This window comes from Vombatus ursinus, unplaced genomic scaffold (genome assembly GCF_900497805.2).
Source record: "Vombatus ursinus unplaced genomic scaffold, bare-nosed wombat genome assembly UNPS02014768.1, whole genome shotgun sequence".
Classification (NCBI taxonomy): Eukaryota; Metazoa; Chordata; class Mammalia; order Diprotodontia; family Vombatidae; genus Vombatus; species Vombatus ursinus.
This window is the reverse complement of record NW_020954546.1, coordinates 23,831,686-23,900,969: the sequence shown is the minus strand read 5'-3', so window position 1 is coordinate 23,900,969 and position 69,284 is coordinate 23,831,686. Positions and strand designations below refer to the sequence as shown.

Here is a 69,284-nt window from a genome sequence, read left to right as displayed (position 1 = left end):
ATACTGAGGCATCTTCACATTCCCGTGCCTCATCTGTGAAGGGGGGGAGGGGCGGGTTGAGCCAGAGCTCTCCAAGTTCCCATCCAACTCTGACATTCTTTGGTCTCTGTGAAAGAGCAGATTGGGATTAAATGCATTTTCAAATGTGTTTGGCGTTCTGGTGAATGACAGAGGAGCATGGTGGGGTGGGGATGGAAAATAGCCAAATGTTTGCAGAATGTTCCACCTGTTTGGACTGGGAAAGTGGTTTGTTTCTTCTCAGCTGCAGAGAGTCAGTTGTAGCTGGGGGCTTCTTGACATGCCGGAGGCCTGTGCGTGAGCAGTGGGAGCAGCAGGAGGGCAGAGGGCTTTGGACACTGGCGGAGGTGGGGGTGGGATTCTACCCGATGGCTTTGCTCACCCAGGAGCTGGGCTGTCTCCGAGTCTCAGTCTCTGTCCCAGGAGGCATTTCTGTTCTCCTTGGCCTCTTCACCTCCAGGCTCTTGTTCACAAGTTGGGCCTAAGCCAACAAACTAAGGTGTTGGGAGGGTCCGTCTGCCCACTGGCCCTACCTCAGCTATCTCCATTCTTCACTCTCATTTGGTGCCAGTCCAGCAAGCATTTAAGCACCTACTCAAAGATGAGCACTGTGAATCTGGAGAGAAAATTAGAGTGGGATCCTGCCCTCATGAAGTTTTCATTCTCTGTTCTCCATTGTCCCAGCAGCGCATGAGAACACTGTATATCCACATGGCATATGAAGTTCAAGTGTCCATGTGCCATTTGACCCTAAAATAGGACTCCTTGGCAGGCACACAAGCAAGAAATGCACCAGGGAATATGATGTGGTGGTGCAGATGGCAAGCCTCTTTCAAATAACCTTTCCCTGTTAGAAGACTTGAAAGAGATGGATTGAATTGGCGAAAAGGTGGGATAGAACAGTCTACAAAACATTGAAAGGGCTTGACATTTCATTTGGGGATCTGCACATGATTTCTAGGGCCCTGCATTTGCCTATAGGTGAAGCCTTCTTAGAACTGGGTAGTTCCCAAGGTGTCTAGGAAGGGAAATAGTAAACAGCAGGATATCTTTAGTTTGGGGCAATGCCTGGAAAGAATTAGTGGAAGACCCAGGGGTGTTCGGGTTGGGGGGCGAGGCCATTCTCATTTTGGGTGCCCTGTTCTCCATAGGTCAGAGGACTCCTTCAAACAGTATTTCAGTGAAATGCCCTGGCTCGCTGTCCCCTACACTGATGAAGCCCGGAGGTCACGTCTCAACCGACTCTATGGCATCCAAGGTAGGAGGAGGTACAAACCGCTTTCCAGAGTGTTAATTCCCATGCACACCTGTCCCTCTCTCCTTTGATGGCCTTGACCTTCATTGTAAAGAGAAAAGAAACAATTTCTCACATTCCAAGTCTAGCGCCATGTTCTCCCTTCTCTTCACGTCCTGACCATAAGCACTAGGTATGTGCTCAGAAACCAGGCCCTTGAGTGTGGGTCATCTCCATGTTTTCTGGCTAATGATGAGGGATGTGACTGTTGTATTTGTCCTTAGATGGGTAAACTCTGGGCCCCCAGCTGCCTGGCCAACTCCTTTCTGTGGAGACTGGTTAAGGCTACATCCAGATCCTGTGACAGAACCAGAACTAAATGAGCCCCAGGGATCAGCTGTGATCCCGCCCTCAGGGTTTCTACGAAGGCCATTCTGACTGCCATCTTTGTGCATGTGGGTACTCTTCACCCTGTGAGACCATGTTCCACAGTCATGCTCATGTGCACCGAGTTGCCTGTCTATATACATGCAGTTTTCTGGTGACCATATATTTCAGGAAGAAATAAATAGGGGGAGTGGAGAAGCACCTCCTTGACTCAGAAACAGTTTTCCTTGGTATGAAACTAAGTGACCCATAAAAGGAATGAAGACATCCCTATACCCTTCACCTCGTCAGCACCATCCTGTAGCTAGCCAGCATGACCTTAGGAGAGAGGTTTTGGGTGCAGATGCTTTTTACAGATGGGGAAACTAAGGCATAAAGGAGCCTTTGATTCAACAAATATTTATTAAGCACCTGATGGATGCAAAACTCTGTGCTTGGTCCTGGGCATACAAGGAGAAAAAGGAAATAATCCTTGCCTTTAAGGAATGTTCATTGTACTCGGGTGGGACATGTATACAGATGAGTACTTATGAATTATCAACCAAGTAATACAAAATGCCATTCAAAGGGATAAAACAGTAACAACTCAGGGGATTGGGAGAGGCCTCATCCAGGAGGTGGCTTCTGAGTGGTCCTTTTCAGGAAGCTTGGGCTGCTTATAGGGATGAGGATGAGCTCCCAGGCTAGTCTGGCCTGGATGTAATGTGTACAGGACGAACAAACCAGGAACCAAGACCAGAAGGGGTGCGGAACCAGCCTGTGAGGTTTTTCAGTGCCAGGATTTGACTATTTCTCCTACAGGCAGTCGGCACCCCTGAAGATTTCTGAACGGGGCACAGCCTCGTCAGAGAGGAGTTCTGGGAGCACTTGTTTAAAATCATAAAATAGCAGAGCTGGAAGGGGCCTTAGAGATCACTCAGCCCTCATTTTACAGATGAGGCCTGGAGAGGTGAGGTGATGCCCCAAGGCCACACATGTGGTTTGTGCTGGAACCCATCCTTGTGCCCAGGGCTTTTGGCAGGGGGGTGGGGCTAAGGCTTACTTGTCTGCATGACCCTGGGAATGAGAGATGGCAGAGCTGGGATCCCATGCCCCTCCCCGCGAGAGGCTGCTCTTGGCCAGGCTCACCTTCCCACAGAATCCATGGTACAGTGGGCGTACCCCTGTCCTCAAGCTGGCAATCCTGTTTGCCGTCTTAGTTGCTCTTTCAAGGGAGGTGAGCTGGTCTGAGAGAGGGCAAGGGTGAGGGTAACACTGGTGGCACCCACAGAATGTAAAAAAACCTCAAGGCAGATTCCCATCCCCCAGCCTCACAGGTGGAGCCTCTGCGTAGGATCAAGATGGATTGGAGGTAGCAGCCACCTGAAGAGATCACTGGTGCATTGAAGATTTGAGCATTCTGTAATTAAGGTTTACAGCTGCCTCATGATGAAGGGGTACAAGTTCAGTGGTCTTTGATTTACAGGGAAAGAAACTGAGGCTTGAAGAAGTAAAGTGGCTTATTAAAGTCACACAGTGAGAAAGCCAAAGAGCCAGTATTTGGCATCTGGCTCCCTCCTGACTTCATATCTCACTAGAGCCCGCTGCCTCAAAGGGACCCTTCTAGATCTGAGTATGAGGGAGCGAGGGAGGAGACTTGTTGAGGTCATCAGGAGGTGAGTCACGGAAATCAGCTCCCCTCATTCTATTCACAGCTGAGCATGCAAATGTGCTAGAGCTTCTATACAAAAAAAGGGGGGGGAACCACAGGATGAAGAGTTGAATTTTCATTTATTTTGTTCATTCAACAAATATTTACTCCATGTCTGCTGGATTACAGGCACCTCAGGGACCCCAAGAAGTATGAAGCAAGGGACCTGCCCTCAGGAAAGTTAAGTTCTAGTTGTAGTGATCAGACACATGCTGAGTTAACTACCAACACAAAACATCAGTCCAAGAAATAGCACAGGACAGTATGGGATTAGTGCCAGATAAGTGGTATAGACAAGTTCAAGGAAAAGAGAGATCATTGTGGGTAGGGAAAGCTTCATGGAGATAGTGTGTCATTTGACCTGGGATGGATAATGTTGAGAAAAGTTAATAGTGGACCAGGCTTTGAGGAATGTTGTACAAGATGATAATGGAAGAAGAGAGGACGCCCAGCCAGATACATAAGGCCCCAGGTGTGGCAAATGAACAGGGTGGAATCATCCCTGAATAGAACAGGCTTATATTTGAGAGACAAAGAGGGTTAGTGAGTTGTAATGGGCCATTCCTGAGGTATCCATACATGCATGGAGCAAGCTTCTTCCTAGACCTTTCATCTTTTGTTTTTCAGTGAGCAAGCATTTGTTTTCTCTCCTTTCCCCCATTCAGAAGAGAAGTAAAACAAAACCCTTGTAACAAATACATATAATTAAGCAAAACAAAATCCCACATTGAACCTGTCCCAAATGTCCCAAAACTTCATTTGGAGTCCATTACCTGTCTATCAGCAGACGTGTTAGTGCGCGTCATCATCAGTCGCGGCATCAAGCAGAGTTCTTCAGTTGTTCGTCTTTACAATGTTCTTGTTCTTGTTACGAGTCATTCTCCTGGTTCTGCTCACTTTACTTTGCATTAGTTCATCCAAGTCTTCTAGGCTTCTCTCAAACCATCCCCATTTATATAGGGCAGCTCAGTGGTGCAGTGAATAAGGAGCCTGGCTTAGTCAGGAAGACCTGAGTTCAAATCCAGCCTCAGACATGTACTATCTATGTAACCTTAGGCAAGTCACTGAACCCTGTTTGCCTCAGTTTCCTCATCTGTAAATGGGGGGTAATAATAATACCCACCTCCCAGAGTAGTTGTGAGAATCAAATGGGATCTTAATTGTAAAGAACTTAGCACAGTGCCTGGCACATAGTAGGCACTATGTAGAGGTTAGTGATTATAATTTATTCTGCCAATCTCTATTTGATGAGCACTACTTCCCTTTCCTGTTCTTTATCACTATGAAAAGAGTACTTATCAATACCTCTATGAATTTGGGGATCTTTTCCTCTTGTCTTGATTTCTTTTGAGTATAGACCTAGTGGTGATAACACAAAAGCATACACACTTTAGTGACTTTGGGAACATTGTTCCAAGCTGCTTTCTAGAATAGAATGGCTGGACCAGTTCACAGTTCCATCAGCAGCACATGAATGTGCCTGTTTCTTCTTCCCCCATAGCTTTTAGCCAGAACTGTGTAGGCACAAGGAAGGGCTTAGATAATTATAGGTTTCCTCTCTATTACTTTGTGACTCCAGGGGCCCGTGCTGGAAGAGATGGAGGGTCTGGACTGTAACAGATAGAATCTGAACAAGCAGCAGGACAGAGGCTGTTTGTGTTTGGGAGCCAGGGTAGCTAAAGGGAAGGGTTCATGTTGGGAAATCAGTGAGTGGTGAGGCTGAGAGAATCCTACTTCAGAAATGCAGAGCTGAAAGTGACTTCAGGGAAGTCCAAGCCCCCTGGTTTACAGGGGAGGAAACTGAGGCTCAGGGAAGCAGCAGGTATACTACGCACAGGGAGTCATCATCAGAGGGAGTATTTGAAACTAACTCATCTAACGCCAGGGCTCTCCCCGTTGCACTCACAGTCAGGTTAGAGAGGGTCAGGGCCAACTGGCTCAGCCTTTTCACAAGCTCCATCCTCCCCTTCCTATCCCATCGCAGAATGAGAGGCGTTATGAAAACCCCTCTCTTTGAGGAGGAATAGCGACTCCTCCCCCTGCTCTACATTGCATCCATCGGCCACTTGTCTTGAGCATCTTGTGTCTTTCTCTCCACTGGCTTCTTCCCTTTTTCCCTAAAAATGAGGGTCTCCTTATGGACTTGGGGTTTTACCCTGTGGGCAATGGGGAACTCTCATGAGGATGTTTTTGGGGAGGGGCTGTTATGCGCACATAGGGGTTTTTAGAAAATTAATCTGACAGGAGGGTGTGGGACAGATCGATGGGAGGGGGAGTACCTGGAGGCAGGTAGCCCAGCAAGGCACCTGATTCTCTCCAAGCTGCCAGCCTGCCCTTGGAGGCCCTGGTTTGTGATGAACAAATCCTTCTGTGAGGAGATGATGATTTTGGCTGCATCATGCATGAGGTCAGTATGCTGCAGCCGCCATGCTTGCCGTCAACCAGGGGCAGGCATGGCCTGAGGAATGTGAGGCAGCCTTGGCGGAGCCTGGAATGAAGAGAACGGAGTTCGCGCAGAGGCTCCAGGGGGAAGCCTCTTCTGGTTAAAAGACAGAGCAGTGACTTGAGGGGCGTTCCCTCTCATTGTTCTATCCCCTCGTGCCCCATCTCCCCCAAGAGGCCATTAGCTTCTTGGCAGTTGTGTGTCTTCTTTCTCAGACTCTTTTTTTTTTTTTTTTGGTCCTTAATCTATTAACTTTGGAGGTCTGTCCTCTGAGTAGAAGCACATGTTGTTAATAAATCCCTATGCTGCATTTTACGTCTTTCTAACAGTTCAGCAACATTGTTCTCCCAGACTTCCCATGGCCCAGCCTTTGAGAGCATCCCACTGCTCCCATCTGCTGAAGGAGCAGGCTGAGGGTTGTCGGAGGCAGCCTGGGAAAGCTGAGTTACCAAAAGAAGGTTCTGAAACCCTGATGAGCTCAGTCTAGAAGGGCTGTGGCTAACAGAGTGAGGTCCAGAGCACTGACCAAGAGCCTTTCCTGCCCATCAGGTTGCCTCCCCCATGCAATTCCCCTGCCCTGCCAGACCCCAGGCCCAGTCTTTCCTCTCTCAGTCACAGCAGATAAGAAAATTGGGGCTTTGGGTTTGAGATTCAAGTCCCATTTACCTTTACTGGCTCAGCCTTTTCACAAGCTCCATCCTCCCCTTCCCATACCATCGCAGAATGAGAGGCGTTATGAAAACCCATCTCTTTGGGTTTTTTCCCTAAAAATGAGGGTCTCCTTATGGTTTAAAAAAAATCTTCCTTCAAGCTTGTCACTTCCTGAAACTATCACCATGTCTGTCTCCTTTTCACTGCCAATAATTTGGATTTTCATTTTTTTGAATGAGTAGTCTACATTTGATCTCTCCATTTCTTTTCATAATATGAATGAATGAAAAAGCAGTAGTGTTTATGCATTTACTATGTACCAAGCGCTATGCTAATTGCTTGGGTTATAAGTAAAAGGCAAGACAGTTCTCAAGGAACTCACACTCTAACGGGGGAGACCACATATACCGGAGGTTTCAGCTGCAAGTAGGAGGGAAAGGTCCCCTGGTCCTCAGGGCACAGTGGTAAAGCAGATGGTCAGGCATCTTCCTTCATGTTGTTTCTGTTGACAAGACCATATCCATTTTGAATGTTGAACATTATAATAGGGCCAGAGAATTCAAGGGTGAGAACTCTGTTTTCTGGGTCCTGGGTAGCTCGGGCTGCTGCCGAAAGTGGGGGCTGAGCTGACGGTTCACCTCTCCCAAGGTATGTCCCTTGGCCAATGTCTGGGGGCCAGGCTGGCATCAGGGCTGGTGGTATGGGGAGCACGGCTACTTCAAGGGCGCTTAGTGACCCTTGGTCAGAAGCTCTAAGGTCTGCAGAGACCCTGTGGGGTACACAGTAGGGGTATGATCATTCCTGAGCAGGTGCTCAGATGTTCCTGTTTCTTGGTCCTGGTGCTGGTGGCAGAGGCCCCCTGGGTGCTCCTCCTCCCTCTGAAGATGTGAGTGGCGCCACCCTCCTGGTGCCTAAGGGGATGATGAGTGTCCTGTGGAGTGTGACCCAGACTTTGAAGTTGTGCAGCATCTTTAAAATGTATTTCTAAATAAACTGTTTAGACTCAGTCACAAAAGGCATCTCGCATTTGTAATTGGACCAATCCACCACGGCTGTGAAAGAAGATGGCATCTTGTCAGGAAGGTCAGGATCAGAACTGACCTGAGTCAGCGGCTCGCCTGTTGGCTGGTCTGATTTTTCCCCTTTAACAAAAAAGGCCATAGGCCCTGCCTTCAGGGAACTTCGGCCGCCTAGTGTAGAGGAAGGAGCAGGACTGGCAGTTGAAAGGCCTGGGTTAGAGGCCCACACCCACCACTTACTAACCATTTGCCCTTGACCAGGCATCGAATGTCTCTAAGTCTTGACTTTTCTCATCTGAAAGCTAAAACTTGATTTATAAAAGATCATCTTAGGGTTGGCAAAGTGCTTTACATAGATTATGTCATTCAGCCTTCACAACCCTGGAAGGTGGATTCTCTGGGACTTCCTATCTCTGTTTTACTGAAGTGGAAGCTGTGGCTCAGGGGATAAATCGTTGACCAGGGTTTGAATGACACTTCAGACACTTAGCAGCTGTGTGACCCTGGCCAGGTCTTTGTACCGCCTTGGGTTTCAGCTTCCCCATCTGTGGAACGGACAGGTTTGACTGGGTGAGCTCTTGGGGTCTCTTCCAGGACTAAATGAGCATTGAAAGCCCTGCACAACATCCAGGCAGCACATCCTCACCTTAGCACAGGCTGTTCCGTGCACTGCCCCTCTCCGCCCAAATTCTGCTCAAGTGACTGACACCAGCATAAAAGCTTTCCTGATTTCTTTAGCTGCCCCGCCTCTTCCTCCTCTCCCATTTACCTGATCTTTGTTTTCTCTCTCCCCCTCGCGTAGTCTTGTTTAGTTAGATCTGTGTGTTCCCTGTGGGAGGAGGAACAGCCCCAGTTTTTGTCTTTGTAATACCAACCCCACCCCTCGTATACACACACTGGGCACTTAAAAGCTTATTGACAAATTAAATTGATAAAATATATTTTCTATAGGAGAGACTCATTTGTTTATACGTAAAAGTTTTGTGGATTGGTTAGTAACATTTTGAAGAAATCAAATGCTAAGTATTTATTAAGTAGTAGCCATTTGCCAGCACTGTGCTCAGTGTGGGGAACACTGAGACCCGAGTGAGACCATCCCTGTCTCTGTCTCTGTCTCTGTCCCATCCCCAGCTCCCCTTCAGCTGAGGACGAAGAGAGCTTTTCTAACACTTTGGCCTGAAGTCCATGATCTATCTGCATTAAAATAATTAAGTAATCAACAATCTTGTGTTAAGCACTTGCTGTGTTCCAAGTACTGTGTAAATGCTAGAGACACAAAGAAAAGTAAAATGAGTCCCAGTCATCAGTCAGTCAGACATTTATTAGATAAATGCCTACTGCATGTGTGAGTGCCAGGTGCTGGAGATACAAAGAGACAAAAAACAGACCCTGCCCTCAAGGAGCTTACGGTCTAACGAAGAGCTTTTACTCCGAAATATAAATCGATAAATATAAGATGAATGCAGGGCATATGACAGTGATGACTGCAAACGGTATAAGTTTAGTGCTCGAAGGGACCTCAGAGGACATCAAGTCCAGCCCCATCATTTTACAAAGGAGGAAACTGAGGCTCAGAAAGAATCAGAGGTGGGATTTAAACCCAGGTACTACATGAATCATCCTAATTTTATAGAGGAGGAAACTGAGGTTAAAAGATTTGGCCGAGGCCATGCACGGCTCAGTGTCAGAGAGAACCCAGAGCCCTCCTGACTCCAGTCGGGCCTGGCCCTGGTGGCAGGTTGCCTCTGTGTTTGGGTCACAGCCCCTCCCCCAGCTCCCTGGAGGAAAGTGTCCTCAACCAGAGTGAAATGACTCTGCTGCCTGCACCTCCCTCTTCTGGCCCTCTTCTCCAGGAGGCAGAGTTTGCAAACCTTTCTTCTTCCACCTCCTTTGGGGCTCCCTCTCCTTCTCCCTCTCCTCGTCCTCTCGAGTTCAGTGTTTTTATGCTGCCCTCTGGTGCTCAGAGCATCCGTGACAAGACCCCACCCAAGGCTACTTTTCTCCTGGCTCCCCAGCTTCCAGCACGGCCTGTGGTCTAGGCTGTGAACAGCCTGCATGCCCTTTGCTGAGTCCTTCCCTCCCACGTTTGTGCTGTCTCCTCACTCAGAGCTGGAGCGCCTTGACAGAAGGGATGACAGGCTCCCTTTTCTCTTGTACCTCCAGCATTTAGCACCTCGATTAACACCAAGGAAGCTGAAGAAATGCTTTTGCATTCATTCATTCACTTTCCTCTTACTCTTCAATCTAGTCTGGCCCATCCCCTGAATTAGCACACTCTACTGAAAATAGGATATTTCTTTTCCCTGATACTCATCTCTCAGTTCAGCCTCTTTCTCCTTACGGGATATCTTACAGGATGGAGGTAATACTCATTCCTCGTATCTGCTTAGAGCTATAGAGTGTACCTTCGTCTGAGCCAGGCTTTTCCTTTCTTCCTGGAAGGCTGACTAGCCACCAGCTTCTCCCCGTTTGTGGGTAGCCTTGGGCCCCAGGGAAGGGAACCAGTTCCCCAGGAAGACAAAAAGAAGGGAATGGCAGCATAAAGATGCCCTTGGGCCCATCGCTGCCCTGTGGAAGCACTTTTTTTGAGTGTAAAAGTTATTTTTCAAAAAGTCATTATTAACTAGCTTTCAGACTCTTGGTATGTTATTTAAATAAATCTCTAATTAGTAGAATTTTGTTCTTTGGGGAGGTGAGAAGGGAATGGATGGTGCTGTAAAGGGATGATTTTTGAGCAGAGGGGACTTGGCCTGTCCTTAGTCTGGCCCGGGGTGGGGGGGGGAGGGTGTGCATTTATGGCCTTCAGCTCTCTACTACATTGTTAGAGAGGAGGAGGAGGAGGGAGGAGAGGGATGGAAAGAGAAGGAAGCTTCTGAATATCCTTCCTCACCCCAGTTTGTAACTCAAGGGGCACCAGATGGGCAAGCCTCCCTTCTTGGATCAGTTAGAGAGCATCAAGAAGAGGGAGGGCACCTCCATGGCCAAGGGCTTCCTTGATCATGCCATGGAAGAACTGGTCAAAGGACTAGAGATCTTTTATTCTGGCGGAGAGATTCAGTGGGGCACGGGACTGTCCCAGCTTCTCTATTTACTCGTGTGGCCTTGGGCAAGTCACCTGACTTAGGAGGTTGGACTCAACACCTCTCAGGTCCCTTTCAACCCCAGATCTTTGATCCCATGTATTAGATGAGCTATGATAATGTAGAAGAGAAATGAAAAGATCTGCTTGGTCTCCCAGGGATCAGACCAGGAGTAGTGGGAGGCAGCGGCAGAAGCAGATTTGGCCCAGGGGAAGGATATCTTCCTAACAGTGGGAGCTGTCCAGTGTGGGACAGACTGCCTCCGGATCCACTAGTAGTCTTTGTGCAAGGGTCACATGTTGGATCTGTTCTAAGGGGATTCCTGTTCAGGCAGGGGTTGGACTAGATGACCTCTGAGTTTAAAATGCGGGAGTCTTGCTACTTAATGGTAACAAAATGTAACAATAAAAATGAGTGACCTTGGGTAAGCCACATTCTCACTCTAGGCCTCAGTTTCCTCATCTGTAAAATGAAGGGCATGAGTTAAATGGCCTCTGAAGTTGATTGTGATGAGATGGGAGTTCCCAGTCTGTCTTCCTTCCCCCAAATTCCAGCCCCAGAAGCATCGTAAGACTTCCAGGGCATCTAAGAGTTACTTGTGAAGGATTGATTGGACGCTCATTGTTTAGTGAACACATTGGATTCAACACAGACCCCTAAAAGCTCACAAAATCTTATTCGATGCGTGTGGGATGTGTTATGAGATGGCTGCCCTCAGCAACACATTTCCTTCACAGGTTAGTTCTTTAACACATTAATCTACTTCTCCTAATAAGTGTGAACATAATTTATATGTTTATCCCCTTTGAAGACTGAAATCAGGGGGGCTGGGCCTGCTCTTTTGGTGAGTTCCAAAACACTGGAGCTGCCTTTTTAATATTTTGGCATGGTCCCCACAGAGACATGACCTAAGGGTGCGAATTACCCAGCAAAGGACTGGAAATCTATAGATATTAAACTGCCCTGGATTTCCCTGGGCCACATGAAATGCTTGTCCCCACAGCCAGGAGGGGACAGGCAGCTTGTACAAGTGTCTTGGATGCCGTGAGAAGGAGGGGGTGGTATTGGCTGCTTGCAAAGGGCAGAATCTCCCAAAAGGGTTGGACAGGGACAGCTTCTGTCACTTTCCCGCTGTTGGCAGGATCCCTAGGAAGAGGTGAGAAGAGGGCAAGTGATGGGGAAGGAGATTGTTCCTAGGAGCCTGCAGCCCAGGAGGAGGTCCCAGCTCAGTGCCGTGGGTGGGCCTTAGGGACCGTTCTCCCCTGTTGTCTCCTTCCCCCTACCCTGAGCCAGGGCTCCTGAATCCAGGGCACCAAGAAGATAGAGGAGAAAGAAGAATCTGCCGCTCCTTGCTCAGTACCTGACAACAGATCCATGGATCTGCCCTGAGCAGTGACCTGAGCAGTGACTGGGGTAAAGGATTACTCATAAAAATGATGTACTCATGTTTCGGTGGCCACATTCGATGCCGTGGAGCACTTTGCCGGTACTGATGGTGATGTTGTTAGCCTAATGTTTTGCCCTGGGCCGTAGGAGTGAGGCAAGGAGCCAGAAATTTCAGGCCTACTTGATCAGCTAACAAGCTTTTACTACATGCCTACTATGTGCCAGAATCTAGACCAGCCCCTGGGGATGCAAAGACAAAGTGAGGCGGCCCCTGCCTTCAAGGAACCTGTTTTGTAACCAGGGACGTGTGTGTGTGTGTGTGTGTGTGTGTGTGTGTGTGTGTGTGAACACACTGCTAGATACACATGTACATGTGTATGGATGTGAACTATAAAGAGCACAATACACTCTAAAAAAGCGAGACGACCGGTGGATAAGTCAAATTCTGCATCAGAGGCTGTGTGGCCTTAGCCAAACCACCTAACCTCACTGAGCCTCAGTTTCCTCATCTGTAAAATGGGGACAATAATAGCACCTACTTCCCAGGGTTGTTGTAAGGAGCAAATGAAATCACATCTCTGCAGTGCTTTGCAAACCTTAAAGTGGTATCAAAATGCTGGCTACAATTTTTTTTTTTAAATCAATGCAAGGGGGTCTGTGACAGAAGGGAAGGACAAGTCAAGTGCAGATGCCAGCCCCTTTGTGTGTGAAGCCTGTCAACACCCTTTCTTGTTCTGTCTTGCCTTTTATTCTGTCCTCTTCTCATTCAGGGCAAGGCCAGGGTCCTTGTGCCTTGCTGTGCTGCAGGGTCAGTAACTGGGAGGGAAGACTGACTTATTTTGCCTGGCTTAATTCCCTGCCAGACAGGACCATGGAGTAGCCAGCCTTTGTCTCTTCTCTTTCCACTAGGCATCCCCACCCTCATCGTGCTGGACCCGAAGGGAGAGATGATCACCCGGCAGGGGCGCGTGGAGGTCCTGAATGATGAAGACTGCCGGGAGTTCCCCTGGCACCCCAAGCCTGTGCTGGAGCTCTCCGACTCCAACGCCGTGCAGCTCAATGAGGGCCCGTGCCTCGTTCTCTTTGTAGGTATGGAGCCCAGCTGGGGACCCGGACAGGGGGAGGGGGCTGCTTCATCTGGGTATAACGGCTCGGGGAGGCCCCCTTCCTGACAGCCTCTTTCTGTCACTAACAATGCCGGATCCGAGGCCTTTGTCTCTTCTCAACTGCTTTGCTTTTGACCCCAAAGGTTTATTCATAGCTGTCCTCTCTGCAGGAACCCTGCCTGTCCCCCTCCCTTGTGGCTCATTGACTTCCTGCTGAGAATAGGTCAGGCCAGGGCTGATCTCCCTTGTCTGACAGAAGCCTTGTTTGCAGGAGGCAGGCTTATACAGCCCAGCCAGGGGGAATCTTTGGGCCCTTTCAGGGCTCGGCAGTCATGGTGGGGTGCTCTGCTGAAAGCTTTTTCTTGTCCCGAATGACTGATCATTCATGTCATGATTTGTTCAAGACACAGCCCCAGGTTGGGATTACCAAATCCTGCCAGGCTCCCAGGGGGCTCCTGAGGCCAGAGAGACCTCCCAAACGCGGCGGTGTCTACCCCAGCCCTGTGGGGACTGCTCGCCCAGATCTGACAATTCAAGGGAAATGAGTCCAGCGCTCAGAGACCTGGGAAGCAAAGGGTCTGCACCAGGTGGTTCTCTTGTGTTCACCCTTACTGGAGAGGAAAGAGAAACTAGCCTGGATTTTGTTTCAGGGAAGTCAAATCAAATCTCTCCAGATGCCTTTTCCTGAGCACCCTCTCTGGAGTCCACCCAGCCATGAGGGAATTTCCTGCTTCCCTTTTCAAATGAACTTTTGCTAGAAGTAGGCTAGGAATGAACACATCCATACACACGCCCATACACACAGACACCCACAGACACACCCAGATGTGTGCCTGCACACACATGCATATACACAGACACACTCCTCTAGTCCAACCCCCTCGTATTACAAGGGAGCAAATGGTGTCCCAGGGAAGTCAAGTGACCTGCCCACAGTCACTCACATCATAAGCAGCAGAGCTGGGATTTTTCTCAGGTCCTCTGGGATTTTCCCTTGTGCCATGTGATCTCATGGCACAGGCCTCTCACCAGCCCTCATTCTTATGGCCTCTAGGCATTCTCTGGTTTGTCTGTGGCCTCAAGTCTAGTTCTCAGAACCAAGGTCCATCCATGCTGATGGTGTGGTGAAAGGAGGTTTGGGCTGCTGCTCCTGAGTTCTGGGATGGGGAGAAGCGTAGGATGTGGGGTCAAGAATATAGGGCTGTAGAGGGAAAGAAGGGAGGGAGATGAGCATTGTTTGAACCTTACTCTCATCAGATTTGACTCAAGAAGGGAATAACATAATCAGTTAGGCATAGAAATCTAACATGCCCTATAGGCAGTAGGAGGGAAAAGGGGAAAGAAAAGGGAGGGGGTTAATAAAAGGGAGGTGGGACTGAGGGAGGTGGTGGTCAAAAGCAAAACATTAGTGAGGAGGGAGAAGGAGAAAGGAGAAAGAAAAGCATAAACAGGGGTGGGGGGGAAGGATGGAGAGAAAGACACAGATAGTAATCATAATTGTGAATGTGATATATAAATGTAATGGAATACTATTGTGCTATAAGAAATGATGAACAGGCCAACTTCAGATATACCTGGAAAGACTTGTGTGGTTTGATGCTGAGTGAAGTGAGCAGAACCAGGAGAATGTTGTACACAGTAACAGCCACATTGAGTGATGACTGACTTTGATAGACTTAACCCCTCTCAGCAATACAAGGATCTAAGATACCTCCAAAAACCTCATGATGGAAAATGCTATCCACATCCAAAGAAAGAATTATGGAGTTTGAATGCAGATCAAAGCATACTATTTGCAATTTTTTTCTTCTGTTATGCTTTGTTTCCTCTTTCTGGTAGTTCCTCCTATTAGTTCTAATTCTTACTTACAACATGACTAATGTGAAAATATCTTTAATAGGAATGTATATGTATAGTCTATCTTAGATTGTACGCCATCTTGGGGAGGGAGGTAGGGAGGGAGGGGGAGAAAATTTAAAACTCAAAACCTTATGGAAGTGATTGTTGATAAATTAAAATGAATTAATAAGAGTAATAGTAAAAAAAAAATAAACCAGTTAAAAGAATATAGGGCTATGACCTTGGCAAGTTGCTTTCCCCTTGGTGCTGGCCGTGCTGTCCTCTGAGAGCCCTTCCAGCACCACATCAGTATCCTGAGGGGCCCAAGGAGGCAACATGCCTTAACTGTGGCCACATCATGAGCCTGGAATAGGAGGCCAGGCCAATACCTAGGCCTCATGCACCCTAACCCAGTGCCTTCCCTATTCCCCAACTATGTTTGATTCCTGTGGCCCTGCCTTCTTACCCAGTCCTTCCAAAGCTGGCCTTCCCCCCTTTTTTTCCCCCATAGTCACTAGTCTGTCCCATCCTTGAATCCAGGGCCCACAGCTGAGCACCCGGCCCAGGGCTGCAGAGAGCCCATCAGTCAGGGGGGAGAGACAAGCAGCTACTGCCTTGTGATGCCATTTCTTGTGGCCCAGAGAGGCTGAGTGATTTCCCTGGGGTCACACAGCTTGTGAGAGTCTGAGGCAAGATTCAAGCCCAGGCCCTCCTGACTCCAAGTCTAGGGATCTCTCCACCACGCCATGATGCCTTTTGTTGGAGGGAATGACAGACCAGTGTCCATTGGTGAGACTTGGTGTGTGGAAAGGAGGAGCAGTGAAGTGTGATTAGAAGGGAAGATGGGTTGCAACTGGGAAATAAGAAATATTGGAAATGGGGTACAGAAATCCATCCTGCCCTGCAGGAAAATAAAAGGAGAAGGCGATAAGAGAAGGGGGGGAGAGACAGAAGAGAGGGCAGACCAGGGGAAGGGGTATTCAGAATGCCTGCCATCTTGGGGTGGGGGGGAGGGACGAGATGGGGTGAAAATTTGGAACTCAAAATCTCGTGGAAGTGAATGTTGAAAACTAAAAATAAATAAATTTTAAAAAAAAGAAGGGAGGATTTAAAAAAAAAAAAAGAAGCCTGAGGGTTCTTTGCTGATGGGAGGCAGGATCTGGGGTATGTGCCCATAGGAGTTAGAGGCCCGGGAGTCTAGAAGGTCCAACGGGGCTGTTCCATGGCGGCTTGGGCCGCCCTCTACAAGGAGCCACTATGACCTCACTTGCCCAGGGCAGTGTGGACGGTCCCCCAGGTATCTCCTGGCCCCACTGGTCACTAATCAGCGCATCCTCGTCTTCTCCCCCTGCAGATTCTGAGGATGACGGCGAATCTGACGCTGCCAAGCAGCTCATCCAGCCGATCGCAGAGAAGATAATCGCCAAGTACAAAGCCAAAGAGGAGGAGGCCCCGCTTCTGTTCTTTGTGGCAGGAGAGGTGAGTGAGGGGGTGCCAAGGCCTGGCGTCACCTGAGAGGGAGGCTCTGGTTGGGCCCTTTCTCCCCTGTCCCCCTCTGGAGGAGACACAGAAGCAGCGGCCAGACCAGAAGGGAAGAGCACGTGGAGCTTGTCATGAGGAGAAACATACCCCACAGTGGTGCTTCTGCACTGGTCGTGGGGTCAGAGGACCTGCGTTTAAATCCTCCCTCTGCTGGTCACTGCCTGTGTGATCGTGGACGAGTCCCTCAGTCTCGTCTGTAAGAGGAGGGGGCTAGGCTTGTTGCCTCTAAGGCCCCTTGTGGCTCTCAGTCTATGATCTGATGAGGAAGTAACAGAGATGAACATCCAGGTCACTTGAGAGAGAATTCCAGAATCCCTCAGAGACACCCTTTGTGGGTCTGAATTATACAGGATCCCCAATCTAGAGCTGGAAGGGACCTCAGAGACTGTCTAATCCAGCACCCCCACTTTACAGATGAGGAGACTGAGGCCAGGAGAGGGGAAGGGCCTTGCCCCAGGTCACACAGGTCGTAACCATCAGAGGGAGGATTTAAAGCCAGCTCCTTTGACTCCAGATCCTCTTCTCTCTCTCTTGGAGTTTGGGGGAGAGGTCCAACCTGGAGCTGGAGATTTAGGTCTTCTGCATAGAGCTGGGCATTACCGGATTTAGAGTATTTATGGGTAGTTATAGGATTATAGATTTAGAGCAGGGCCCTGGGCCGCTTTGCAGATGAGCAGACGGAGGCTTAGGGAGCTGAAGGGACTTGCTCCGGGTCACGCAAGCAGGACGTCTCTGAGCCACTGACCCAGCTCAGGTGCTGTCCACCCAACTCGGAACCCTTCCTGCTCTACTGCCTCTCTGTGAGGATCCAGGGAAGTGGGTATCAGGGCAAAGGCAAAGAGGCCTAGCACCTGTAAAGTGGACTTGAAAATTAATTCACAAACTCACGTCACAGGGGTCCCAGTGTCCTTGGGGAGCATACTAAGAGGGAAGCAAATTCATCCCCCACATTCCCTTCCTGTTGCTCCTTCTAGCTCTCTAACAGGAACGCCTCATTGGGGAGCTTCCCCTGCCACGCCTTCAGAGGGTAAATTACTGTACCCTTCTTGACAAGAACTGGGGGAAGGGATGGCTATCATCATCAGGCCACTGGAACACTCCTGTGGGTTCCACAGACAGAGGAAGCCAGCCGAGGCCTTTTCAGAGCTCAGAAGTGTGTCACTGAGCTCAGAGCTTGGTGCTAGCCCTCGGAGTTTGCTTCCCAAGCCTCCGAGCCCACTTCCCAGGGTGCCCCCAGGAAACCATCCGGCAATGAGGTTGTCCCTCTGCACTTCAGTCTCTCCTTGGATTCTCTAGCACTGGGTACAGCAATGACAAGCCCTCCTTTCCAGCCCCTTGGGGAAGGCTCTTCTCCCTTGAGTCCCAGTCTGTGGAACTTCCTGAGCTCACCTGATCCTCTGCATGGCGCACTTTGCCCTTTAGAATAGGGCTTGCTTTTTGACCAGCCCCAGTGGTTCCCCATCAGAAGAGGCATGGATTTGCTGAGGAGTGATTTTGCCCAAAGCCCGTGTAAACGCCCATTTCATAAACGAGTCAGTGTCTTCTCTGTGAGCTGATACCTGTCTCTTTGCCACACTCAGCCAGGCGGGCTGGGAGCTGCAGCTGGTCCCTCTGTAAGGACGACGGGGCTCGATCCCTCAGAAATGGCGAATGCCTTTGCAAAATGGCCGCGGTCTGCGCAGGGGCTCTGAGCCCCCTCCCCCAGTGCATCTTCACAAGCATGCTCCCCTGCGCAGAGGATGCCTCCCCCGCCGCAGCCTTTCCCAAGACAGTCCCACGGCAGTCCCTCTGTAAGCCTCTTATTGGGAAACACAGATTTTGAAAAGTATCCCCCTCCAGCGGGTGCGCGCCTGCGCCCCGGGGTGGGCTGCAGCTGGAGGTCTGCCACGTATTCATTTCACGCTGAGCTTGGTCCCAGGCGAGCAGGAGCAGCAGGAAAGAATGGCTGAACACCCAGAATCACCCATTCATCACCTCCTCAATAGCCTCTGTGGCTAAGCCCATCTGGGCCCCCTTGAGCCAGGCCCAGGCTCCCCTCTTCAGCCCTGAGGTTGCAGGGAAAACAAAGCGAGTTCGGAAGGGCCCTTTGCCTTTGGCCCCACACACAAAGAGGCTGGTGGAGGCCAGCTTGAATGGATTCAGTCCATACCCTTTATGTAGTAGTGGTGGTATTTTTAAACAGCCCTGGAATAGGACAGGAGACAGAAGGAGGAGGAGGGCAGGTTTGGGCAAGGCTCCAGACTCCAAGGCCTCGTCCTGAGGGACAGAGGGAGCCCAGGACCTGGAAGGGGTCTGGCATCTGCCACATTTTCCTGGACAGTCCTTGGTTTCAAGAAAGAAAAATCAAGTTTTATCAGGGATTTATAAAAATAACATCCTTTCTTAGATCACGTGTCCTGACTTGGAGCTGAGAAGACCCATGTCTCTGGACCCATGAAATCCTGGGCATGGGGCAAAGCATCCCAGGGTCCTAGACATGGAGCTGGAAGGGACCTCAGATGCCATCTGGTCTATCAGGCAATCAGCAAGCATTTACTGCCTACTGTATGCAAGGCACCATGCTAGGCACTGGGGACACAAAGACAGAATGAAATAATCCTTGATCCTCATGGACAAGACATAGAGAAGGATATATAGAATAAGAAGAAGGAGAATTCAGATAAAGTAAATACCAGGGCACTGGGAGGAAGGGAGGACACTCACAGCCGGGCTAGGGATCAGGAAGGGCCTCAGGTGGTGATGGGGTTCCAGCATTCCAGGCATGGGGGTGGCTAGTGTAAAGGCCCAAGGTGTGAGATAGAACAGAAGTGTCCAGTCTGGCTGGATTGTGGAGTATAGGTAGGGAAGTAATATCCAGTGAAGCTGCAAAGATAGGTCAGGGCCAGGTAGTGAAGGACTTTAAAAACTAAACAGAGGAATGTCTGTCTTATCTTAGAGGAAATAGGGAGCCACTGGAGTTGAGTAGGAGAGTGACAATCCAACCTCCTCATTTTACAGATGAGCAAACTGAGGCACAGGGAAGTTAGTGTCTTGGTTATGAACATAGCAGGTTGGAGGCAGGATTCGTACCCAGGTCCTCTGTCTCCAGAGGCAGTGCTGTTTGCACTGTCCATCTCTGCCCTCCATCTCTCCCTGCCCCCATCCCATAGGGACTGGCTTTATCCAGTTATCAGGAGCCTTATCAGACTTCCTTGCTGACCTTATTTGTGCAGCCTCAGCTTTGTGGCTCGGCTCTGGAGTCTGCCCTTGCACCCTGCCCAGTCCTACCCACAGTGAAGGGAAGAGTCTTTGCTCGGTGCCGCCATCTTGAACTAAAAAAAGTCATTCCTTTCTGCCAGAAAACTAGAGACAGCCCCATATGAAGAAACCACCTTCCATTTTGCTCTTGTCTGCTCAGGAAACTGCATGGACAAGACTTGTGCTGAATGTTTGTTTCTCACCCTGGATTTAAATTTTGTTTTAATCCCCAAAGGTCTTTAAACCATTTGCCCAGTGCTAATCCTGGATGATCTCTTTTAACTTCTAGACTTCCAAGGCTAGCTCTGGTGACCTCTTGTCACCTTGTCAACACAGGCTGGGTGGGAAGACCTGGGAGAAGGAGAGAGAATGAATGAGAAGGCTTACATGTACGAGAGAACCAGGGCTTGATGTGCTAATCAAGCAAAACTTGTGGGACCACCATCTTTCATCAGGCTTGTCCCTTTGAAGGAAAGACATTTCCCCCCAGAAATCAGCTATGGATTCAGTTCACCTGCCACCTGTAATGGCCAAGTGTGACCAAAACTGGGCAGTGGAGACAGGGAAGGTGGTAGACAAGGGTCTTTTTCTGCCAGGATACCTTAGAGATCTATAAAAGCATTCTCCATGGTGAAACCACCTCAGGGCATATACACAGTCACCTTCTGCACAGGCCCATCACAGGGCCTGGGTTCAAATCCTGCCTCTGATGTTTACTCCCTGTGTGACATTGGACAAGTCATTTCATCCCCTTGGGTCTCAATTTCCTTCCCTGTCAAATGAGAGGGTTGAACTAGATGGCCTCTGACAATCCTTTTGGCTCTAAATCTATGCTCCTATGAATGAATGGGGGTAACACATCCATTCCTGTTCAACTTTGGGGGGTGCATTTCTCAACAGAGCTGTGTCTTCTCAAAGCAAAGCCTCAGCCTCAGCCTTGTAGGATACTACCCTTGCTGGGCAACAAGATGTCCCATTCCTTCTTAGGCTAACCCAAAGTGCCAACTTCAGCAAAACTGTCTTCTTCTGAACCTGCTCTGTGGGAGCCCCACCTTCCGAGGGCCTGTGAGATAATGAGTTCTTTGTGTTCAGAAGACCTTCCGCAGCGTTGGAGGCATATTGGTCACAGCTGGTCCCAGGGTAGCTATGCATAATTAAGAGCTGACTGTACAAGAAATAAAGTAAAATGGACTAAACAAGAGCGGCAATGGTCAGCACATGGTCGTAATGTCGTTAGAGCCCTAATATAAAAGATGACTCGTCTTCTGCCCTCAAAGTCCCCCAGAGTGCTCAGCCAGGCTAAGCAGAGAAAGGCCAGCCATGGCCTCTGGTGGACACGCAAGTGCTGCCACCCTCTCTGCTAGCTCCCAGCCCATCCCCTGACCGGTGAACTTGGGGAATTTATAATCTATTGATGAAAAGCATTTCTTGGGCAGTTGGAACACAGGCTGGTGAAGAAAGGCTGATGCATTTCATACTGAACAGGGAGCTCCCTGTCTTCTTCCGCTCCAACCTGTTTATTTTCTTTCCCTTCTGGTGGCTCTTCCAGGATGACATGACAGATTCCCTGAGAGATTACACCAACCTACCTGAGGCCGCCCCACTGCTCACCATCCTGGACATGTCTGCCCGAGCCAAGTACGTGATGGACGTGGAGGAGATCACGCCCGCCATTGTGGAGGCCTTTGTCAACGACTTCCTAGCAGAAAAGCTAAAGCCAGAGCCAATCTAATAGGACCTCGGTCTCCCTGGATGTTATTTAAAACACAGCCGCCTCCTCCTTCCCCCTTCCTCTGCGCCCTTGGACTTTTCAGCTGGGTTTTTGATGCACTCACTCGATCCTGATGTCTGGCCTCTTTGTGGTGCCTTTTTTTTTCTGAGTTTGGTCCTTCTCGCCAGCTCCCTGAGGGGCGCCTCCTTGCAAATGGCAGAAAAGCCCATGCGTCTTGGAGCCTGCTTCCGCTTCACAGATGATTTAGCTGGGCCAGAACTGGGATTCTCACAGTGAAATCCTTGCAAGGGTCTGTTTCCCCTAGGTTAGGCAGCAAGCAGGCAGTTACTTTGGTTCTCAGTTTCTCGGCACCCTTTACACATCTTCCAGACACAGACACACTCGTGAATAGACACACAGGACCCTTCAGCAAACAGAAGGGTGGTTGTGGGGATGCCCCTGGTCGTTGGGGTCTGGTCATTAGGTGTCCTTGTCTCTTGCTAAAGAAAAGGAAAGTCAGTCAGGATCTTGAGGGCCCCCTTCTAAGCCAAGGGAGGTCTTTGTCATTACTGGTGATGAAAAGAGCTGTAAGGAAAACCAAGAAAAGAAAGTCTCTCTTCTCCTCCCCAGTCTCCCCACACAGGGCCCCCCTTCTAGGAACAGCCCCCTGCTGCCTTCAGTTACATGCATTGTTCTTCCTGGTCACCTGTCCTCAGAGAAGCCCCACACACTGAGCCCAGACCCTGATGAAAACTCTTAAGAAACAATCCCCTGGCTAAGATGGCGTCAGAGAACCCTCTAGGGATCCATGGCCTGGTGCCCTTTGTAAGCCTGGATCTGGTCACTACTTCACTTGATGGCTTTCACAAGATGAAAAGCACAAATCAGATCCCTTCCCCAAGATGATCTGGCATGGCCCCATCTTTACAGAGGAGGAAACTGAGGTCCACAGAGGGGGAGTGACTTGCCCAAAGTCACACAGGTAGTAAGTGGCAGAGCCAGGATTTGAACCCAGGTCTCCAGGCTCTCTGCTGCATCTCGATGCTTCCATCCCATACTTAAACATGTGCATCCAAAAGAGCAGCTTTATCTAGAGCCAGGAATTGGAGGCCTCTGGATAGAGCTGTGCCAGGCCTTCCTCTGACTTGGGCATAGACAGGCCTCTGGGAAAGGACCCCCCAGACCCCTGGGGTGACCGCTTACGGGAAGACCCATCTCCCTAAGAGGAAGCTGTTGACTTTGCTCACCCTTGCTGTGTTGTTTTGTTTCTTGTAGTTCAAAGGGTAGGAAGTTAGTCGCTAATGATGGCCCAGGTCTGACGTGCAGTCACTTAAAAATAAAACAGGCACCTTTGGGTTTTTCAGTGGCGTGTAGAGTTCCTTTGTGAAGGGAGTTGTTGGCAACTTATCCACCGTCAGCTTGCCCTGCTTTCATCCCCAAGAGGAGTTTATTTAGGTGCTATTTGCACATGGCTGCTAGGTCTTTTGGAGGGAAGAGAACAATTCCTCTTGCTCCCCTTCCGGTCCCAAAAACCTCCACCTGGATCGCCATGATGGGCCCTCCAGGTCACATGAATCCCGTCCTTATGATCTCCAGAACAGCAGTGGGGGCATGAGTTTTCCATAGGTAGATCCAGTGCTGCAGAAGTGGGGCAAGGCTGCTCCACACCCCGCCCAGCCCACAGCCCTGACCCTCTTGTCTTGATTCCAGATCTCTGGGTACTGGGTGGGCATTGAATCACCCATGGGCATGCACCCCTTCTTGTTGGAGATCAAAGAAAAGGGTAAGAACTCAATAGCCGTAGTGACTGAGAAGCTGTCATCAGAGAGGCCGTGAACCTGTGATTTCCCCGGGAACTACTAGATAAGGCAACTCTCCCTCCACCAGGGGCGGTCAGCACCCACTCGGCCACTTGATAGTCTTAGAGTTACTTAGAACAAAGAGAGGATAAGTGATTTGCCCAGGATCACAGAACTCATATACAGCAGAGGCAGGACCCGAACCCAGGTCTTGCTGACTTGGAGGCCCACCACTCAGAAGACTTGGGCAAGGCCAGGCCAACCTAGATATGGTGGCAGACGCTGGGAATCCGAGCTTATTGGGGAGACTGAGGCTAAATCCCTGAAGTCCGGAATTCTGAGCTTGCAGTAAGCTAAACCAATTGGGTATCCCCACTAAGACTAGCACCAAGAAGGTGAGATTCCCCCCGCCCCCCTGGAGTTGGGCAGGGAGGGGAACCACTTTACCTAAGGAGGGTCAAACCAGCCAAGTTTGGAAACAGTGAGTGGAAGCTCCCATCCTGATCAGTAATGGGATCAGGCCTATGAGTAGCTGCTGCACTCCTAGCCTGTGCAAGGCAGGGAGAATCTGGCTCTAGTTAAAAAAAAAAAATAAAGATACGGACAGCATTTGGAAGCCCCTAAACCTGACTCTGGCCTAAAGCTCACCTGGCCTTAGAACACAGGAGTTCATGGTTTGCCTTCTGGTGCTACCAAGTTTAAATGGAAACGCATCTCTTACAGCACGTCGAGGCTGGCTGAATGTTTCCACTGGGGCTGAAAGAGGAGAGAAAGGGGAGTCAGAGTGAGTCAGTCCTCCACCTGCATCTTTCCTACAACAGAGCAAAAGATCCTCTGTCCCACTGAGCAGCTGCATGTCTTCTGAAACAAAAAGAACAAGGATTTCTGCCAGGCAATGCTGGGCTCCCCAGCTCCTGCAGGAGCTGTAAGCAGACACCAAGCAAAAACAAAAAATAGCCAGGCTATCTCCAGGGCTCTGCTGGCATTTCCATTTCTGACTCTGATGTACCTGCCAGATACATCAGCGAGAGTCTGCCCCAAGGAGCCTTAACTGTTTTAAGAGAAGCATAGGTTCAACCGTGGCTGAAGGCTCAGTGTGCCTACTCCTCCCCCTCATGCCCCATGCAGTGGTTACTGTGGGATAAAGAAATGAAGAACCAAGACCAGAAAAGAGGCCTGGCCCTTGCCCACGAGTGAGACGGATACAAGGGAGGTTGGTGCAAACAAAGTGGGTGGTATGAGCACTTCCCCAGAGCAGCTCAGGAATACCTTAAAATTCTTGTCACTAATTAGAAGCAGGTTAAAACATCCACTGGGCCCTCTTTAAGGGCTTCCACCAGTAGCAAGAGAAATGGCACCCTGTACTTAAGAGTCAGGAAGGTGACTAAAAATGCTACCCCAGGGTTCTCCTATTTGTTTTCTCCATGATGACTTCCAGATCTGACCTTACCCATTTACAAGACAAAGGAGAGGGCTTCACAACTGTCACTAGCAATGAGGTTCTGCTTAGCAAAAATGATGGTGGGGGCCCGACCGATGTATGTGGAGGAGATAGAACAGAAATCAGACCCGCTGCCTGGAGGGTTGTGGGCGCTCAGGTTTGAAGAGAACTGGAAATTTTGGTTTCCATTTCAGTGTGGTCAGTGGCTGCCCTTCCCCAAACACCAGTGGCACATTACCATTTTTGGGCACCATCTTCACTAGAAGAGTGAAGATACCAAGTTATGATGCAGACTTTATTTTTTCCTGTTGTCTAACTAAAGACTCTAACAAGCTTTTCTTCCCTACTCCTCCACCTCTTCCTTCACACAGCCATAGCCAAGCCTATGTTTGTGGCAATAGAATGATTCCCAACGCAACAGATTGGAGTCTGTGGCATCATAAAGACTGGGGAAATGAGCCAGGAACAGATCAACTAGACCCGTGTAGCTCAAACAAGCACTTTCAAGTTGTTTATCATTGCTTGGCTTAGGAAGAAAAAACGTCTGCTGTCATATGTGTTTGTGTTATATGCGAACACACATAACCCCATGCATCTATTAGCAGTGCCAGCTTCTCCATCCTAGCATGAGCAAGGCCACTCCTCCTTCTCGTTAAGCCTAGGGTACCAGAGAGTTGCAAGCAGTGAGGAGAGAGAACATAAAAACAACATTATCGGGGATGTTCATCTTCAACCGTGCCCCAGGGGAGGAAGGGGTTAGTTCTGGTGGGGTCCGGTAGCCCTGGAAGCTTCAGGTTCCAAAGGTGCCTCTAGCCCTTCTCTTTGATGGTTGTAATTTAAGGAGGGAAAGGGTTGTTTCTTTTCTTTGCTTCCTCCAAGATCCACTTTATTGACATGGACAGGGACAAAAAAAGGGCTTTCCAGCTTTCCCTGGAGCAATCTGGTGAGTAAAAACTGCTGTCTTTGGGGCCAAATGGCAGCTGTTTATTAGCCCTGTTATTAGGGTTAATGAGGCATATGCGCATGCATGGAGGGTAAACATAATATTTTCCAGGAAACAAAAGGTTTATTGTTTTCTGAGCATTTTATGTGGAAAACATCGCAATGGGTAAATTTCTTTCATGGGTATTCTGGTTGGAATTTCACCCTAAAGGGGACAACATTACATGGCGGTGGAAAGGGGGTGGGGGAGGGGTGACCTGGGAAGCAGGACACATCCAAGTCTTTCTCAAAAAAACGAGGGAGGCTGGACTAGACTGGCTCCTGAATTTCCTTGCCAGCGCTGATGTTCTGTATCTTTGAGCACGAATGATGTCCAGCTGTGTATATACCCTCTATTCTTGAATGCACCCCATACTAAAAATGTGCCACTAGATTTAGACCAGGATCTGCTCTTAAGGGCTTCTAGATTTTCAATTCAATTTCAGTGATGCTGTGAAAGGAAAAAAAAGTTTTATTTCCAGGCATGTGGACAAATATACAGCCCAAGGCAGGTGACAGAGGAATCTAATTTAGATGACAAGATCCTCCCTGGGCTTCTCCCAAGAGGCTGTGTGGGCTGATCAGATGCTAAGCTGGGCCCCGGCAGGTCATCATTATTTCTTAGGTATGATAATACAAAAGAGAAAGTTATCCCTGATACCTAACATTTTCTTTTTTCTTTTTTTAATTTTTTTCTCAATGCCAGAAGGTGTAGATAAAGCAAGAATCCCCAGCAGTTTATATAATTCATTTATATAATATGTTAAAGCTTACAAAGTGCTTTTTCTTCGTAATAGCTTTGAGAAGTTAAATGTCACTTTGCAGATGAGGAAACTGAGTCTGAAAAGTTAGTGGCTTGTCCAGGTCCACATCACTAGTTTCAGAATTAGAATTTGACTCCAAGAACTGTTCACTCAACAAGCATTTATTAGGTACCTATTATGTGCCAGACACTATACTAGGTGCTGGAGTATGAATAGTAAACACAATCCCTGTCCTCAGGGAGTTTATCTTCTATTTCAGAGACATGTACCTGTAAATACATTCAAATAATAAACATTTATCAAGAGCCTTTGTGCCAAACAATGCTAAGTGATGGCTGGGGATAAGTCCCTACGGGCCAGGATTTTACATTCTGATTTATACATAAAATACATAGAAAGTCATTCCAGGGCTGAGGAGGCACTAGGTGTCCGAGAAGTGCTGGTGATAATCTTAAAGCATACATTTGTGTGTTGTCTCCCCTATTAGACTGAGCTCCTTGAAAACAGGGACTGGTTTTTTGCCTTTCTTTACATCCTAGATGTTTAGACACAGTGCCCGGCACATAGTAGGCACTTCAGAAATGTTTGTTGGCTTGACGTGACTTGGAGCCAATGGCCCAAAAGGGAGCTTATTGTGATTCTGAAGGCAAGTCCAAAATTCTTTCCACTTAAACATGATACCTCTCAGTTTACTCATGGATCGGCAAGGACAATCTGGGGGCTGCATTTCCATACAGACCAACAGATATCAATTGCATCTGGTAACCAGAATAGTGGGGTGGGGGGTGGGGTTGGAAGTCATACTGTGAGAGGCAGCATGGTAGAGGTAAAGGAGAGTCCACAGATGTAGAGCTGAAAGGACATTGGGACCATCCAGTCCAAAGCCCCCATTTTACAGAGAAGATCCAGGAAGACCCAGAAAGAAGTGACTTGCCCAAGGTCACCCAAGTAGTAAATGGAAGAGCTCTGGGGTCCAAAGTCACAACCTTCCCACCAAGTCTGCTGCACCTCCTGGGTCCCTGCAGACCTGGGCTGGAATCTTGGCTCTTCTCTTTGCTACTTGTGTCATCCGGAGCAAGGGACTTTGTTTTTCCAAGCCTCAGTTCCCTCATCTGTAAAATGAGGGAGTTAGGCGAGAAGCTTCTTGGCGTTCCTTCCAGCTCTAAAGCTACAATCCTAAGACTCAGGGTGATATGGCTGTTTCTACATCTGAATAACCAATCCGTGTATCTCCAAAGGGCAGGAAGAAAGTGATTCCAAGTTATCAGTGGGCAGATTTCAGTTCCCTATTAAGAGCTCTTGAACATTTAGAGCTGTCCACTGAAGGAATGGGTTGCCATAAGAGGTGGTAAGTTCCTTGTTACTGAAGATATGTGCAGGAAAGAAGAGCAGTTTTCAGGGCTACTGTAAAAGGGATTCATGCTTCAGGTAGGATTTAGACTAAATGACTTGAGGTTCCTTTCAACACTATCAGACTTGGGGGAAACCAAGGGACATGGCCAGAAAAAGGACCTCCAGCGAAGTAGCTCCCTGCATTTTGTTGGTTGAAATATATCATCTGGATGTGGAGAGTGAGCATAGTAATAGCTAAGCAACTGTTGATATAGAACCTGGTAACTCATCTTTAATGCATTCTGCTTCCATTCCATGGGGTGGATGAGAAGTCACCACTTATCTGAAAAGGAGTGAGGTTTTCAATGGTTATTGTTATCCGAGGTTGTTCAGAAATTGCCTGTTTGCTGAGCACAGCACCATTTCGAACCATCCAGATCCAGAGCAATCAGCTCACCTCTCCAGTTCGGTTCTAGATCAGCACCTTTAATGCACTGATACAGAAGATAAAATTGTGGTGCTAGAATGCAGAAGCACCCCTATCCCCAGTAATGGGAATAGGACGAGGCCTGAGAGCAGACTCTGGCACTGGACCATACTCTGATCTCCAGACCCTGCCTGAAACCACTGTGGACAAAAACACTGCAGCTTTCCCGGAAGAGCTTTTGTGTGGAGAGCCCAGGGCAGGCCAGGGCACTGAGGCTGAGGTCTTGGAGGGGAGCAGTTAAAGAAAGGGCCCCAGGCAGCCCAGGCTTGCTTATCCTTAGGCTAGCCAGGAAATACAAGGGGTCTGACAGTAAGAAAGCAACTGGAATCACCAGCTGGGGAAAAAGAATTGAGCATCTCCAGTGGGTTGGGAGCCCAAGGCCCTTCTGTATTCTTGGTCTCACATATTCAGGGCACACAGAAAGTGATTCTCAAAGAGGGTCTGTATTAGGACCAGTGACACAAACACGGGAAGGGACGGCACTGTCACCAACTGATGACATGGGCCTCAGCTGGGTTTTCTCTGTTCCTGCGCATCATTTCTCTATTCCCACCCAATTTGGGAGGCGGAAGTGGGGGTCTCAAATGGTGTCTGTGTTCTAAGTTATTTGTGACAGTTGGTGTGACAGGCTTAAGCCTAGGCCTCTGGGATCTGCAGCAGGAGGCCTGGACACCTACAAACCGCATGCACGCTGCCCATTAACCAACACCCTAGAAAAGACTGCAGCGCGTCCTGCTCCGTGCTCACACCTCGGGCTGTCCTGTTGCTGCATCGCGCCCCCTGGTGGAAGAAGGCCTCTTTGCACCCTCTCTCCACAACCGTACAAAGGCCAAATGGAATGTGACCAACGCTCAGAGAATAAGACAATACCCATCAATTCCTTGTGTCTCTTTCCCATGAATGGCTTTCTGGCTCGTACCCAGCGGTTCCCCACGTTTCCCAAGAAGTGAGACTCGGCCTGAAATTGTACTCTCCATCCCGTCATTCTCTCATGGGCAGTGGAAGGGGAATGTTGCCAGCAGGTCTCACAAGGTCTTGGGCCCCAACAGCAGCCCTTTGGGAGGTCTGGCAGCCATGCCTAGGTTGGAGGAGAGCTCCCTTTCCCCAACTGAACCACAGTCCTCGCACATCCTCCACCCTTCTTCCACAAGGGACAAACATCTGCCGTTTTCCATCGAGCCTTTGCCCTGAGCCATGGGCCATTCCTGGTGGCTCAGATTAAGTATACATCAATACTCCCCAAACAGGAATAGGAGAGCCAGCCAAAGGCAAACTGGGGGAGTGAATCCCCTTCCCTTACACTGGTGGAAATGTCCAAGTGTGGCACTAATGTGCTCTGTACCCCACATCCTGCCAGGAAAGCTAATGACAACACTCATGTAACTGGGCTCTCCCGGGCCCCCTGCACAAGACCCCTGAGGTCCTGGGCTGCTGAAGGCATACACGATGTCAGGAGGAGCTAGACCATTTGGGGGCACCCAGAGGTTGGAGAAACCTGTTAAAACAAGCTGTTACTTCATCACTGCAACGAACATGCCTTCTATGGAGCCAGAGCTCTCAGCCTCTTAGTGAAGACCCAAAAAAATGGCCTATTTCTAGGTTTCAATCAGGTAAATCTGGCAAGTGAGAGACTTGCTAAGTGACCTTCACTATCCACTAGGTGCAAGCCGGACCATCCCCATCTCCAGAGGTTCAACCTCTCTGTCTCTTTGCTGTTGCTGGTTTCCACACCCTGCTCTGCTCCAGCCTGGGCAAGGGAAACCATTCCTTTCACTCAAGAGGGGTTAGGCAGGTGCCAGGACTGCTGCCACTAAGAGGGAAACACTTAGGGCCAAGCAGATCTTAACCAGTGAAGACATGGTAGCAAAGGGGCAACTTGAGACTTGATGTCAGGAAGACGGTCCTAACAGAGCCTCTCCAGAGGTCGAATGGGCATCAGACAGCAATGGGCCCTCCTCTGGAGGTCATAGGCTGGATGACTGCCAGGCAGGTGCACTCCAGGAGGCGGGGGGACAGATGGACACCGAGACAATGAGGTCCTTTCCAACTCCCGGACTCTATGATTAAATGAGAGCCAGACCTTCAGGCCCTTTGCCTTGCCCGGATCCCTCCTGCCCGACATGGGGACTGTTTCCAGGCATTTAAGCCCCTGGCATATTCTCAAGTAGTCTAATTTTGTTCCTGCAGAGGAGAGGAAAGGAGGTTATATGTATTACAGAATACTGACTTGAATTGTTGCAAATTAGCCAGAAAACATCCTTCGGTGGGAGCACAGCCCCCGAGGGGAGCTGGTGGGTGAGCAAGGGAGGATTAAAGTGTTCAGTTATAAATCCCCAAACCCTGGCCTCCCTCCTCCTTAACTAAAACCCATCCAGAAGCAGCAGTCTGCAGGGGGCAGCAGGAGGGGATGGGACCAAAGCAGCAGAAACAAACATTCCCAGTACACCAGCCGTGACTGAGGACCCAAGCTGCTTCAGTCACTTATGCAGGAGAGGATTCTCATGAGCCTGTACGGTCAAGCTTGCTGTTTCAAGAGCCCTCGTGTCCAAGGCCTGAACAAAGAGCCCAGAGTGCTGGAGCCACATCCACAGAAGCAGCTGGCAGTGGAGCCCTGCCTTTCCTTAGTGTCTACTTGGTGACAACCTTGTTACAAAGTCAGAGGTGAAAGGTCGGGCCCTGAGCCACCAGGCATTAAGAATAAAATCACGCTGGAGAAGTCTGCTAAGTCAGCAGCTGAAGAGGCCCCTGCCTTCCCAAGCTCCCCGGAGCACAGGGGATACAGCAGCAGCTCATGACCACAAGTGCAGGGGTGGCCCAGACTGCCTCTACCCATGCTCCTCTGGATGACTCCCGCTGCCCCTGGGACCACCTGCTCCCGCTATGTTTTCTAACTTTGTTATTATAAAGGAAGCCAAGCGTTTGCCTTTCAAACCAATGTCCCAAAAAGCCACACGGATCAAATGGTCCTACCTGCCTTCCCTGGTTCCCTCACTAGCCTGAGAGTGAAGAGTCTTGGTCCAAAGACTGTTTTTCCTCCCGACTTTAAACTACAAACATGCAGATGCCGCAGGGGTCTCCTGTTTAAACATTGATGCCTTTCCTTTCCACTTTCATTGTTGTTGCTGCCCCCTGCTGGCTTCAGGGGGAGGGAGAATGGGAGCTACAGAAAAGTAGGCCGGGGCCCTCCAGACCTGGGGGAAGTGAACCGCAAGCCCATCCCCCTCCCCCTGATTTTCTCCAGAAAAGTCCAAGGGCTTGAGAGACGGTGGCTTCTGTGAAAAAAATATAATTAGAAATAAACACAGGGATCAGGTAAGTGTCACACAGCCCCTCCTAACTCCTCCAAAGTGGAAATGAAGCACGGAGGGCAGAGGTCTGTCACCCCAGCCCTGGTGACACCTGCTGGGGCACACCTGCCCCCCAGGCGCAGGCTCGCTCTTCCTGGAGGAGGCGCAGCTGCCTCCTCCCTTCAAAGAGCAGGATGCTGGCAGCCATGGCAGAGTTCAGACTGTCCACACCCGGCACGACGGGGATCAGCAGCCTCTTCCCTCCTGTGCTCTCAGCCAACTGGAGGGACTCCAAGCTGACCCCGTGCGTCTCCCCGCCTATCACCACAGCTGCCGGAGCGTCTGTCCAAGCTGTGTCATAACCCTGGACCTCGAGTTCTGGGAGCCAGCTGCCGGCCGGCTCCGTCTCCTCCACCTCCTCATACTTGCGATGTTTCTGAAAGCGCCGGTCGCAGACCCAGCCCTGGTCGCTGGCTTTACCAGACCTCTGGGCCTGGGCGTGCAGGCCACAGTTGTCGGCCACATGGACTCTGGCGTTCGAAGGCAAGTAGTTGGGTACGGCCTCCCACTCTAGGTTGCTGATGATGGGCACCTGGAAATGAGCCCCCATGCCAGCCCGGAGCACTTTGGGCTCCCAAGCATCCACACAACCTGAAAGAGGAAAAGGAAGAACTCAGCAAGGTCAGATCTGCCCCAGATTAGGGTGCTTGAGGGATCAATCCAAAAAGCCTCGGAAGTGACTGGGTGACGTGCCAGGGAGAAGATACCCGATGAACACTGCTTCCTGCTGGCTGGCCCCTCAGTCACCGGGGGATACTCAAGGCCAAAAAGGGGCTGCATGGGGCAGCTAGGTGGCGCAGTGGATAGAGCTCCGGCCTTGGAGTCAGGAGGACCTGAGTTCAAATCTGGCCTCAGACACTTGACATTTACTAGCTGTGTGACCCCGAGCAAGTCACTTAATCCCGACTGCCTCACCAAAAAGCAAAAACAAAAACACACACACACACAAAAAAAAAAAAAAACACAAAAAGGGGCTGACGAGGACAGACCACAGCTATCTTAGCAAGAGGAAATAAGTACAGTAACAAGTGGCCTTCACATTAGGACAGGCCCTGGTTCAAATCCCATCTGTGACAATGAAGAGCTATGTGACCATGGGCAAAGCCTCAGTCTCCTCCACAAAATGAGAATAACAACACCACCTCACAAGGCTATGGTCAGCATCGGATGAGGATGGCTGCATATCGAGAGCTCTATAAATGCTGTCACAGAAACATCTACAAGAAGACCAAGATGGGGCCAAGAGGATGGAGCAGCAGGAAGCTCCTCCCCACCCCCACCCAGACCACACCAGGAGGGGGACGTCCAAGAGAAAGACACAGTTGGCTATTTTTCCAGCTCAAGTCAGCTTGGGGGAACAGAGATCTGTGGACACGGTGGACAAGATATGGCCAGGAATATGCCACGTGAAACCCTGCAGGGCAGAAAGAGAAGACCCCAGACCCACACTGGAGCACGGGGACCTTATGTGGGGTGCACTGGCATCCACAACCCAGCTCCAGGTTACAGATGCAAGGCAGCCTGTGGAAAGGACCCGTACCGGGGGGAGGTGTTTGAAGATGAGGAGCCGCTGCAGGTCCTAGCCAGTGAATGAAGAAAGAAGCAAATTAAGAAGCCAGGAGCAGGAAGGGGTCTCAGTTCCAGCTTCTAGCCCAGACTACAGCCTACACAGGAATAATCGGGGCCAGAATCCCAGACCAAAGGGAAGCCTGCAGTTCTTTCACTCCGAACGAGAAGAGTTCTCCAGTCAGTGGCTACATACCGGCAGAATCCAGCAGCATTTACTGTTGCCCAGACCCAAGCCCAGGTCAGGGACTTGCAGGGCTCAGACAAGAGGCAGCAATCAGACTTTGCCCCAGAACTATCTGGGAGCCTGAGCTGTCCCTGAGAACGTGAAGATTCTTAATACCCCAAGAATACAGCAACAGAGCCAGGCCAGACCTCCCCTCCAGAAGTGCTCAGAGTCCAGCCCTAACATCAAGGCTGAGGTCAAGAAGGAGGCTGAAGAATGAGCAAAATGAAAAGGGATCCCAGTTTTTAAAGCTCTAGTGGCAGCAGAGATGCAAACCCAGAAGAGAATGACTCCAAAATATTGGCAAGTAAAACCTCCAAATTGGACACAAATTCAACTAGAATTCCTGGAAAAGAGGAAGCCAAAATTTTTTAAGATTTTAAGATGTTTTTATCAATGAAATGAGGGCACTAGAAGGGGAAAAAAACGAAAACGAAATGAGAGCTATGAAAAAGATTTGGAAAGGGAATTAACTGTTTGGCATAATAAAACCTTGCCCAAGCAACAAACTAGCCCAAAATTAGAATGGACCAAATGGAGGCCAATAATTCCACGAGACAACAAGAAATATTAAAACAAAGTCAAAAGACTGAAAAAAAATAGAAGAAAATGTAAGCTATCTCATAGCAAAAACAACTGACCTGGAAAGCAAATCAATCAAATAAAAAATTAAGAATCCTCAGACTACCCTGAATGCCATGACCATAAAAACAGCCAAGACACCGTATTTCAAGAAATCTTAAAAGAAAACTGTCTAGACCTCTTAGAAGCAGAGGGAAAAATAGAAATAGAAAGAATCTAACTCCTAAAAGAAAGCCCAAAATGAAAACTCTCTTAGAGCCAAAATTCAGAGCTTCCAGGTCAAAGAAAAAATACTGCAAACAGCCCCAAAAAAAGAATCCAAGTACTAAGCACCAACAGTCAGGATCATATATGATTTAGCAGCTACCACCTTAAAGGAACAGAGAGCTTGGGATATGATTTTTCAGAAGGCAAAAGATACAAGCTTTCAGCAGAGAATAACTTAACCAGCAAACGGACTATAATACTACTGTGCAAAAAGTGAACCTTTAATGAAACAGAGGACTTCCAAGCATTCCTGATAAAAAAGACCAAAACTGCATAGAAACAGTTCAAACAGGAGTTAAAAAAAAATATAAACAGGTGCACACAAAAGAACTAACAAGGATAAACTTCTTGCATTCAAATATGGGGAGATGATATATGTATCCCCTCTGAACTCTATTATCATCATGGGTCATATAAGGAGTCTAATTAGACAAAAGGCCTGGGAGTAGTTCTATTATGTCTTGATGATCTTAAAAGAATTGAAAGAGGGGCAGCTAGGTGGCGCCGTGGATAGAGCACCAGCCCTGAAGTCAGGAGGACCTGAGTTCAAATACGGCCTCAGACCAAACACTTGACACTTACTAGCTGCGTGACCCTGGGCAAGTCACTTAACCCCAATTGCCCAAAAAAAGAAAAAAAAAAAAAGAATTAAAAGAGAAATATACTGATGGGGATGAGGGAAAGGAAGGTTAGGGAACATGATCTTACATAAGGATATACAAGTTTAAATCTAAAAAAAGAGGAAGGAGAGAGATCAGCTGATGCCTGAACCTCACTCTCATCTGAACTGGTCAAAGGAGAGAAGAAAACACAAGAGTTGGGTACAGGAATACATTTCACTCAAATGGAAAAAGGAAGGAAAAGGGAGAAGTGAGAAGGAGTAATCACAGGGAAGGACTACTCCTAAGCAAAATAAACTCTAAAGATACACAAAAATATTTATAGCTCTTTTTGAGGTGGCAAAGAATGGGAATCTGAGGGGTGTCCATAAAATGGGGAATGCCTGAACAACTTATGGTGTGTAGATGTGAGGGAATACTATTGTGTTTTAAGAACTGATGAAGGGGTTGGTTTCAGAGAGACCTTTGAAGATTTGTATGAACTGATGCAGAGGAAAGTGAGCAGAACCAGGAGAACAATTTATACAATAACAACATTATACGACAAACAACTCTGAAAGACTTCGGAACTCTGATCAATGCAATGACCAACCACACAATTCCAGAGAACTCATGATGAAACGCGTTGTCCACCTCCTGGAAGAGAGGTGAAGGATCAGAATGTAGAATGAGACACACACAGATTTCTTTTGGACATGGCCAATGTGGAATTTGTTTTGATTGACTATATGTTTGTGTTGGAGGGATGAGAAGGAAAGAAGGTGAATTTTTGCTGATTGAAAAAAATAAAATTTTATTTAAGAACAAAAAGACTAAGAAAAGTTGATCTCAAGAGGGCCCATTCCTCCGTGGGGCTGAACCTACCCATTTTTATCACCAGGGCAGGCCCTCTTCTTTGCCCTTTCCTCTCACCCCCCATTCACTAGCAGAAAAAGCCCAGCCCCCAACCCTGCCTTGAAGACTGGGAAGCAGGACAGCAGCAGGCACCTCACCACAAGTGTATTCACTTCTATGTGATCTTCCTTAGTGGCCCATGGTGGGTACAAGTCCGGCAATGTTCTTTTTAATTCAATTTTCTTTTACTTTCAGGTTGGCATTCTCTCCCTCCCACCTCTGACCCCTCCCCAACCTTTTTGTTTTTTAGAAAACAAGAAAAATAAAACCTGTTTAAAAAAACATAGACAAGCAAAACAAATTCCTTCATTGATCATGTTTTGTTTTGTTTTGTTTTTTAAAAAGTCTCCATCTGCCCTCTGAGTCCTTCACCTCTCTCTATTAGGGAGGTGGGCAGCAGCGTGTTTCATCATGAGTCCCCCAGAATCATGACTGGTCATTGTGTTGACCAGAATTTCTAAGTCTTTGAAAGTTGTTTGTATTTACAGTGTTGTTAATAGTGTCTGAATTGCTCTCATGGCTCTGTTCCCTTCATCTTCCCATTCTTTGCCGTTACAAAAAGCTGCTATAAATATTTTTGTTTATATGGGCCCTTTTCCTTTTTCTTTGTTCTATCTGGGATAAAGACCTAGTAGCAATATTGTCGGGTCAAAAGTTAAGCGCAATTTAATAGCTTTTTGGGCATAGTTTCAAATCCAGAAAGGCTAGACCAGTTCACAGCTCTACCAACAGTACATTAATGTACCTGTTTTCCTACAATGCCTCCAACATTTGTCATCTTTCTTTTTTGTTACCTTGGCCCATCCGATGGATCTGAGGTGGTACCTCAGAGGTCTTTGTTTCCGGCAATCATTTCTGAAAACCTTTCCATCCTCAGAAGAAGTCAACTAGGCAAGCCAGAAAAATCATGCAATAAGGGACACCACCTCTACTCCTGAAAGGTTTCCTGTCTGCCAAAGAAGTGGGAAAGCAGCCAAGCAGAGACAGTTCTCCAGTGGCTGCCACAAATGCCACACGGGGCTGCCGATCTCAGGTCACGACTCAGACGGCCTGTGTGGCATCTGAAGCCTCTGTCATCCTGGGCTGGGGGAAGGGATAGTAGTTAGGAGGAGGGGCAGAAGGAAAAGGCCAATACACAGAAGAAGGGTTGAAATTCCTAACATGGTATCTGGGATTCTGGTGAACTGAACTTCCTTCTTCTGCACTACAGCCAATACATCAGTATCAACTTGAACACTAGTTGGGATTCATGGGGATTTGAGTTTTTCTCTTTCCAAAGAAGGAAAATTTCTCTTCCTCAAAATGTGAAATAACAAAATGAAAAAACAAGGGGGACCCCTGAGGTGGCAGCAGCAACAACAAAATTTGCACCACAATTATAGGATTGCTTATAGGTCACAATTTAGGCATGTCTCAGCAACTGGGGCCAATACCAATGTAAGTTTAGTCTGAAGAAGGTGGGTGTGGCTGCTTAACTATGTAGCTTCTCCCAAATGTCTATATCCATCTCAACCCACCCATCCCCCAACACACTCCACTGGGGTCCAGTGAAAAGGGCACTGCCTCAGGAGTCAGAGAAGATATGGGTTCAAATCCAACCTCTGACACAACTTAGACGACCTTGGAAAGTCACTCAGCCTCCCCAGGGCCTGTTTCCTTATCTATAAAAGAAGAAAGTTGGACTCTATGCCGTGAGGTCCCGTGGCTCTTCAGATTACTCTATGACTTGGCTGTGATTCGGTTAAAACTAAGCGTCTTCGCCTGCCCTAGAAGAAGGGATTGTAAAGGCTGGTTCTCACCTGGACCTTGTGGAGCCAGTCCTTTTTAAAATGGACTTTGTCTATAAAATTCTTTGCCACCCAAAGTTTCAGAAGTTCAGGGCCATAAAAACAAATACAAAGCCATCGTATACAATCGCACTTCATCCCTTTAATGCTGATTGCTTGCTCTCCTTCCCGTCCGTCCCAGACTCCAGACAGAAGAGCCCTTTACCTTTGGTGAGCAGCACCTTACTGCAGCCGGCCCCAGCGGCAGATCGCAGGATAGTGCCCAAGTTTCCAGGATCTCGGAGATTGTCACAGATCAGCAACAAGGGCAGTGAATGTTGAAGCTGGGTCTCTGGATACTTCATCTTAACATGGTCAGGTCTGGCAAAAATCCCTAAGGGCACAAAACAGGAGCTCACCCGACTGAGCAACGGGACCCTGCTTTGGCCAGGTAGCTGGCCCAGACAACAAAGAGCCCTGGCCCACCGCCAGCAAGGTGCATGCAGCTTCCCCAGCTTTGCCCTCCATGCAGGTCTAACGAGAAGCAGACTCCCAGGACACGGAGTGGGAATCCCAGGTCTAAAACGTCTAGATGTCCAAATGACACTCCCTTCTTCGAAGCCAAAGACCTCAAGGGCCCTGTCTTTCAGAGATGCCTCCAGGAGGTTGTCATCTGCAGACAGAGTTCACCTTCAGGAGGCACATCCCATGTGGGCCCTCTGGCAGGAAACTCCAGGAGCCTGGCGATCCCTGGAGATTTTAATACCCAGCCTAGCTCTCCATCCTCAGACCAATTTAAAGAAAGATAAACAGGCCTGAGGGGCCTAGGATCTTGCAAATCCTGAGTGGCATGACTTCTGAAATCTTTTTATCTTATGTCAAAAGTTCCACGATATCCCCTACTCTTGAAAATTAAGCTTCTATGGAAGGTTTAGAAATAGGAAAAATGTTTCAGCAGAAAAATACCTTAATAAAGTTCTTTCACTGACATGCTATTCTCAGAGCCAGGTTCTTATCAGTTCACAGGATTGTTAGTGAATAACTACTAATCAATAATATAATTTGAAAGGCAGCATGATATAATAGAGAAGTTGACTTGGAGTCAAGAAATCAATCAACACTCCCAGCCATTAGTGAGATCGATCAAGAATGAATGAATGGATGAAGAACTCATTAAGCGATTATTATGTGCAGGCACTGTACTAAGCACTACAGATACAAACACAAGACAGCCCCTGCCCTCCAAAAGCTTATAATCTAACTGAAGACAACACCATATGTATGGGAGTGGTGGCCAGGTAAGGGCATTTTGGACTGGGGAGTGGCAGGGAGGTAAGCTGGGCCACGGAGCAGCCCGCGTGCCCTTTCCCGAGGCCATGACTGTGTTGACTTGATTATGGTTCCCTCTGGAGGTCCTGCTCAGCTAAGTTCTTAGACTCTCTTCAGCTATGTGAGACTGAGGCATTTTCAGCTCAGGAAAAGTCACAAAAGGCTGAGCTGTACATTTCCACAAAGACATCAGCCACTGACCCATTATTCCTTGTGGAGTCACGAGGTCGGACCATTCCTCGATATCATCAAACTTCACCTTGATGAGGCTGGCACCTTTTAGTTTATCCACAGGGAGCTCCTTTATATATTCCAGTCGACTAAAGAAGACTGTTTGGGGCACAGCACCAGCTCTCAGGGCATCAGCAATCAGCCTCCGGCCCTCCAGCAGGATCTTCCCCTGCTTATCACGTAAGGTCCTGGACTTGACAACTGTCATCACTTTGCTATGGATGAGAAGAACAAAGAGATAAATGACTGCAGCCCCTGGGTCCTGGGTGTGCATCAGACTGCTTGCGGGGAGTATGAGATGAGCAAGGGGCCCCTCTCTGCTCTTACAGTGTAGAGAGAGCAGTGGTTCTCAGTATGTTCTAGGCTTGGGAACTAGCCCATTAGAGAAGAGTCTGGGCATGATGGAAGTCACATGCACAACTCCATTCCATTATTCAGATTACATACAAATCCCAGCCCACTATTTCAGAAGCTCTCTTTGGGAGCCAGTGTGGCATAGCAGAAGAGGCCAGATTTGGAGTGAAAGGATCTGGGTTCATATCCCAGCTCTGTCATTTCCAAGAGATGCAGCTTTCTGGACAAGTCTATTAACCTCTGGGCCTCAGTTTCCTCATCTGTAAGATTAGGGGAAGGGGAGTTAGGCTAGATGGATAGCTTGAGATCCCCTCAAACTCTAAATCTATCATCTCATGAACTTTTATGACTCTGGGAACAGATGATTTCTCTAAGATCTCTTTCAGCTGTGATGGTACACTGGTCCTGATTTTTAAGACAGATTTAAAAAACTATTAAATACCCCACCTTTCTATGTACTCTGCATTATTCATTGTAGTAGAAATGTCAGAAGCTTCCAAACTGTTCAAGTCAAAGTATCACACTGAAATGGTCAAAACATTTCATTTTTCAAGCTGAAATTACAAATGTAGTATTTAAATGTTTGTACTTTGGAGGAAAAAAAGGTACTTTTATACAGTAGCTTTCTTGAAAATGTGTTTCCATAAAAAACATTTTTTTATAAAACAATGTAAAATACTAAAGAAGAGTAGCTGAGAACATAAAAAGGTAAAATTACGCTTGGTGAAATAAATGCTAACTTAATGTGGTGGTATCGGGGAAAATAAAATACTTATTTGGGGGCAGCTGGGTGGTGCAGTGGCTAGAGCTCCAGCCTTGGAGTCAGGAGGACCTGAGTTCAAATCTGACCTCAGACACTTGACATTTACTAGCTCTGTGACTCTGGGCAAGTCACTTAACTTCAATTGCCTCAAAAAAAAAAACCCAAAAACTTCTTTTATTGGCTTCCAAATAGCATCCCTGCATTAGTTAATGAAGAGGGAATCTTTGACTATCTATCTTGTGCTTTCTACAAACAGGGATGTAATACTGTCAGTAGGCACATAAATAACAAATGGCTATTACTGCTTCCGGACAGGTAGGTGGCACAATGGATTGAGCACCAGGCTTGGAGTCTGGAAGACCTGAGTTCAAATTTGGCCTCAAGACACTAGCTGTACGACCCTGGGTAAGTCACTTCACCCTGTTTGCCTCAGTTTCCTCATCTATAAAATGAGCCGGAGATGGAAATGGCAAACCACCCCAGTATCTTTGCCAAGAAAACCCCAAGTGGGTCACAAAGACTCCAACAGGACTGAAATGACTGCACAGCAACGGCATTTACTGCTTCTCTACAAGCAATATTAACGCAGCTGAGATAAAAAGCGAAGTGGCAATGGGGGAAAAGGCCTCCTGAGCAAGTCGGACTTGAGCTGCATCTGGAAGGAAACCAGGGGACGGAGGGAAGGAGGAATAATACTGATTCCAGAACAATCAATAAAAAGGCCCGGAGTCCAGAGGTGGGGGTGTCCCGATCCGAGAGAAGTAAAAAGCACAGCGTCAGGGTCCGGAGTCCGGGGGAGGGGCTCAAGTGCTACAAGACTGCAAAGGCGGGAAGGGTCAGCTGGGGAAGGGTCAGCTGGGGAAGCCTCGAAACACCGATCGATCGGGTGAGGTTACGCCTTGATGCGAAGCTAACGGCCACCGCCTTCATCCGGAGGCAAAGGGGCGGGCGGGCGGGCGGCCGGTCCGGAACTTTAGCGAACTCATTTGGGCGTCTCGGGAGACCAAAGAGAAGGGTCCCCGCGAGAGGTGAGGAGGGGTCTGCGCCAAGGACCGATTGGGGGGGGCGGCATGTGGAAGCGGGCAAGAAGGCAGTACGGACGGGACCTGGCGACGAGGGCAGAGGGCAGAGGACGGGGGGGCCTCCACGGCAGCCAAGGAAGAGGGGACGAGAGAGGAGGCGAAGGGGCAGGGGCCGAGGGGGCAGGAGGGAGGAGGGAGGACGGGAACGTAGCGGGGGAGGCTCACCTCAGCCTCCGGTCCCCGGGCAGGGCCCGCTCGTAGCGCAGCCCCGCCTCCCCCCACGCGCCGGGGCTCGCCCGCGTCTCCGGCTCCGGTGCCCGGCCCGGGCCTGTGCTCTCCCTCCCTCGCCGCTGCGGCTCCGGCTTCGCCGCCGTCGCCCCCGGCCCCTGGCCGGGGCTCAGCACCTTCACGGGGCTCCGCCTCAGGGCCCGCACCCAGCGCCGCGGACCCCCGCCCCAGACCGGCCCCGCCGCGATCAGCAACGCCGCCAGCCCCTTGCCGCGGGCCAGCGCCGCCATCTTCGCGCTGACGTCACGGAAGCGCGCCGGCGTGGCGGCGTCTGGCGTCATCGGCGGGCGCCGGAAGGAAATGCGGCGCCGGCCCTGAGGAGCGCACGGAGATGGCGGAGGCGGCGGCGGCGGCGGCGGCGGCGGCGGCCTCGCGGCGCGCGCTGCACTTCGTGTTCAAAGTGGCCAACCGCTTCCAGACGGCGCGCTTCTACCGCGACCTGCTGGGGATGAAGGTGCCGGGGGTGCGGTGCGGGGGGGCCGGGCCTGGGCCAAGGGTCACTCGCGCCCTGGGGGGGCCGCAGAGGCCGTCTAGCCCAACCTCCTCCCTTTATAGATGGGGAAACTGAGGCCCGGGGAAAGCCCGGTGACCTCTCAGCTCAGGGACCCTAGAGGCCAAATAGTCAGAGGCCTCCATTTTACAGAAAAGGAAACTGAGGCCAGGCGAGGGAAGCGACGTAACCAAGGTCAACCAGGTAGGGAACCCCGAGTCCAGCGCTCTGGTCTCTTCGGCGCGTGGTGGGCCTCTCCTTTGGTCCCCGGCAGCCCTTAGAGAAGCGGTGGGGGGTCGCCCCCATTTTACACGCAAAGAAGCCGTTCTTGGAGACGGATCGTTCTAATCGACCATCGATTTAGGGCCTAGAGAGAACATCAGGGCCGACCCGTTTTCCAGATAAGGACACTGAGGCCAACCCGGCTGCGGAGATTTGCCCCGGGTCACACCTAATAAGGGTGAGGTGGGATTGGAACCCGGGTTAAAAACTGACATTGACGGAGAGCTTTGAGGCTTGTAAAGCTTGCTCTATTGGTTATCTCCAGGTTTTAGGCCGAGAGCCCGGTGACCTCTGTCCACCTGGCCACCCGCAGTGGGCCAGGAGGCAGCCTCCAGGCATTTACTCTGTGACCTTAGCCCAGCCTCTTGACTTCTCAGCCTTATCTGTAAAAACAAAAAATTGGCATGATAATAGCGCCGGCCTGAGACAGTGTTTGTGAAGCATTTTGCAAACCTTAAAGGGCTATTTGAGTTCGAGCTGCTGTTGTTGTTATGCTATGCCTCTAAAGATTCTAAATTATAATATTAATGATTGCTTGTATTTAATGTGATCCTCTCCACAGCCCCGGGATGTAGGTGCTCCCTGTTTTACCGAAGAAACTGAGGCTGAGAGGTTAAGTGATTATCCAGCTATAAATGGCTGAGCAGAATTTGAACTCAGGTCTTCCTAACTCCAGACCTAGTGCTCTCTACACTTAGCCACCTGCTGTCTAATCTACAATTCCTTTTTTTTGTGAGGCAATTGGGGTTAAGTGACTTGCCCAGGGTCATACAGGTAGTAAGTGTTACATGTCTGAGGCTGGATTTGAACTTAGGTCCTCCTGACTTCAGGGTCGGTGCTCTATCCACTGCACCACCTAGCTGCGGGTAGAATTCTTTTTTTTTTTCCCCCAGTGGAATTCTTTACAAAGAAAACTAGCCTGTCCCCAAGGAGTTTACACTCCTAGGGGAAACAACTGCATATCAAGATAGCAGGCTATAATGGTAAGAAGACTGGAGTTGGCATCCATGGATCTGGGTTCAAATCTTGCTCCAACACTTAACAGCCTTTTGACCTCGGCCGAGCCTCTACATCTCAGTTCCCCCATCTTACAGATGAGGAGGCCTCCCTGGATGATCTGTAAGGCCTCTTCCAATTCTAAACCTGTGTATACCAATAAGTAAGTTTAAATGAATATGGAGAGACTTCTGACAGCTGGGGGGGGGGGGGCGAGAGATGCTCATCAAAGGCATTTTGTTTTGTTTTGGTTTTGGGTTTTTTTGTTTTGTCTTGTTTTGTTTTTTGAGGAAGTAGCTTGTGAGCTGAGCTTGGAAGCTAAGGACGGGGGGGTGGCTCTTGAGGCTTGGATGTTTGTTTCGAGGCACTGGAGGACTGTTTATGCAGATGCAAAGACAGGCCAGGGAGCAGCCCATGTGACCTAAGATGGAAAGGTGGATTTGAGCCATATTGTCATGAGTGAGTTTGTAGTTTGTCCTCCAGTCAGTAGGGAGCCACTGAAGATTTTTGAGCTGGGGGTGACAAGGTGAGGCCTTTGGCAGGTATATAGAGGATGGGCGCTAACAGGGAGCTCTATTGGCACTTACTGTATTCCAGGAGAGAAGTGGGGAGGGCCTGAAATGGTGGGTGGGTGAGTGTAGAGAGGCATGGGAGACACTCGAGCTGTGGAGGGAGAATTTACAAAACTTGGCGGTTGATTGGATGTGACAGGTAAAAGAGAAGAAAAAATTAAAATCGCCTCCAAGACAGTGGTTCTGAACTATCTTTTTGTTCAGGACAGTGCTTTGCTGCTGCAGTCTAGGGAGAATGAGCAGTGTCCAAGTGACTGCATGCTGAGCCCAAGTTCCTTTGCCCTAGCCGACCCTTAGGGAACCATGGCCCTAATGTGAACCTGGGTGACTCAGAGGACAGTGGTGTCCTCAGAAGATTCAAGTTTGGGGGGGGTGAGTTTAGGGGCAAAGACGAGCCCCGTCTAAGATATATTGCACTCAGGATGCCTAAGACACGTCCAGGTGGAGACATTCAGCAGGCTGTTAGCAATGTGGAACTGGCGTTTGGCAGAAAAATTAAGGTTGTGTGTGTTTAGGCGTCGTGTACGTGGAGATGATAATTGAACTCAATTCAAGGAAAGAAAAGAGAAGAAGGCCTCGAGTTCAGGGGACATCCAGAAAAGGAGACAAAGGAGGAGGAGAACCAGAGGCAGCCGGATGCTGGGAGGCAAGAGAAGAGAGAGGATCCAAGGGCACTGGGGGTATCCGTAGTATAAAGTGCAGGGAAGGCAAGAAGGGTGAGGACTGAGAAAAAGCCATCAAATTTAGGAGCTGAAAGTTCCTTGGTCACCTTTGAGAGAACAATTCAGTTAGAGTGGTGGGGTCTGAACCCTGTGTGATGTTAAGGGGTGATTGGGTGGTGAGGCTATAGAAACAGGAAGTGTAGACAACTCTCGGAGCTTAAAAGGGAAAGGGAGATGTATTAGGTGATAACTGTAGGATCAAGGGAAGGTTTTCCAATGATAGAGAAGGTAAGGGAGACGGGTGGGAAGACACTAGGAATGAGAAAGAAGAAATGATTGATGGAGATGAGAAAGGTTGTGTTGGCGTGTTTTAGAAGGAACTGACCTTGGCAAGGACAAGACCAGACTCCTTAGACACTGAGCAGAGGAGGAAAGCACAGGTGGAAATGTAGAGGGGTTTATGGTGTGTAGAGGAGATGGGGAAACTGAGGCCCAGAGAAGCCAAGTGACTTGGGACAAGTAATTTTGTTGCCTCGGGCCTGTTTCCTTATTTGTCAAATGAGGGTATTGGGGGGCAGCTAGGTGGCTCAGTGGATAGAGCACCGACCCTGGCGTCAGGAGGACCTGAGTTCAAATCTGGCCTCAGACACATAACACTAACTGTGTGACCCTGGGCAAGTCACTTAACCCCATTGCCTAGCCACGCCCCTCCCCCCAACCAAAAAAATGAGGATGTCGGGTCAGATGGCCTGTAAGGACCCTCCCGTGCTATCCCAATGATCTCACCTCCAAACCTAGTGCTCTCTCTGTTATGGTGGCTTGGGTTCAGTGGAATGAGGGACTTTCAAGGGAAGAAGCCTTTGGGATTGCCCGATCTGGCTGGAAAAATGGGAAACCAAGCCAGATGTGCATCAGAATAGTACAAGTCTGGGGTGAGGGTCTTGGTGCCAGGATATGGTTTGAAGAAGGAGGAGAGATATCCCAGCTGAAATGGAGAGGACCACTGCAGGAGACAGTAATGCTGTGTCTCCACGCCCAACCCCCAGCACAGTCTCCATCTGCCTGGAAGGCACCTCCACCTGGCCTGCCATTTAAAGATGAAGAAACTGAGGCCCAGAGAGGCCAAGGAACGTGCTTGAAGGCAGGTTGTAAAAGTCGGGCAGAACTTGGGCTCAGAGCAAACACCCCCCTGTCCAAAATGGAACTCCTCCTTTTCCCCACAAGCTTTCCCCTTCTCCCTGGCTGTGCATCTCTCTTAGTCATACCACCATCATCCCAAACATCCTGGCTCCAAATCTCAGGCTTCTTGGACTCTCCCCTCTCCCTCACCCCCACCCCCACACCCAGTTGGTCGTTGCCAAGCTCCGTCAGTTCCCTACCCTCCATATATCTTACCTTGTTCCCCTCCTTTCCACATCTGTGATGGCTGTGGCGGTCAGCCTTTCATCCTCCTCCCAGGGGATTATTCTAACGGCATCGCTGGACTTTGTGTCACCCACCCCTCCCTCTACCGGATTTTTCCCAGAGCTGCTTAAGTGATCTCCTTAACCATTGGATAAGCAGCATTGGGAAGCCTTCAGCTCCTCCTTAATACCAGAAGGATAAAATGCTTATGTCTGAGGACCCCTCCTGTGGGTGCAAGCATCCACCCATTGACTCTGGGCCTTCCCGAGGGCAGCTGTCAGGGGTTGGTGTGGCCAAGAAGTTCGTTCTTGTGATAAGTATAAGTGTCTTGGAACTTCCCTGAACTGGTGCTCGGTAGACAGGCCCAAACAGAGCCCTCCCAGCCCCCTCTGCAGGACCTGCCAAACTCCGTGCTCTGCCCAGATGACTTCAAGAATGCAGTCACCTGCCTGCCACACGAGGCCATCAGAGCCCTCTTGGTCTGCCTCGAGCCACCTCTCTGGCCCTGTTTCATATTCTCATGTTTCAGGCCATCTGTGCTCCATTGGGACTGAGCCACCCCGTGCCCCAGGCTAGCCCAGGCCCCCTCCACCTCCCAGCATCTCTTTCCTCCGCCTCATCTGCCTGTGGAAAGCCTTGCCTCTGAGGCCTACCAGGTCTCCCCTAATGCCATTCACCTGCCACCTCTCCCCCAAGCTCTCCTTGATCTCATCTTCTTAGGTATTTTTCTCATTCTAATTCGTATCATACTTGATTGTGTGCTAACTCTTGCCCACCTATTGAACTATGAATCCCATCAAACTCTGCCAGTCCAATTCTTACCCTGCTGGACTGTCAGACTCCCCCTGAAGCCCCATCCCCCTCCAGACGTGTTCTCACCGTCTTTGCTGCCAGACCATCACCTTCTGAACTTCCTTTGTTTTTGTGATTTGTATGTGGCCATCTAATCTCCTCAAGAAGAAGCAGCCCTAAGGGCCAGGGCCAAGCTTTCACCCTTCCCATCCCCACCTCCAAATAGCACCTAGCACAAGGCCTTATACGTCCTAGGTTCTCGGCCCACAGTTGGGATGGAACTTCATACTTTCAAAAAATGTTGACAGTCCCTTCCAGCCCAGAGATGTTTTACTCTGCTGGGAGAGTTGGCACAGGGGTGGAAGACTGCGAGAAGTGGAATGTAGCAAAGGTGGAAGTCATAGGAAGAGCTATCCCCTTGTCCCCTCTACTGCACAAAAGCACACACATGCACACATTCATATTTATCCAAAGAATGATCCCACCCACATTTCTCTCTCCCAACTCTGGGTGTCCATGAACCTGTAATATTTCCCCTGCACCTCAGCTGCTGCCTGCCCAGGTAAAGATCTAGACAAGAAAGGGCAGTGGTCCGGGCAGGAAAGTTTTCGGATTGGCCATATGGAGCACACACACAGCCTGGTGGCTAACACTTATTTCCTTACAGATCCTGCGGCATGAGGAATTTGAGGAAGGCTGCAAGGCTTCCTGTAATGGGTAAGTCACTTTTTATTTTTGTGTCAGTTATATTTCCCAGTGTATCCCTTCCTACCTTCCAGAGAGCCATCCCTGATTACAAAAAAAAAGCTGGAAATAGTTCAGCAAAAGTAAACAGCCCTCCAACCTATGCAGCATTCCACACCCGTAGTCCCCTACCTCAGGGGTCATGCTATTTCTTAATGATGTCATTTCCTGTTCAGAAATCTTTAGTGTCTGCTTATGACAAAGATTCTTCATCATTTTTTGTCCTAGACCCCTCTGGCAGCACCTGATGAAGCCTGGGGACCCTTTTTCTCAATCCTGAAATAAAATATATAGGGTTACAAAAGAAATCAATTATATTGAAATAGAGTTGTCAAAATATTTTTAAGAACAAGTTCATGGACCCCAGGTTAAGAACCCTGATCTGTCACCGCGAGGATAAAATACAAGCCCCAAATACTAAGCATTTGAAATCCGTTGAAGTTTCACGGCTGCCTATTCCTGAGACTTCTCTTGTGTTAGTCCCCACTAACCCATGCTGCCGTGTTCCAGCCAGACTGAGCTGAGCTCCTCTCTGAATTTGGCATCACGTTCCATCGCTAAAGCAGCATTTATTAAGCAATGTGCTGTGTCCTTTGCTCAGCACCGCACCTGCCAGACAAAAGAGAGGCCATTCTTGCCCTCACAGTCTAGCCAAGGGGAAGGCAAAGTGTGTATGTAGGTAGATGCAAAACAGAGGGAAGATGGTTTGGGGAAGGCACCCGCAGCTGAGGCCATGAGGAAAGACTTGTTTAGAATGTGTTGTCCGCCCTGAGCCTTGGAGGAAACCTGGGGGCCTGAGACTGTGAAGGAGGGAGGGCATTCTAGGCAGGGAATGTTGTGTGTGAGGGATGGGATGGGACCAAAGAGTCTGGGAAAGGGGATAACTTATATTAAGTTGGGAAAGGGAGATTGGGCTAGTTGTGAAGACGTCCTGGAAAGAGCCCAGGATTTGAGGGCAAAGGACCTTGACCTTGGTCAGCCCCAGCTCTGCTCCTTACTCCTTGGATCACCTTGGGCCACTCACTTCACCACTGTGGGCCTCAGTTTCTCCATCTGTAAAATGAAGGGGTTGGCTGGACAACCTCTAGAAGATAACATTCTAACTCTAGATCCGGATCTCATCTCTTTGCCTTCTCACAAGCCGTCCATTCCCCTTGTGCGGCCTGTGCTCCATCCTTATCCCCACCTCTTCGATTCTCTTTGATTTCTTCAAGATTCAGCTCAGATTATCACCAGCTCAGTGAAGATGTGGTCCAGGGCTCTCTGTGGGTGGGTGGGTGGGTGTTCTTTCCCTCCTGTTTACATGCTGTTATCCAGCCCAGCTTGTTAAGGGCAGGGCCTGATTTTCATGTGTTTGCTTTTGTGTCCCAAGTAGACAGTGCCTTGCACACTGTAGGTACTTAACTAAATGTTAATTGATTCGGTTCTTCTTAGCTCCCTTGGGTTCTGAATCTTTACAGGTTCATCATTTGAGTGAATAGGTAAAAAGCACTCTCCTTCCAAGTGACCAATTTTTATGGAAACAAGTAAGCCCTTGATGACCACTGAGCGTCTTCTTTTGGAGCTGGATAACAAGCCAGTGACTCTCAATGTTAGATTTTAAGATTTCTGTCCCAATCAGGGGTCACAGCTGTGAACAGCAAATCTTCAAGTGTATTTCCCAAGCTATTGTCTTTGGGACTTGTTTAACATATTAGAAACCAAGCAATTTTTAAACACGGTGCTTTTCCTGGATCCACTGGGGCTGCACTGTCTGTGGTGTAGGAGCTTGCATCATAGCTGCTGGGTCCCAGGAAGCTGGAGGTAGGTTTTCCTGTTGTCACTGTCTGTTGGCTCTGTTTCCAGGCCTTATGATGGGAAGTGGAGTAAAACTATGGTGGGCTATGGGTCTGAAGACAATCACTTTGTCGCAGAGCTGACCTACAATTACGGCATTGGTGACTACCGGCTTGGCAACGACTTCCTGGTAAGGGTCACAAACTTCCCGTGTGGTTTTTACTGCAGCATTTCTCAAGGAGGGGGACTGACGTTGGTTCAGGTGCTGGGTCGATGACCCTGGCTGTGCCTGGATGGCCCTGGGCTCTGAGCTGAGCGGTTCTGCCCCCTGCAGCGAACTTGGCAGGCACCTTGGGAAGAGGGGACCAGGAGAGACACCTGTATGACCATGGGGGACCACCCACAATGCCTCAGGCAGGTCTCCTCTGAGCTGGAACCCTTCAGTTAATTAAGCTTTCCAGGAATGGGCAGGGCACCCACACGTTACCTTTACTGTCCACCACAGAATTTCCTGAGCACCCTTCCTACTCCAGCTCTTCTCTCCACCTTGCTATATCCTCTGCAATCAGTTAGCAATGCCTGCTGTATGCCAGGAGCTGGACAAAAATGAAACCACCACTGCTGTCAATATCTACCTATTTTAAATGCATACACAGAAGAGTTACAAGGCAGGGAGGGAGCAAGGCCTCTGGCAGCTGGGGGGAATCAGGAGAGACTTCAGGGAGAAAAGATAGCACCCACATCAAGTCTTGAAGGAAGAAAGAGATGCCCAGAGTGGAGGTGATAAGGGAGAGCATTCTAGGCATGGGGCACAGCCTGGGCGAAGGCGCCTCAGTGGGCACCTCACGGACAGCTAGGGGTGAGAACAAGGCCGGTGTCTCCTTCATCTCCCTTGGGGGGCTGGATGGGTCGCAGATGGTTGCATTTCACAGAATCAGGTGGACAGGACCCCAGCATCCATTTGTCCAACCCGCACCCCAAAGAAAATCCACCCTGCTCTGCATCCAGCAGTCAGCCAGCCTCTGCAGGGTGATCTTTGGGCTGAAGAGAAGACCTCCCCAGGCAGCTCCTGACTGTCCAGAAACTGTTCCGGGCGTGAGGCCCAAATCGGCCTCTCTGGGGCTGAGGAGAGCTGACCTGACCCCTCCTCCCCACAAGTGCACCCCCAGAGCCCTCTCTTGCCTCAGGCTCAGTAGCCAGCGCCTAGAGTAAAGGAAGCCTTAGGCCCTAATTGTAATTGCAGAAGCATGCTCTATACTTCTGAGGGACGGAGGCAGGCAGTCATTGAGCTGCTTTTCCCTTCTTTGTAGGCCAGGTGCTTCTTCCATCTGCCCTCATGATACCTGGGGAGGGGTGGCCAGGCCTTGGGGCAGCACCCCACCTCCCTTGATCCCACACTGCGGGTTCTCTCTTCTGGTCCTCGTTGAACCCCCCTCACTGGGTGCAGGCAGTTTTGAAGCATCTGCTGTGTGGACTGGCCCTGGGAGAGGTGCTGGGGATACAAGGAAGAGAATGACACAGTCCCTCCTCACAGTGCGCTTACATGATAATGAGGGAGAGCACGAGGACGTGACATAGGGAGTAGTTAACTCTCCCACCATGGTGGCTCTGGGGAAGGAGCTTCCCCTAGAGTCAGAGAGGCATGGCCTTGGTTTCCCCGTCTGTAAAATGGGGGGGATGGACTAGAATAATCTAACCTCTGAGCTCCATTCCAGCTCTAACTTTGTGAACCCGGCTGGACGGTTCTTTCTACCAGTGACTGACTCTGGGATAGAACGATCCCACCAGTGCCAGTTGGACGCTGCTGCCCAGCCTGCTTTGATTTAAACCGAGGGAACGCGGTCGTCGTCGTCCCAGAGGGGCGTGGCAATGCCACTGCTGGGGCACCAGCAAGGATTGAGCTGGGAGGAGCCCTGGAACGGGTCCCCCCTGTGGATCCAGTGCCCTTCTCCAAAGGAGAGTTTGCTTTGCAGCTGTCTCTCATTGAACAGGAACTACAGAGGAATTCAGAGATGTCCCAACCCTTAGGAGCAATATCACTTGGGCTTCTTCCATGAGGGCTCTCAGTCCCCTCCTTAGCCTGATCCTTCCTGACAGTTCCCCCTGTCACTGTAACCTGTGTCTGGCTTCTTTTAAAGCAGGGCTTACGTGAGACGGAAGCAGGGAGGGAGGGAGGCCCCTATAGGGAGACTGCAAATTTCTGACCTGACTCTTTGATCATCTGGTGAGGCTTGCCTGCATCCTGACTGAGACATGGGCAGAGCAGACACCAGTGCACTGCTTGGAGAAGAATTATGTGGAGAGCAGGAATCACAAGTCCACATTTTCTTTTTTTGTTTTTACTGATTTCTTTGGTTGAGGGAACTCCTGGTGAAGAATCCATCCCAGTCGCCTGACTTTGTAAGCGCTGTGTGTGACTGGTACAGGGTTCAGGGAATGAAGCAAGGCGCTCCCATTGTGACCGAGGCCTAATTGGGTACAGAGTAGTCGGGGAGCGCAGGCCACACTGATGGACTGCAGAGGAGGGAGGGAGGGGCAAGATGCAGACCTGGAAGACTGACAGTACCTCTTCTAGAGATGGGAACTTTGGAAGGAAGTGATGACAAGTTTGTGTGCGGCTGGGCTAAGTTTGAGGCACCTCCAGTCCATCCCATTTGAAATGTGCGGGAAGCATCGGTGATGCCGAGTTGAAGAAGCAGGCAACTCTGTAGCTTCATTGTCACCACACTGCTCATGATGAAATGGGAAGAGTGACGTGGCTTGTCAAGGTCACAAAGCCACGATGGTCAGAGTCAGGACTTGAACCAAACACTTCCTGAGTTGAAGTCTCCATCTGCTGCACCAGACACCTCTCAGGCCTGTACTTTCAAGGCGGGGAAAACTGACTATGGAAAGTGGTACAACCATTTCTCAAGGGATTTTTAAAGTTCTGCGAGAATCTCCTCGGTATTGGACAGCTTACCTTTCTTTTTGTTTGATAGATGGGCTGACTTTTCCAGGTCTTTTCCCTGGGATTCACCAAAATTTGTCTTTTGGACAGTCTCTCTAACTGCTTATAATCAGAGGAGGGAAATTCTTCAGTGCCAACAAATTTAAACTGAGATGAAATCAGAACTGCCAGTCACAGGGTTTTGCCTTATCTTGCTCTGTAAATGAAATGAGTGTCTTATCAGGATAGCAATCAGATGGAGTCACCCTGGTATGTTTTTGTCCCAGGGCCTCACACTGGTCTCCAGCCAGGCTGTCACTAATGCCAAGAAGTTGGAGTGGCCACTCCATGAGGTTGCTGAGGGAGTTTTCGAAACTGAAGCCCCAGGAGGATATAAGTTCTATTTAAAGAACCACAGTCAGCCCCCATCAGGTACTTACGCTGGCAGGAATGACTCTGCCTGACTGTGCCGTGCCTAGCATCACCCCTCCCACCTCAGAAGGGCCGAGAGCAAAGTGAAGAAGGCCCCAGAGGACCCAGTGGATGGGAGGTAACTGCAGGGCCATCACACAGGCCTCTGGGTGAGGAGTCAGAATGGCGGGAGGGCACATCACACACTGGGGGGTGTTTCTACCCACTGGCTTTGCTCACGCAGGAGCCAGGCTGTCTCCGAGTCTCAGGCTCTGTCCCAGGAGGCATTTCTGCTCTCCTTGGCCTCTTCACCTCCAGGTTCTTGTTCACAAGTTGGGCCTAAGCCAACAAATTGATGTGTTGGGAGGGTCTGTGTACCCACTGGTCCTATCTAAGCTGTCTGTTTTTCACCTTGTGGATAGAGTTGTTTGGTGCCAATCCACCAACCATTTAAGCACCTACTCAGTGCTGGGCACCCTGAATCTGAAGAGAAGAGAAATAGGAGTCAGCCTCAAGGGCTTGGCCCAAAGTCAGCCTATGTGTCAGGGAGATCCAGGCCACTACCCTGGTCTCACTCTAAGCCCCTCTCAGAGTGTCCCTAACTTCTTGCAGCCTCTCCTTCCCATCCATTCCTCCAGTACTGGGTCCCCTGTTGTCAGTCTGGCCTTCTTGCCCCTCCACCTTAATCAATCCTTTGGGAAGGCACAGCAAGTACCTGGACCCAGGTGGTGAAGCAGGGAGAAGAACAGATAGTGGGGACATGAGGGGTCGGGGGCATGGACTCAGTGGTCCTGTTGCTTGCACTGATTATGTGTGATTAGGCTGGGACTTCTGGAAAGAGGGACAGTCACCAGAAAGTAGCACATGGCACAAGAAGGCAAGAACTGCATGCAGGTAATAATGAATGTTTCTGGTCCACAGACCCAGTGCTGAAAGTGACCTTGGCTGTGTCTGACCTGTGCACGTCCCTCCACTACTGGTCAGACCTGCTGGGGATGACGGTTTATGAGAAGGATGGAGAGCAGCAAAGGGCTGTGCTGGGCTATGCGGACAGCCAGGTGAGCGGCGCCGGGCCAGGCTGGGCCAGGCCAAGCCTGTGTGGGAGCACTCTTAGCCAGCAGACTGGGGAGGGTCAGTCTGCATCCTGAAATGGACACCTCTTGGTTCTTTTCAGTGCAAGCTGGAGTTGCAAGGCATCAAGGGAACAGTGGATCATGGCACAGCCTTTGGGAGGATTGCTTTCTCCTGCCCAAAGAAAGAGGTAGTGAAAGGCTCCAGGTCTGCCTTATCTGCATGTTCTCTTTGGCCCATGCTGGCCTGTAGTCTCCTCCCCAGGAATTTGGGCTCTGCCCTGGAACCTTCCTCAGTTTGGGGAGGCTTTGGCCTTGCCTGGCCTAGTTCCAGCCTCTACAACACTGCTTGGCTATCTCTAACCAGGCTACCTTGCACATCTGCCCCCTTCCCCTTCCCTGTCTCTTGGTCTGAGGTACCGAGATGTCCTGGTTTGCTTTTGCACCTTGCCTTGCCCCACCCCACACCCTCATTAGAGCACCACTTCTTCATCACGCTTTCCAGTTGTCCTGTGCGTGGCCGAGATACTGAAAGCAAACAAAGGGAGCCACGGTTCTCTCCCCTCTGTTTGACATTTGTCTGCCCCGACTGGCAGGGACCTTGTGCAAGGCACAGCTCATGACCCCAAGCCACTTGTGTGTCTTTCTTTTTCTGAAGTTACCAGACATAGAAGCATTGATGAAAAAGGAGAACCAGAAGATTCTGACCCCCCTAGTTAGTCTGGACACACCTGGGAAAGCAACAGTCCAAGTGGTTATTCTGGCCGACCCGGTAAGTAGGAGTAGTTGCACTCAGAAAAGCTTGGGCAGGGCCTAGTGGGGCCGGGCCGGGACAGGGAGCTGCCCTGGGCCACAACCCTGACCCTTTGTTGACATATTTAGGATGGACATGAGATTTGTTTCGTTGGAGATGAAGCATTTCGAGAACTTTCCAAGATGGATCCAAACGGGAACAAATTGTTGGATGATGTGAGTCTTGTTTCTCTTCTGGAGCCACGTCCCCTTTTGCTCCCCTTGTCCCAGGGCGCCTTGGACTACATTGGGATGGAGTGACTTATGTCAGGGTGCCCTGGTTCTGACTTTAAAAACCATGCCTTCAGGTCTAGGCAGCAGAGATAGCCAGGTCTGTTGCTTGATTGGGGTGACAGCAAACTGCCAATGTGGAGGATGCCAGCAAGGGATTTTTTCCAGACTTGGTCCATATTGTAAGAACATCCAGGAGTTCATAGCTGTTCATATATTGAGCCTTAAAGCCATTTTCTCTCACCATCCCCCAGGCCTGGCTTGCTCCCCCTTCCTCCTTTCTGCCTCCTGGTTTCTTTCCTTTAAGCCCCAGTTCCCCTTAATTGGAGCACCTTCCCCTTCCTCTGTTGATAATGTCCGATTTATCCTGTCTAGAGCTTGTACATTCATATTGCCTGCTGCTCCTGTGACTTCTGAGAGTAGGGACTGTCTTTGCCTTTCTTTGTATTTCCAGCACTTACACAATGCTTGGCACATAGTAGGTGCCTGGTCAATTATTATTGATCCGATTTGATGCCAGGGAGGAGAACATGAGGTTGAGTCTCATGAGCATTTAGTATTTTTAATACTTAATTGATATCTTTTTTGATACCATTCATTTTCATATACCCATTCCCCTTTCCTTCCCCAGAAAGCCATCTTTGAAGAAGAAAAATCAGTTCAACAAAACTAACCACCATCTCAATTGAATCTAAAAGTGTATTCTGTGTTCCTCACCCGTAGTCTCCCATCTCTGCAATCTCTGCAAGTGAGGGAGGGAGGTGCCTCTTCTCCCCTGTTCTCTGGGGCCCAGCTTGGTCATTAATTACACAGTGGATAGTGTCCAGTTTTTGCTTTACTGTTCTTTGCGTTTACATTATGCCTCCCATATGTGAGAGCTGGCGGAGGGGGATGGTGGTCAATAGTACCACATAGCCCCTCCAGCCAGTCACCTCCCTAACTTCTCAGCTGGGGAGCACTTCATTCAAGTCCAGTGGGGGCTGGTTTTTTATTTTCTCTGTTATAACCGCTGTCTTCCCCAATTCTCTTTGCATAGGCAATGGCAGCAGACAAAAGCGATGAATGGTTTGCTAAACACAAAATACAGAAGCCTTCTGGGTAACGGAAGACATCATTTGAACAAAGACTTGTGCTGTTCAGCCCAGTTCCCATCCAGCGCTAGAAATATGGTGTTTTCAAGTGCTCCCGTTCCTTGGGAAGCCCAGGGGCGTAGCCTGCAATTGCCTTTTGGGGAAGAGGAAACAGTCTAACTGAAATTTAAATTCCAGATCTTTAAAGTCTTCTCCTCCTTTCATATGTCCACCATCTTGATCACGGATTCAAGCTGCTCTACCAACTGGTCTGTGTGTATTGCTGGTGGGACAGGTTCTGCTCAGGATTTGCCAGTACTTTAGAAATAGAGACTTTCCCCAGGAACTGGAAGACACCCATCTGGGCAGATACTCTGACCAAGGCAGATGCTAGGGCCTGCTGGTAGAGCTCTATCACATTTACTGAAATGTCAAATCTGATTCTTAAGCAATGAAGGACACAGGTTAGCCACCCCAAAAATAATAAGCCGCTGTTAAGTAGGAGATTCATAAGTAGAGAGTGGAGAAGGGATAAAGAATTTTGGAGCTTGAACCTAAGGGTCAGGTGATTTGGCCTGTCTTCCTTTTCACTTTTCAAACTTGTGGAGGGGCCAAAGGACAACGGAATGTCCTTATTGGATTGCTTTAAATGATTTAGGTGGTGTTGGACCTTAAATTCAGCTTCCCTGTGATTTGTGGAGGTGTTTCCGCCTCTGTTTGGTACAACTGAGCATGGAGATTTTATTTCACACTAATTGCTCGGTTGACTGGGATTGGCTTTGTCCATTTCAAAAAAAAAGGAAAAAATTCCCCAAAATTAGACTGTGCTTATAATAAGTCCATCTGACTCTTAGGCTCTGGAATTAAAGCAGTGATGGCTTAATTACTTTAGTAAAGAGGCTAGATTGGGGATAGGGAGGGAGGCTGACTCCAGAAGAGACTAATCCCAGAACCAGATGTTAAGCTTTGAACTATAAGCCTTTACTCGCCACCCAGAGCTGGGATTTGAAGAGAACACCCTGACCAAATAACCACCTTACCTCTGCTTTTGAGTATTAGTAGCCTTGGGAAGATTTTCACTCATCCCAGCAACTCCTAATATACATTTCAAATTAATTATACAGTTGTAATCTTGAAGCTATCTGAGCATTCAGAAAGCCATTGAGAAATCCGGCTTTTTCCAGGAGAACAGATTGTACATTTTCTTCTTTCATGCTTTGTTATTTTTTCTGCTTAATGATTAGATTACATTTTCTGTGGGTAAAGAAATTGTTTACATAGACCTTGAATTATCAAATAAATTTCCTTCTCAGTGTCTGGTTTCTTCAGTTCCTTCTTTCTATCCTAAAGCTTTTCCCCAACACCTTGTCCTGAATTGTTCAGACTAAAGTAGGTGCACCAGTCAGTGTAGTGGGCTGATATGTGGCTGCACCCCCATTCTTTATGTGCCTTGGCTTGTGGTGAGGATACAGGACAAAGGGCACCTACACATGATGTCATTAGCTTGTTAGGCCGGTGGAATGTAATATTTACAGCAAAGGTTAATGGTAAAACACCCCGACAGTATCAGCTCTTAACTTACTTCATCGCTCCTTTGTCTAATACTCCAGTGATGTGATGACTCTGATTCTGTACAGGCTTAAAGTACATCTTATTTTTTTATCGAGGAAGTTGAGTGTTTGAGGTCCTTAGTAACTCTTTAGCCAGAAAGAACCTCAAAAACCAATTCCTATCTAAGGAGAAGCAGTTGGAAGATGGAAAAGCCAAGGAGCTGATAGATCATTTCTACTCATTGGTCACAGGGTGGTTTTATTATTTGATGTATAATATAGGCCTGTCTCCTAGTCATACAAGAACAGACATAAATACATTTCAAAAATAAACATCCATAGGTTCACCTCTGTTGACTCAGGAGAATGTTCTGTATTCAGAGTTAGATGGTGGGGCGTTGGATAGAACACCAGCCCTGGAGTCAGGAGAACCTGAGTTCAAATCTGCCATCAGAAACATACTAGCTGTGTGACCCCGGACAAGTCACTTAACCCCAATTGCCTTATCAAAAAAAAAAAAACCGACTAAGGCTAGATGAGATGTTTAAGAGGGATTGTAGCTAGCCCTTTCAGCTCCCTCTGCTCTGCCCTGCCTACTTATCTCTGGAAATGAGAGAATCAGACTTCATTGACCCCCTTCTGGGTCCAGTACTTGCAGCTCTCCTCACTCCCTACAACTGAACCCAATTTGGGTCTGTCAGTGATTTCAGGAAAAGGGGAAGCCAGTGTGCCCATGACTCCATAAACAGGCCACTACACAGATTTCTGAACAGAAGAGACAATTCCGTGTTTTGAGGAATCAGATTTTGAGAGGTAGAAAGGACCTCAATGGCCCCCTAGTTCAACCCATTCCCAGAAGGAATCTGAGCTTCAACATGACCTACAAGTGACTGTAGGCTCTGCCCGAAGACATCCAGCAAGGGAGGAGGCTAGGATGGCGGCCTGTCCCAGCTCGACAAATAACGCACATTTATGCAAAGCTGGGAGGGACCAACAGCCAACGCTTGGTGGTGGAGCCTTGGATCGAAGTGCTGGATCACGGCATAGGAACCAAACTAATGATTTCATTGGCTCCTGCATTCCCCAAGTGAGGAGGCCACCAGGGCAGCTCGTCATCGTCTCTGCAACTGCCTGAAGAGCATGCTCGCTCCTAGAGCAGAACCAGGCCAAAATGTAATGGAGAAATGTGTAACAACGTTAGTTGTTTTAATTTGTTATTTTTCTAAGTCAATGTGTGGCCAGTAGGGATCTGTTTCTGAGTCTGAGACCATTAGCTTAGAGCACTGAGAGGTGAAGAGATAGGTGGAGCAATGGTTAGAGCACCAGGCCTGGAGTCAAGAAGACCTGAGTTCAAATCCAACCTCAGGCACTTATCAAGCTGTGTGACCCTGGGAAGTCACTGGAGCTCTGCCTCAGTTTCCTCAACTATAAAATGGAGATAATAGCACCTACTTTCCAAGGTGCGTGAAGATTAAATGAGATGTTTTTGGTGCCTGGCACATAATGGGTATGTAATCGATACTTGTTCCCTCACCCAGGAGTGCACAGCTGATAGGCTTGAGGTTGTTATGGTTCTAAGAGTCCAACTTTCCGTGATGCCACACAACTTCTGAGTCATAAGATGAAATCAAAGCTATTCCCTGCTGACTTTATTCCAGAGACCAAAAAGGAACAATCTTTGATATAGACTATATTTGGTAATTTCACACATTCTGTTTTAAACACTTCTAGCTAGTTTAAATTTTCAAAACCACATTTCTTTGACTTGGCTGTCCCTCACACTAACATAGAGTCCATGAATCATATCGATGCCAAATTTTTTTTTCCACTTAATAGTATTTTTTCAATTACACATGTAGGTGGTTTTCAACATTCACTTTTATAAGATTTTGAGTTCTAAATTTCCACCCCACCAAGACAGCAAGTAATTTGGTATAGGTTATATGACGTATATATATACATATATATACACAATCATATTAAACATTTCCATATTAGTCATGTTGTGAAAGAAGATGAATCAGAACAAAAGGAAAAAAACATGAGAAAGAAAAAGCAAAGAATAGTTTACTTGTATCTGCATTCAGACTCCATAGCTCTTTGGATATGGATAGGATTTTCCATCATAAATCTTTTGAAATTGTCTTAGATGATGATGTATTGCTGAGAAGTCTATCAAAGTTGGTCATTGCTCAATGTTTCTGTTACTGTGTACAACATTCTCCTGGTTCTGCTCATTTCACTCAGCATCAGTCCATACAAGTCTTTCCCGGTTTTTCTGAAGTCTGCCTGCTCATCGTTTCCTATAGCACAACAGTATTCCATCACAATCATCTGCCACGACTTGTTCAGCCATTCCCCAATTGATTGGCATCCCATCCCCTCAATTTCCAATTCTTTGCAACCACAGAAAGAGCTGCTATAAATATTTTTGTACATGTGGGTCCTTTTCCCATTTTTATGATCTCTTTGGCATACAGACCTAGCAGTGGTATTGCTGGGTCAAAGAGTATGCACAGTTTTATTGCCCTTTGGGCATAGTTCCCAATTACTCTCCAGAATGGCTGGATCAGTTCACAACTCCACATTAGTGTTCCAATTTCCCCACATCTTCAACATTTATCATTTTCCTTTTCTGTCGTATTAGCCAATCTGATATGTAGGAGGTGGTACCTCAGTTATTTTAATTTGCATTTCTCTAATCAGTAATTATTTAGAGCATGTTTTCATATGACTATAGAGAGCTTTGATGTCTGCATCTGAAAACTGCCTGTTTATATCCTTTGACCGCTTATCAATTGGAGATGCTAAATTCTTAATGTTAAGTGACCGATATATATACTGAGTGTGGAATTAGGAACGGTTGTTTTCCCCTCCTAGCCCTACAAACATAGGGAGTGGGTACACTGGGTAAAATAAAACTCCATTTCAGTCACCGTGGGCCCTGTGAAGACAAGGAGCACTTCTCTGTGGGGGATTTGGGTGTTAAATAGCTACTATTTGTTGCAAAAGGGCCCCAAACTGGGGCCCACCCAGGCCTGCTTTAAAATGGGGTGGCAGAGGAACAGCCTGACTCTTCTAAGCATTATGGTGTCCATCGGTCACAGTCCAGTCCATTTTTGGCCCTTAGCCATAGTGGCTGTCAGGATTCTATGACCAGAGGGGAGGCTTCCCTCCCTCAAAGGCAGTAGAATTCCTTTGAAAACAATCTTGCTTTTCAGGTCACATTCAGTGACAGAGATCCCAGCATTTAAAGATACAAGACTTCTATGTTCCTAATCTCTACCTAGAAAGAGACAGACCAGCACTAAGTCATTTGTTTCCATGGCCATAGAAAGCACAGGGGGTCCTCCCTGTTTTGCAGGTCCCAAGGGGAGTTGGGCCCACTTGCTCCTCAAAGGGGAGGGACCTGTATAGTCGCCTGATCGGCAAAGTTCTAAAAGTCTCCAGTGGGCCTGACTTTGGACTTCTTTGTCTGCCATGGGGGAAAGGAGGGTTAATAAGGCTGGTCACTTTTGTGGGCATCCTTCTGTGATCACACATTCACTGTGGCAACAGTAGTCAGTTTGGGAAAATGCTGCAGTGGGGAACCCTAGGTTTCGACAGGTCTATTTCCCTGTGAATGTTTTTATGAGGCTTTGTATCCATCCCTTGTCCTAGCTAGCCCCTGGAAGGGTGCATGGGTGTATGGAACTTTATCACTAACTGAAGAATTGATGGGATTCCAGCTTGGGCACATTCATCTTTGCTTAGATGTGCCATCCCAGGGAAGATTTTGTTTTGGGACAAATCCCACACGTAAACCAAGCAAAATCAAAAGTGAATGGAGCAAAATTATTTGAGAAGACACTCCCAACTCACCCTGCTTTGTGGAGGTGGGAAGTCTGCAGGTGCTACACGTGGCACTTCAGACATTTTCAATGCATCTATCCGTTGTGCTGATTTCTTTTTCCTCTTTAAAAAAATGCTATGTTTACCCAGCAAAAATGAGCATGCTCTTTCAGGGGAGGAGATGGATATTCAATGACATAGGGAACTTCCAAACCTTCCTCATAAAAAGACCAGAGCTCAACAGAAAATTTGATCTTCAAATAGAAGACTCAAGAGAGACATAAAAAGGTAAACGGGACAGAAAGAAACAACATGTTATTAATAAGGGTAAAGTGTTTACATCCCTACAAGAGAAGATGACACTTGTAACCCTTGAACACTGTATTGTTATTACACCATGTTAAAGGGGTATACATAAAGGGGGTGGGTATAAGTTGACTTTGATGTAATGATAAAAAAAAATCTAATCAAGTGGGTTAAATGGATCCAAGTAAGTGCATTAATCTGATCTAAGAAAATGTACTGAGAGAAAAGGAAAGGAGGAGGCAGACAAGGGTAAATTACATTACAGAAAAAGACACAAAAACCTATTACGGCAGAGGGAAAGAAGGGAGGGAGATGAGCATCGTTTGAACCTTACTGTCATCAGATTTGGCTCAAGAAGGGAATAACATAATCAGTTAGGTACTAATATTGATAGATTTAACCCTTTCTCAGCAATATCAAGGATCTAAGATATCTCCAAAGGTCTCATGATGGAAACTGCTATCCACATTCAAAGAAAGAACTATGGAGTTTCAATGCAGATCAAAGCATACTATTTGCTATTTTTTTCTTCTGTTGTGTTTTGTTTCCTCTTTCTGGTGGTTTCTCCTATTGGTTCTAATTCTTACTTACAACATCACTAATGTGAAAATATGTTTAATAGGAATGTATATGTATAGCCTATATCAGGTTGTGCACCATTTTGAGGAGGGAGGGGAAGAAAAATTTTAAACTCAAAAGCTGATGGAAGTGATTGTTGATAATTCAAAATAAATTAATTTTTAAAAAATGCTATGTTATATGAGATGCCTCTCTGGGAGGTGAGGGGGAAGGATACTGGAGATAACTATGATGATGTAAGAAATAGACATAAATAAAAACTTTGCTTTAAAAAAAGGAAATGGATGCATGCAAGTCACAAAAAGACCCATAAGCATTCCCAAGCCTTTGAAGGGGTATGCAGCAGGACTGGGGAGCACTCGTTGTGGGGATGAGGCCTGTGAGGGCCAAGGCTTTGGAATGGCACTTTTTTTCTCTGGTGATCTTGAAGATCTCACGCCAGTCTCACCAAAACCTAGAACATCATCTCCTTCTATAGCTCCAGCATTGGGCTAGGTTGAATGCCTACCTCCAACAGCCAAGTTCTCCTGACCAGGTGTTAGGCTGCTGATTTGCTTATGACCCAGAGTGACACGGCAGCTAGGTGGGCACAGTAAATAGAGCACCAAGCTTGGACACTTACTAGCTATATGACCCTGGGCAAGTCACTTCACCTTGTTTGCCTCGGTTTCCTCATCTATAAAATGAGCTGGAAAAGGAAATGGCAAACTACTCCAGTCCCTTTGCCAAGAAAACCCCAAACAGGGCCACAAAGAGTATGAAGTGACTGACCAAGAAGAAGATAATGTAGAAGAAAAATGTTCCCATCTTCCAAGACGAGACTCTTTCCCCCCATCCCAAGTTTACTGCTAGGTCTGGGTCTGGGTTCTAGTGGAAGCCTTCATAATGACTTTGCATGTATATGGCAAAAGCTCTTTCCTCCTCAACATCTATCGTTTTTATCCCTGCTAAAATCCTTTGGTGCAGGCGGAGCAAATGCTTATTATAAAAAGGGCCAACTTGCTGAGGGCATGCACCAGTGGTGGTCAAGGGAAGAACTGGGGTGAGACCTGGGGCCAGATGTCTGCCCACCAAAATTCCCCATTACATAGTTTCCCCATAATATGAAAAGGGGCTCCCCAGAGCTGCACCAAGCCCCACGAACCACTGTGGCAGAGGGAGGTTGGCCCCAAACCAAACCTGGGCCGAGGATGGCCACAGAGCTTAATTTTTCAAGTCTCTGGGCCCCGGGGTACCAGCTCTTCTCAGAACCCTTACAGGCCACAGTAGATCTATGTTTTGTTCCTCCCCCACCCCATAACACTATTAATCCACACTGAGGAGGCCTTTTGAAGCGATTTATTAGTTAGTTCCTAGCTAGGTTCCTACGGTCTGGTCTCAAAGGAATTCAGTCCTCCTCCTCCGTATCTTCGATACTAAGTTGTGGCTTTCCCCCCTCTGGCCAAGGAGGCCTGTTCTTCAGCTCTTGCACTTTGGACACGTAGATCTTCATGGCGTCCAACTTGGACATCCCTTTGCGGCAATTCCAAGCTTCCCACTTGGCTTTGGCTTTGAAGTCGGTGATCTCTGGGCAGGGGATATTGATGTCCCCGACGGTGGCCTGCTTGTAGTAGCTGTACACCACCAGCTTCTCCTCGTCAGTTATGTGGCCTGTCAGCTGCTTGACTTCTGCACATGCCATCTCAAACTCTATCTGGGCCATGGGTTGCCGCTGGTCTTACAGGTGAAGAACCCTCTTTCTTTAGCTCTAGGGGAGGGGAAACTTGGTCTTCAGGAGCTAGAAGGGGAGAGATTTCAAGAGAACCATGAGTCAAGGGCCACTTAGGGCTGAAGGGGGCCTGTATGGTACGGGATGTTATGCAGTACACTCATTCTGCCAGGACTGGAGAGCATGAAGAAGGCCAGCAGGGAGGGGCAGTGGGTTCTATGTGGGGCCTGGGGTTAGGGGAGTGAAAATCAGAGGTGTTTGTGGGGAGGGTGGTCTCTACTGTGGTGGGCAGTTATTCAGGGTTGTATGGTATGGCAGGAGGAGGGCTTGGGAGTCAGTGTGCCTGAAGTCGATGATGCATGTGAAAGGTTTGGTCCGAGAAAGCTCTTGGCCTGCAAAGGGCCCTTTGTGACCCCCAAGAAGGACAAGTCCCTACAGGACACGAGGATGTCTGTGTGGTTGGGGGGCACGTGTTAATAGTGTTTTAGGGAAAATGCTTAGTGTATGTTGGGGGGTTGTTAGTATGTACAGATCTGCTCAGTATGGGGGGTGGGCGTCTTGGTGTGAGGTCTGGAGGGAGGTTCAGGGACCCAGTGGATGAATGAATGGTTATTTAATGTGAAGAAAAAGTTTAGCATTCGAAAAGAGTGTTTGGACTGAGTGGAAAAACTGTGTGTGCGAGGGCTGGGGTTGTAGAGGGTGCAACTAAATGCAGGCTTGGGAGCAGGATGACGAGTTTCTGATCCCGAGGACTCCTGTTTGTTATTTCCTTTTTTCATGCCATTTTCAAGGCTAGAATGGCTCCCCTTCACCCCTTCTTTATTATTGAGGTTCTTGTGACGCAGTGGATAGCGCACAGGATCGCAGACGGGAAGACCTAAGTTCAAATGCAGCCTCAGAATATTTACTAGCTGTGTGACCTTGGGAAAGTCACATAACCTCTGTTTGCCTCAGCTTCCTCAGTTGTAAAATGAGGATATCAAAAGCGCCCCCTACCTCCCAGGGTTGTTGTGAGGCTCACGAGAGATGATATTGTCAAGTGCTTAGTACAGTGTGCCTGGCACATAATTCCTATCTATAAATGTTAGCTGTTATTATTATTAGTTTATTAGTATTTATGGAAGGCCCAGTGAGGAAGCACCCTCTACAAGTCTGTGCCTTTCTGCAAGCTTAGTTTTAGAGAGACTTGCTGAGGCTGCTCAGGGGGCTTGGGTTCAAGGAGCCAGGCTCACCCAGACAGGACAAAGCAGAGGGAACCTCAAGTCAGGTTTTCCTGGCTCCTCTCTCATCACTCCCCCGGTCCACCTCTCCTTAAGTTCATGTGCCATTTCTTCCAGGAAGCCTTCCTTCATCCTCCTCCCCAGGCAATCAAGACCTTCCCCCCAGCTCCAGGCTCTCCTCCCAGGCCTTATCCCAGATCACACTTCAGGTTCTACTTTTTATCTAATGTTTTCTGCATTGTAGTTATATGCGAATATTTGTATATTGTCCTGGCATTAATGAGGCTTTCAGCTGTCCCTCAGATCTATCACACCACTCTACACATAGTGGCCCTCAATCAAGGCGATTGAATTCATCTGAAGAGATTAAAAGTGAAGACACTCTCTGTGTGGTTAGGCCTGGGAAACACCACCACAGAGTGCAGTGCGTGTGAGGGGAGTAGCCAAGGTAAAGGGGAGTATCAATGCCCTCTCAGACTCAGTTTCCTCATCTGTAAAATCAGGATCATAATATTAATGATTATCACTTGGACTACTTTAATCCATGGAACTTTTCCTTCTGCACAAATAAAGCACTTTGTGCACCTTTAAAAGCACCATAAAGTGAACATTTGGTGCTTTCTGTGTGCAAAGGACTTTGCCCAGGCACCAGAGAAAAGAACAAAAATGACCTGAGACAATCTAACCTCAGAGATGTAGTCTAGAAGGGGGATAAAAGGGTAGTGCTGGGAGCTGAGGGCCTCGAACACCAGGCAGTGGAACCTGGGCTCCATGTGACAGGCCTAAGCAGCTTGACATGACCAGGTTCATGAGGAAGGAGAGTACTGGGGCAGTGGCATGGCTGAGGCAGGAAGGATGTGGAATTAGAAGTGGGAAGACCCATCAGAAGAGGGCTGCCACATCTAGGTCATCCTGCTGAAGCTACACACATATTTGGGATTTGAGGAATGACAGCCTGTACTGGTCTTTACACAGGAATACCCCAAATCCACTTGACTTACAAGAGTGGTTGTACCGAGACCAAAGAGAATGGGGATAGGAGGAGTATGGCAAAGGGGAAAGGGAAAGGGAAAGGGAAAGGGGGAGGCAAAAATAATGCCAAAGTTACCAACCATGGCAAAAGAGCTCAGCTTAAGAAAGCCATCAGAAGGAAGAGTAAGTCCAGAGGGGAACAGAGAACCAAGCTTAGGTTTGAACAAATGAGTTTGAGGTGCTTGTGGGACATTGAAGTGATGTCCTGGAAGGATCTATGGGGAGGTGCTGTATGTACATGTCTGGGGGGGGGGGTCCTTCTGTATACTTGTCAATGAGGAGGCTCTATATGTATCTATAGGAGGGGTTGTCTGGGGGGCACTCTTTGCCTGTGTCTATGGAAGGGGTGTCTATGGGGAAGACACTTCTTTGTATATGTCTATGGAAGGGGTGTCTGGGGGGCACTCTGTGTCTATGTGGGAGGGGTGTGTAGGGGGCACTCTGTATGTGTCTATTTGCAGTGTGTCTGGACCGAGGTCAGCCCCGGGGCAGGGGCAGGGCGGGTGAGCACAAGCGCAAGCAGGAGCCGCCCGTTAGCCACTACTTGCCCGAAGACTCCTCGGTTAATGGTCCGGTCCGGTAGGGGGCGCTGTCGGGGCGGGGAGGGGGTATGGGAGGGGAGGGGAGGGGGGAGGGAGAGGAAGGGCGAGGGAAGCCCCTCTAGGCCGAAGTGGGTCTCGTTGGTCGGAATGCGCGGGTAGCCGACCAGGAGGGAAAGGGGAGGAGGGCTGGAGGAGCGGACGCGGGCGCAGCCGAGGAGGCCAGAGGCGGAGTGGGGACTGCGGGCTGGGCGGCCGCGCGCGGGGCTTAGCCGCGCTGCCGTTTGTGCGCTGGCGCCCGCGCCACAATCGTCGGGAGCGGGCCTCACGGGCGCGGCGCGAGCCCGCGAGGGAGGCGGGGAGCGGGCAGCCCCGCAGGGCAGCGCCGCCGCCGGGGACCGGAGCCGCCGCAGCCGCCGCCATCGCCATCGCCATGGACCTAGGTGAGCGAGCTGGGCCGGGCCGGGCTGGGCCGTGCTGGGGTGGGGGGGCGGGGGGGCCCACGCTGGGCGCCTGCGCGGCCGCGCGCCTCCCCCCACCCCAGCCCCGGCTTCCGCGCTGGGCGCGGGCACGGCCGGGCATGCGTGCTGAGCCCTCGGCGCTCCCGCCTCAACCCCCGCGTCTCCAGCTGCGCGGAGAGGAACCCAGCGGGAGCTACGCGCCCGGAGGCGGGCTGGGGGGAGGCCGGGGCAGGAGGGGCCCCCGCGGGAAGAGGATGGGGGCCCACCGCGAGGAGGAAGGGACCCCACCACGTGCAGGGCTCCCGGCGCGGGCGCCTGAGACAGGGACGGGTCTCGGGCCGGAATCGCACCCCTCCCCCCTCGTAACAGACGAGAAAACCCACCCCCACCCCCGAAAGGAAACACGCAGGGGCGACACGGAGACCCCCGGCCTCCCGGAGGGGGTGCATCCAGACCCCTGGCAATGGAGGGGCCCTTGCCGCTTCCCCGTGCGACCTACCCCCCCCACGAAGCCTCTGCCGCCGTCCCCACTTGGGGCCCTGGAGCTCTTTACGGCGCTTGCTCGCAGCCCCTCGTGCTGCCCTAGGGCGCTGTGGGCCCCGCTTCACCTGGGGGCCCTGGGGAGCACGCGAGAGCATCACCCCCCCACCCCCCCCTCCTGGAGGCCTCCACCCACCCCACATCACCCCACGTGAAAGTGAGACCCAGGGAGACCCTGAGGCCGCTCTGTGCCCGGGCTCCAGCCCTTCCTAATGAGCCCCAGTGATGGGTCAGACGTCGGAATGGGGAGGGAGGAAAGGAGGACAGAAAGGGTTCTCTCTTCCACCCGAAGTCTGAGTTGATAACATCTAAATGCAAAGATCAGAGAGAGGTCAGGGCTGGAAACAGATTGGAAATTGTTCACGTGGGGTGATAGTTGAAACTATAAAGGGTGAGTTCTCCGTGGGAAGGCATAGAGGAGAGTGGTGAAGAGTGAACTTTGAGGACTACCTACGGTTAGGGGGCGGGAGAAGGTAGAAGAGAAGGCAGAGAGAGAGAAGGAATGAGAATCATCAGAATTAGGCATAGCATTATGGAAGGCAAAGGAAGTCAGGAGGTTAGCATGCTGCAGAGGGATCCAGCCAAGAAAATGAGGGACACACACGCACACACGCGTGCGCTGTAGTGTCTGGCCTTCAATTCCATAAAATCAGAGGGTCAGACCGGATGGCCCCTGAGGTCCTTTCCAGTTTCAACTGTGACCCTCAGATGGGTTGATTTGGAGGCCAGGTCCATTTTCAGTAGAAAAATAAAGACGGAAGGGAATCTGAAAAGTCTAGGGAGGCAAGTGGGGTGTTAGAATTCCATGAAGCCCTGGAGTGTCCAGCAGGCCACATCCGGGTCAAGTTTGGCCTTGAAGGTAAGGAGAAACCCCAGCACCCTCTTGTAGAACCAGTCAGTCAAGAAAGATCTATTTAAAAGTGCCTACTATGTGCCAGGCTCTCTGCTAGGCATTAGATATACAGACACAGCGAATGAAACAATCCCTGCTCAAGTTCTAATCAGGCGAACACCAACGGCATAGATGAATGTATGCAAAATAAATACAAATAAGATATGGGAGGGTCATCACCATGGAAAGGCACTGCTGGAGCTGGTCTTGAAGGAGGTGAGGGACTCCAGGGTGGTGGGGGCCGCACCAAAGAGGCAGAGACGGGGAGCCCTCAGGTTCACTGAGGGAGGGCAAGACCCAAACTCAGCCACGTCTCTGCTGGTGGTGTGCCTCAAAGAAACCATCTGGGGGAAGCTTTCCCTTATCCAAGAAATAACCCCCACAAGAAAAGGTTTTGGCATCCACACGTAATTTCACGCGGGTTCTCGAAAAAGGAGTCTCCGCCATTTTCTGTCTGTGAAGAAGATGCAGGAATAGCTTCAGGCATGTTTTTGGTTTCGTACTGACGCCTCAGCTCTGCCAGGGTATCCTGGACAGGCCTGGAGTTAGCTAAGCGAGCTTTCCTTGATAGAAAAGAGATTCTGGAGGGTTGAGTGGTTCCTTGAAATCCATGAGCCTCTCTGAAACCTTGTTAGGGATATATAGGAAAGCACAAATAAATGGTGGCTCCAGCTGGCCCTGTTAGCCAGGTTTCTGTAATGTTTCCAGGTGGCAGTGGGGCAGAGCCACCTGAAGTCAGCAGGAGGTGCCAATTCAGTGCATGCGAGAATGCTCCTTGGCATGTGAAGCCCATTTTAGATGGCCATTTCCTTAAGAAGACAGGGTGTGTTTCCAGGAAACCTTTTGTTTATTGTCCTGAAAGATTTGTCTCTGCTCATCCTGTATGTTTACCTTTTGCACAGGACCCTTGAGTATCTGTGAAGAAACAACCATTCTTCATGGGGGATTCCTGCTGGCCGAGCAGCTGTTCAGCCCGAAGGCTCTGGCAGAACTCAAGAAGTCT

The 69,284-nt window shown here is 49.2% G+C and overlaps 5 protein-coding genes across 5 annotated transcripts in view; 3 read left to right on the top strand and 2 right to left on the bottom strand.

Moving 5' to 3' along the window:
• Positions 1 to 22,706, top strand: part of NXN (nucleoredoxin) — a 163,741-nt gene extending 141,035 nt beyond the window's left edge. The window contains exons 5-8 of the mRNA XM_027862512.1: positions 1,170 to 1,276; positions 12,818 to 12,997; positions 16,208 to 16,332; positions 21,182 to 22,706. Of these exons, the coding sequence (XP_027718313.1) occupies positions 1,170 to 1,276; positions 12,818 to 12,997; positions 16,208 to 16,332; positions 21,182 to 21,364 (595 nt within the window). The 3' untranslated portion in view covers positions 21,365 to 22,706. The remainder of the gene's footprint in view (positions 1 to 1,169; positions 1,277 to 12,817; positions 12,998 to 16,207; positions 16,333 to 21,181) is intronic.
• Positions 22,707 to 31,417: 8,711 nt separating this feature from the next.
• MRM3 (mitochondrial rRNA methyltransferase 3) lies at positions 31,418 to 41,683 on the bottom strand. Its single transcript, XM_027861705.1, has 4 exons — positions 41,340 to 41,683; positions 38,946 to 39,190; positions 37,642 to 37,809; positions 31,418 to 32,085 (listed from the first exon to the last, which is right to left on the bottom strand). Exons 1-4 carry the CDS (start codon positions 41,681 to 41,683, stop codon positions 31,526 to 31,528), a joined length of 1,317 nt encoding a protein of 438 aa, XP_027717506.1. The 3' UTR covers positions 31,418 to 31,525.
• Positions 41,684 to 41,733: 50 nt separating this feature from the next.
• GLOD4 (glyoxalase domain containing 4) lies at positions 41,734 to 56,938 on the top strand. Its single transcript, XM_027861990.1, has 9 exons — positions 41,734 to 41,856; positions 47,268 to 47,317; positions 49,190 to 49,310; positions 52,337 to 52,481; positions 53,382 to 53,518; positions 53,635 to 53,721; positions 54,189 to 54,302; positions 54,413 to 54,499; positions 55,590 to 56,938. The coding sequence occupies exons 1-9, from the start codon at positions 41,734 to 41,736 to the stop codon at positions 55,653 to 55,655; spliced, it is 930 nt and encodes a 309-aa protein (XP_027717791.1). The 3' UTR covers positions 55,656 to 56,938.
• Positions 56,939 to 63,250: 6,312 nt separating this feature from the next.
• Positions 63,251 to 63,700, bottom strand: LOC114042770 (diazepam-binding inhibitor-like 5). The gene has a single exon (XM_027861473.1). It carries the CDS (start codon positions 63,589 to 63,591, stop codon positions 63,277 to 63,279), a length of 315 nt encoding a protein of 104 aa, XP_027717274.1. The 5' UTR covers positions 63,592 to 63,700; the 3' UTR covers positions 63,251 to 63,276.
• A 3,082-nt stretch (positions 63,701 to 66,782) lies between these two features.
• GEMIN4 (gem nuclear organelle associated protein 4) overlaps positions 66,783 to 69,284 on the top strand; it is a 6,059-nt gene continuing 3,557 nt past the window's right edge. The window contains exons 1-2 of the mRNA XM_027861655.1: positions 66,783 to 66,831; positions 69,184 to 69,284. The exon at positions 69,184 to 69,284 is cut by the window's right edge and continues 3,557 nt beyond it. Coding sequence (XP_027717456.1) covers positions 66,822 to 66,831; positions 69,184 to 69,284 — 111 coding nt within the window. The 5' untranslated portion in view covers positions 66,783 to 66,821. The remainder of the gene's footprint in view (positions 66,832 to 69,183) is intronic.

Bases quoted from the DNA above. Each gene is read 5' to 3' on its own strand.
- MRM3 (XM_027861705.1), bottom strand. From the start codon at position 41,683: ATGACGCCAGACGCCGCCACGCCGGCGCGCTTCCGTGACGTCAGCGCG. The intron at 39,191-41,339 runs GTGAGCCTCCCC...TCTCATCCATAG, and splicing joins CCCGGGGACCGGAGGCTGAG to CAAAGTGATGACAGTTGTCA. The intron at 32,086-37,641 runs GTAAAGGGCTCT...TTCCTCTTTCAG, and splicing joins TAAGGTGCTGCTCACCAAAG to GTTGTGTGGATGCTTGGGAG.
- GLOD4 (XM_027861990.1), top strand. From the start codon at position 41,734: ATGGCGGAGGCGGCGGCGGCGGCGGCGGCGGCGGCGGCCTCGCGGCGC. The intron at 54,303-54,412 runs GTAAGTAGGAGT...TGACATATTTAG, and splicing joins TGGTTATTCTGGCCGACCCG to GATGGACATGAGATTTGTTT. The intron at 54,500-55,589 runs GTGAGTCTTGTT...CTCTTTGCATAG, and splicing joins GGAACAAATTGTTGGATGAT to GCAATGGCAGCAGACAAAAG.
- LOC114042770 (XM_027861473.1), bottom strand. From the start codon at position 63,591: ATGGCCCAGATAGAGTTTGAGATGGCATGTGCAGAAGTCAAGCAGCTG.